This window comes from Vulpes lagopus, chromosome 23, assembly GCF_018345385.1.
Source record: "Vulpes lagopus strain Blue_001 chromosome 23, ASM1834538v1, whole genome shotgun sequence".
Taxonomy (NCBI): Eukaryota; Metazoa; Chordata; class Mammalia; order Carnivora; family Canidae; genus Vulpes; species Vulpes lagopus.
This window is the reverse complement of record NC_054846.1, coordinates 167,468-238,003: the sequence shown is the minus strand read 5'-3', so window position 1 is coordinate 238,003 and position 70,536 is coordinate 167,468. Positions and strand designations below refer to the sequence as shown.

General features: G+C 54.7%; 1 protein-coding gene across 1 annotated transcript; it reads right to left on the bottom strand.

The window, feature by feature from the left end:
* Nucleotides 1-11,401: 11,401 nt before the first annotated feature.
* Nucleotides 11,402-62,496, bottom strand: LOC121481369 (vegetative cell wall protein gp1-like). Its single transcript, XM_041738668.1, has 3 exons — nucleotides 62,254-62,496; nucleotides 11,577-12,232; nucleotides 11,402-11,500 (listed from the first exon to the last, which is right to left on the bottom strand). Exons 1-3 carry the CDS (start codon nucleotides 62,294-62,296, stop codon nucleotides 11,402-11,404), a joined length of 798 nt encoding a protein of 265 aa, XP_041594602.1. The 5' UTR covers nucleotides 62,297-62,496.
* Nucleotides 62,497-70,536: the final 8,040 nt, after the last annotated feature.

The window sequence follows — 70,536 nt, the reverse complement described above, 5'->3', positions numbered from 1 at the left end:
ACCCAGGGCATAGTCCCTGGTCATCATGGTTTTAAAGTTTCTTCAATTCACTTACAATGACAGTCTTTCCCGACACAAAGGAATCCTCTTTCCCACCTGGAATTTGTTCAAACTATGAGGTCGGGTCCCCTGATCCCAGCTCTCCTTTGACACTCATAATGTGAACTAGACTGGGTGTCCAGGAACAGCAAACAGGGCTCCCCATCCTCTTTTCCCACAGCATTTGGACAATCCCAGGGCAGCCTCCGGTCAGCGTCAGGGAGTGGATCTCTCACCCGACATTCCCCAGACCAAAGGAGCCTGTGAGGAATGAGAATTTGTCCTGAGACCTGGGTGAGCCTCCCGCTGAATGCTATGAGCAGTCTCCTTCTTAACGACCTCTCTGAGTTCAGTTTTGGCTCAACAGCTGTTCTCAGGGGGCATCTGTAGCATTGTGCCAAGACCAGGAATAAAAACATAAAGGAGAGCAACCCTGGTCATCAAAGTCATAACAGCCATCGCTTACTATAGCTACCCTGGGCCAGGCCCGTAGCTAGGCACACATACGTGGTATCTCCAATGCAGCATTTAGGAAATAAAGATCCCAAAAAGTCACCAAAAACTCAAGTAGTCACGCAAGTGGCTTAGTAACTCAAAAGTTACCAGCTCAATTGGTTAGTGGGCAGCAATGGGATTCAACCTTTAAGGCCGGATCCCCCAAACCCACGTTTTTCTACTTTGTGTGATCAGAAGACCCAGCATAGAGACTAGCCTTATAAAGGCACGAGCTGAATAGTCTCTCTCTCTTTTTTTTTTTAAGTTTTATTTAATTATTTGAGAGAGAAAGAGAGAACATGCAGAGGGGAAGGAAAAGGGAGAAGCAGACTCTGCGCTCATCGTGGAGCCCTATGAGGGGCTGGATCTCATGACCCTGAGATCATGACCTGAGCCCAAACCAAGAGGCTCCACCACCTGAGCCGCCCAGGCGCCCCCACAAGCTGAACGTTGAGCGGGTCACTTTGCCCCTCCCTGCCTCATGGCCTCATGTGGTCTTTACCTCTACTTGCAAACTGAGGATTCGTTCAAGCTGGTGTACACTGCTGATGTGCCAAATTCTGATGAAACACACTCTTCCTCTCAGAGCGACTTTACAAATTAGTGTATTTAAAATGCTCTGTCCGTCAGGAAGCGGATACGAGGGTCTCCCAGGCTCTGGGCCCTTCTCATCCATAAAGCTGCGACGCCAGTAGGAAACCTTGATGCGAGGAGATGTGAGCCAATCTAGGCATCTTGGAAATCACCCTGATCTCAAATTCATGATTTTGCTCCCAGCGAAATCACGATCGATGGAATAATGTAATTCGACTGTTGGGAGGAAATCTAACAAGGTTCACTGAATCTACCGTCTTCATTTTACAGATGATAAAATGGAAGGTCACAGAAACTAAGGGATTTGGTTGAGACTAGACTCCATCCACTGCAAAGCTGGGTCTAGATACCTTTTGATTTCTGATTTGCCTTCCTTTTACATTCTCTGTCTTGGACTCCTCCCAAGTGAAGCCGGGAGCTGAGACAGTAAAACGGGCTAAGATCCTGGCCTCTACTTCACAGCTGTGTTTCCAAAATGTAGACATCTCCATGTCACTCTTGTGGGATTTTTTCCTCCACGTCCACCCCAGCTACACTGTAATTTTCTTAAAAGATGTTTTTAAATCAAGTCATTATTTCTCTTTGGATGCTACTACGTGTAGCCTAAATAATAGTAGCTATGGAGTCATGAATGGATTGTGCTGTCTTATTCTGTTTTCAAATTCACACGAAAACAAAACCAGGTTTTACCAGGATAAAAAAGTCCGCCATCTCGCGTACTACCCGTGGAGGGACCATACTTTGGAAACATTGCTCCCGGGAACACCCGTTTCTCAAAGGGGTTGGAGGATGAGATGCTGAGATACGGGTAAACCAGCTGCCCTTAGGGCCTTAGGGCAACAGCTTTACGAATCCTGCTTCTTGGTGGAGGCCCAGGATGGGGGAGACGTGACAGCCGGGGCCGCCGTCCTGCCCTCACCCACTCCCAGCAGCAGTGCAGGAGTGAAGAGAGACTCCACGCCTGGGTCCATGATGCTAAGCCCCGATGCCCGTCCCTTCACGGGTCCCTTGTCAGTCTGCCCTTCTCCACCGTCTCCTGTAGGACAGATTTGCAGCGCCAGGCATTATAGCCGATAGTGACTATTTTTTAAGTTACTTTTATACAATGACTATAATTCAGCCTGGGCTAAGTTATAACTTCTAATGAGCCAGGAGCACCACGACTTGGCCTGGGTGGGAATTTCAGCTCAGGTCCTGGGGCATAGGGAAGGAGGGGGCGGGTTGGAGCGATTTCTGGAAGAAAAAAAAAAAGATCAGAGAATCTCTTCTCTCGTTTGCCGTGACGAAGAAGAATTTTCTTTTTCCTCTTCTGAAAATTCTGATCCGTAAGTGTGAGCAGGTGAGCTTTGTCACGTTAGCTCATCTAATTCCTGGACCGCGGGACACATATATCTCTACTCAGGAGTCAAGTCAGAAGGAGGAGAAGAAATCCCTGCTACCTGAGCATCCTTAATGCAATTAGCACTGAAATGACGGGAAGGAATTTCCTGGGGTTCCCTCAGCAGCGGCAGCTAGCTCTGTGGGGGCGGGGGCAGGAGGAGGATCCTGCAGGCTGAGAAGTCAGCCCTTTATAGCATTTAGGACCAGGTTGGGAATCTCAACTGGGAAGTCCCACCCTTTGCGACTCATTCAGAGGGGGAAATAATGGCCTGTAGGACGCCTGCCACTGCCTTGGCTCATTTATCTCTCCGGACACTCAAGGGGGGCTTTTTAGCTGTTGTTTCTTTAGTATTTCAATGAGGCGTGACCATGGATCATGGCCCAACCGTCCTGAGGGTAAAATAAGCCAGAAAAGTTGGCGTCTGCCGCTTCTGAGACTCAGCCAGGGTGCAGGCGAAGGCTCAGCCTCCTTTGGGGTTCACCAGCCTTAGCAATAAGACCTCCGCAGTGGCATTTCCTTGGTTCGGAGGACAGAAGCATAAGCCAGAAGGCAGGAACCTCTCAGAGCCCGGGACTGAGTCCTGACCCCGTTTGCCAAGCGGTGTGCAAATGCGGTTTTTATCATGGGACGTGGGTGGGGAACGGAGAGTCACAGTCATAGGACATCTGTCCCAGCAGCTCAGCCAATGGCAGTGACATTGGTAAAAATCACTGTGGCCCACGGCATCCGGGATCCCTTCAGAAAAACTAGTTCATTTAGCCTCCATTTGGTGAGTCGCCAAGGCCAGGTGGGAACGTGCTTTGGGCAGCACAGTTTACTAGTTGTAATTTCTCCCAGGCCCCCAGGTAAAAAAAAAAAAAACTTTGGAAAGAAAATAATTTCCAAACTTTGATGCCAGTTAAGAGAAGAGTGCAGCCCCTAGCTCCCACTCACGCACCCTCGGCGACCCAGGGGGACGTCGGCCAAATCCGGGCTCAGCTTTCGCATCCCCCCGGCTCCCTGCAAGACGCCTGCCTTCCCTGCTAGGAGCTTGCTCTAGTTGTTTGTAGCCCTTACACCCTTTCCCCTGCATTTCTTCCCGAGTTCCGGGGACGCGTTACTATTGCAAACGTGAACAGAGTTACTTCCACCCTCCTGACCACCCTCTTCTGTGCTGCGTTATAGACGGGCGCTTAAATGGATCCGTATTATTTATCGTAATAATCCTTTCAGGAGTCTTAAAGTGCTTTGCAAACGTTCTGGTTTTCTTTTCTCCAAGTCAAGAAAACCAAAGTCCTCAAGAGTCAGCCCCTCATCGGTACCCACGCAAAGAGCTGGGAACCCACCGCACCGCTAACGCGGGCTTAGTGGGACCTCGGCAAGGGACGCCCCGCCTACCTGTCCCGTTTAGTCCCCGCAGCATTCTGGAAGGCAAGTGCAGCAATTCCACGGCCCTTGTTTTATGGATGAGGACACCGCGACACCCGCACTTGCCCAGTCTCCCGCCCGGAAAGCGGCCTCGGCGAGCGCAGAACCAGGCAGTGGGATGCCGCAGTCTGCACTGTGAGCCATACCCTTCCCCTCCCAGAGCCCGGCTCTGACGCGGCCCCACCACTTCTCCAACCAGAAATATGACAAAGCATTTTTTTTTTTTTGACAAAGCATTTTTGAAGGCTACTTCCATGGACTTGCTGGGTTTTCATGATCTTAACTGAAATTCGCCTTCACCTTAATCTTACTTTTTTCTTCAGGATTGCATTTATTTTAGAAAGACAGAAAGAGGCAGAGACTGAGAGCAAGCGGTGGGGAAGGGGCCGAGGGAGGGGCTGGATCTCGCGACCCTAAGATCACGGACTGAGCTGAAACCAAGGGTCCCACCTGAGCCGCCCGGGCGCCCCTCACCTTCGTATTTCAGGCCGAGGTTCCCACCTGAAGGCCATGAGTGACGATAAGAGCCAAGTACTGTCTCGCACTGGCCAGCGTTTTCCTTTCCCAAGACTTGGGAACCAAGGCGAGCTGAGGGCGCTATTAGCCAAGGGTCCCTCATGTGCTGTCCTAGTGCAGGGCTCCTCCGGGCCGCCGTAGACCCCTATCTGCTCAGGACGGGCGGTCGCTGCTGATCCGTTGTCACTTTCCTGTTACTATTTGAGAACGGAAAAGCCGTGATCTTTTCAGTGTGGCCACTACAGGAAAGGGCCTGGATGCAGAATGGAGTCTACGGCAGTCGGTTTCCCGGCGAGGCAGCAGCCGCGGACCCCGTAATGACCTCGGCTCCGCTTACAGGCAGTCCCACCTCTCGCTGAGACGTTTCCAGAATCGCTTTATTCCAGAATCACTTTATTCCTATAAGACCGCTGAAAGTGCTTGCAACAGAAAATAAGAAAGTGTTCCACGGAGAGAGGAACTGTCCAAGTGTAAGGAAAGGTGGTAAGAAACATTATATGGTCTCATTCATTCGGGGAATATAAAAAATAGTGAAAGGGAACAAAGGGGGAAAAAATGAGTGGGAAATATCAAAAAGGGAGACAGACCATGAAGACTCCTAACTCTGGGAAACGAACAAGGGGTGGTGGAAGGGGAGGAGGGCGGGGGGTGGGGATGAATGGGTGACGGGCACTGAGGGGGCACTTGGGATAAGCACTGGGGGTTATTCTATATGTTGGCAAATTGAACACCAATAAAAAATAAATTTATTAAAAAAACAACAAAATAATAAAATATAATAAAATAAAATAATAAAATAAAATAAAATAAAATAAATAAAATAAAAATAAAATAAAATACGGGATGGAGTTGTACTGCTGCCAGGTAACAGCATCAATAGTCCCGAGCTTGGTAACTAGCTACTAGCAACAGACATGGTCACTAGCTGGTTTCATTAACCTGACATGTACTTCTCAAGGGATATTTTGGAAACATTTCACATTCAGATTAAGGTTTAGGTAGTAAAAGTAAACCGGAAGAGAAATGAAAGTAGTAGAGACAAGAATTTGGGATAACTTTTACCTAAAAGAAAATCTGATGATTGGAGCTCCTCATGGGAACTAACTTGGGGTTAACAAGTTTTGAGGTTTAGCGTAAGTTTCAAAAATTGGCCAGAAAATCTTTAAAAATGTGAGGGAGGGTTTGTAGCAACCCAGAGTCTCCTCCGCCCTGAAGTCCACGGGAACCGAAGGCAGTAGGGAGTCCTGTGGCGGGAGGGGGGTGGGCTGAAACCCACAGCGGCCGCAGGGAGCCCTTGAGACGGTCTGTGTGGTAGGGCGGTGTAGTAGGGTGGTGTCTGCGCGCCCCGGCTAGGAACTGGAGGGCTGTGCCCACTCCCCAACTCCTATGTGGAGACCCTACCCCCAATATGGTTGCATTAGGAGCTGGGCCTCGGGGAGGGGATTAGGTCGTGCGGGTGGGGTCCTCTTGAACGGGACGGGCGCCCTCATGACAGAGACCCCAGGAGCTCCTGCGCCCCTTCTGCCGTGTGACAGCCAGCGCGGACCAAGAAGCAGGGCCCTCCCACCGCGTCTCCGGGCCCACATCGTCTGCCTTCCAGCCTCTAGAACTCTGAGACAAGAGTTCGGGCCACTCCGCCTACGGGATCTTTGGCCCCGTAGCCCAAGCTGATTAAGACAATCAGTGAAAGTGTTTTTCTTCATTCTCAATCCAAAGGTCAGGGCTTATGAGGCCAAGAAAATTTACTGTTTAAAGTCTGATATTTGGTCATGAAACCAGACACCATTAGGTGCTAGGGACATATCTGTGATCCCAAACACACGACCAGGAGAGATTTCCTGGACGGATGGTCTCTGAGCCGGAGTAAGTTGGAATTAACTGGTGACGGGATGTGTTTTGGGTTCCCAGGAGAAGCATTTTAAGGAGGAAAGGCCCTGAACCTAAGACCGACAGCACACATTTTAGGATTAGTGCTTCCTGACACTCCCTGGGCATTCCCACAGAACCTGGTCAGTAGATGTTTGACGTTCTCCAGGATGACCTTCCCACCTATATGCGCTTAATAAATCATGTATAATTATATATTTAACATATTTTAATACGATGGCCATTAACTTACTACAATAAACATTGTTTATTCCTATGATTTTTCCATGTGTGCTTTAAAAAATAATCTTCCACCTTTTTTAGGACTTAATTCCTTTTTTTAAAAGAATTATTTATTTATTTATTTATTTATTTATTTATTTATTTATTATGATAGACACAGAGAGAAAGAGAGAGGCAGAGACACAGGAGGAGGGAGAAGCAGGCTCCATGCAAAGAGCCCGACGTGGGACTCGATCCCAGGACTCCAGGATCAGGCCCTGGGCCGAAGGCAGATGCTCAACCGCTGAGCCACCCAGGGATCCCCTTTTTAGGACTTAATCCTTTTTGAAGTCTACGCTCGTCCTAAGAGTTAATCACGGAAGAAGGAAATGTCGTGTGGAGCTAGAAATCCCTCGTAGGTATGGCTGCCCAGATAGCTAGATGTCTGCCCGCCGAATGCCCTTTATTTAAGAGTATTTGTTAGCACAGCTCATGCTGAATAAAGACTGGGGTCCACACTAGCAATCGAAACTTCAAAGACTCCTAGCAATGTCCACAATCATGCGTCCTTCTCTGTGTAACGGGGAAGCATAAGAGAGCACAGCGAGGCCCGGGACGCTTGGATCTTGCAGACAAAAGAGAATATCCACTCTGCACCACGCAAAACGGCTCTAACTGGAAAGCCTGCATTTGCAAGAATTAAAGACACTGTGGTCGTACCTTGGGGTGCAAGGCCAGTTAATTCGCCAAGCGCTTGCCGCGCACCGAACCGCGCACGGCTCCGCTCAGCCCAGGTCACGGGTCAGAACATATCACAGCCGCAGCGTCCACCCTTGAAGACCTGATTTAGTGACACCAGAGAAGCCCAATTTAACACATAATGTTTCTCCTCCTTAGAAGCAAACCAAGAACTGAAAGACAAAAAGCTAAGCTCACGTCTCCCGCGAAGCCGCTCCCTGCCACTTACCAACATGTTCCCGCCAACGGAATAGCCTTAAAAGAGAAAAACACGGTTCTCAGCACTTTCTTCCTCCCAAGCAAAAGGAAGGGACTACCTTGATGACCACCAGCGCTGCGGCAAGTACGGTAAACCGCCTCCCCCTGCTCCTCGGGGTCCTCTAACTCTTGTCCCGAAACGTTGCTTCCTGCTCCTGCAAGGGCCCCCGCGTGCAGTCTGGGACCCGCTCGCTAGGCTACCTGTCGTGCTGCGCACTGGCTGCGTCGTAAGCTCCACGGGGACACTGGGGTCTTCGTAGCCACGGCCGAGTCCCCAGCGCTTAGCCAGATGCCTGCCCCGCGGCCAAGGCTCAGCGGACGCTTGGAACGATGGCGGGCATTCTTCACGGTGGTAAATACGACCACACCAGTAATAGGGACAACAGCAAGTCGGCGATGAGAACGATGGCGATGATGATAAACCATCGCGCCATGACGCTACATGGACTGAGCCGTTGGCCGATGGCCACTAAGCCGTAAATTTCTCGAACCTCACGGCCCCGCCGCGTGGGTACTATCCTCACCGCACCTTACGGATGAGATGACCAACGCTCGGGGAGGGCAAGCAACCCCTGCTGTTGGTTGACTGACCCTTTCAATCACGCGTTCAACAGATGTTACTGGGGATCTACCACGTGCCAGGCCCTGTCCTGGGGATCGGGGAGGTAACACGCATCTTCCTCTTTGCAAACAACTCCTTACTTCCACGGAGCGGACAGTCCAGCGGCGGAAAGCAGACACCTACTCGCTAAGTAAATGACGTAAAGTCAGAAAGTGGTAAATGATCAGAAGGAAAATAAGTCAGGGGAAGGGGCCCAACGGGGACGGGCTGGCTGTCTCACGTGGGGTGAGGTGAAGGCTCACTGGGGGGAGGGCAGCCAAACCAAGTCCCGAGTGATGGAAAGCGGTGAGCCACTGAGACCCGCAGGGAAACTATCTCAGGCAGAGGGAACAGCAAGTGCAAAGGGCCGGAGGCTACAGTGTCGTCGGTATGTTCCGGGAACAGTAAGGCGGCCGTGTGTGTGCAGGTGCAAGTGGAAGAAGAGGAAGGGAGCAGAGACGCCGCGCAGGTTAGACGGTGTGAGCAGGGCAGGTGGACACAGCCTTGGCTTCGGGGGGGGGGGGGGCCAGGGGGTCAGAGCCAAGGAGCCACGGGGTCTGTCCTAGGTCCTCCCTGGCAAGGGAGAGCTAGCGGGGCGCAGTCATAGGGACACTACAGCCACAGCCGCGCGAGGGAGGGGGCTGAGAGGAGCGCGGGCTCCGGAGGGCTGCATGAAGGCCTGCGAGGAAGGGAGGCCAGGACCAGCCCAAGGCTCCTGGCAGGTGACGGAGGAGCAGACGGAGGCCTGAGGAAGTCCGGAACCCACCGAATCCCTATTCAGAGCAAGAGGCCTACGGGCCGTGCACGTGGACAGGAGTGAGCTGAGGCTGGACACGCGTGGGTCTAGCTCACTGGGACAAAACGGGGGCGGGTTTCCTGTCTCAGTTACCGGCATACAAAGGGCACGTAAAGTCCCGCAGTGGGATGAGATCCTTTCGGGAGTGAGCAGAGGAAGGGGCAGGGAAAGGCAGGGCTGGCCTTGGGGCCCCGCAGCGGAGAGGAGGCGGCCGAGTACGGCAAGGAGTGGTCCTGCAGGCAGCAGACCTGAGAGAGGTGCCCCCGGGGCCGGAGCCCAGGGCAGCCACTGTCCCCACCAAACGGGGCCGGCAGGTCGGCCAAGCCCGGCCCCGCAGTGACCCCTCACCTGGCAGCGGGGACAGGCCCTGGACACCTGGTGATGGCAGCGGCTGGCTCGCCTCCGGTCCGACCTCTCTGCCCCTCCGATGACTCGGCTCATGTGCTCCCTCCGTCCCGGACCCTTCCTTCCCCAGCACCCGAGTCAGAGGCCACTGCCGTGACGGTCACCGTTTCAGAGTTACCCGTTGGTGGCTACGTCTAGATACTCGCTGAACGGACGGGTCCTTGGATTAATAAAAATACGCCAGCGAACTTCCTTCAGAATAAGAGCGACCTCCCAGCGGCGCAGCGACACCGGCTGCTGAGAGGAGACTCAAGCGGGGTCCTCGGGATCCGTCGGCCCCTGGGCGGTGGGCCCTTGGGTGAGGGCTCCGAGCTTCTGTGACGCTTTCTTCACCTTCGACGTGAACAGATGGGGGATCGCACCTGCTCAAAGGTCCTTCTACGCACCTCAGCGCCTTCTCAGGTGAGAGACGAGTGGTAAATGCCAGCGGTACTAAGCGCTACCGTGCCTCCTGGGTGCATTATTCCCAAGCACCCAGCTCTGCCACTAATTTTATGCCTCTCGACCCTGCTGGTTCCTGGGTTCAGGAACTCCAGACCCAGGTTCTACAGCACAAGCCGGGATTCTGGGAGGGGGCGGGCCCAGATAACCCAGCCCATGGGACTCGGGTGCTCGCGGCAAGTGGCGGGTCGTGTCAGCCTTTGGGGATTCCTGCGTGCCAGGCTCAGAATCCGTGCTCGGGGAGGACCATCTACCCTGTCAGGAGCATCCTGCTGGGGACCGAGAGGGGACAAAGGGAGGTCCGCTGGAGGGAGAAGAGGTCAGGAGCGCGGCAAGCCCACACTGCTGGCCCCTTGGCTGGGACGGTCCCTAAGGCACGGGGCCGGGTCAGTGCCCACGGTGCTCCGGGATAGGGCCTGTGCTGAGCTGTTCCCCGCACGCTGGGAGGCCAGGTCAGTGCCCACGGTGCTCCAGGATAGGGCCTGTGCTGAGCTGTTCCCCGCACGCTGGGAGCTGCAGGGGCGTGGGGCTGGGGTCGCCACGGAAGGCGCACACCCGAGTGCCTTGTAGGGGCGCTGGCCGCAGGTGCCAGCAGGGCTAATGGGGGGCTGCACAGAGGGGTCCCCCTGGAACTGGCCGTGCCCCTCGCCCCGCATCTCCCCGACGAGCCCCAGGAGGTCAGCTGCATCCGTGCCTGGCTCCTGGCCGCACATCGGCGGGAAGGGAGGCAGGGAGGGCAGAGGACGCACCCCCCCCCCTGGAGATCAAGCTTGCGTCAGTTGTGCCTGTCACCCCAGAGTCCCTGCTTCCGTCAGGGTGGCCTGGTCTCCCAGACTGTCCTCCTGGGTTCCAGGGAGCGCTCCGTCCTGGGCCTGACTCCTCGGAGCGCTCGGCCAGGTTCCCCTGCGGTTCCCCGGGACCCCAGCCGCCACCTCTGCCTTTAATTCCTTCCTCGCAGCCGGACGGCAGCTCTCTGGGCCCCTCGCGGGGCTCTCACTGGTGCACGGGCCTCTGGGGTAGGGACACGCGCGTCCCTGGGCCCTGATCCCCCGACACCGTGGGCTCTCCCGTGAGGAACCACGTCTCGTTCGTCTCAGCCCTGCCCCTGGTGCTTGTGTTCATGGGAATTTCTGGTCACGGGGCTACTTATTCATCGTTAAAAGACGTTCCTGTCTTCTCGGTCCGTGTGCTCCAAAACTCCCCGGGGGAGGGCCCGAAGTTGTCCCCCCTTCACCTCCGGCCCTTCTCACCTGTGCCTCACTCAGGAGGCCAGACTCCCACGAAAGCCTTTTCCTGCCCAACGCCCTGAAGCCTGCAGCCAGTACGTCAATGCCACAGGCATGTGACCTCAGAAGGGACCCTAAACCTCCCTCCACCATAATTTCCGAGATTGCGACATCAAGATAAGGGTGATACGACTTCCCCGGGCTGCTGGGAGGGTAAACACAAATGCGGAGTCCTGTAAAGTTCCTCTTCTTTCCCACGAGAGCCGTCAGTGCCCGTAAAGAATGAGCAAGTTCTGCGAGCGCGGCCCTACCCTGCTTGACTGGTCTCCCCGGGGCAAGGGCTCTGGGGGCACCAGTAGGGACGGCGGCCCGGGTCCTGCCGGGAGCCCTCGGGGCCACTTCACGGGTCCTCTCGTTTAACCTCCAAAAGAATCGTGTGCCAGGGGACCTATGTGGTGCAGGGGATCCTGCGGGGGGTCCTGTAGGGGGTGGTGCAGGGGATCCTGCGGGGGGTCCTGCGGAGGGCGGTGCGGGGGGTCCTGCGGAGGGTCCTGGGGAGGGCGGTGCGGGGGGTCCTGCGGGGGGTCTTGCAGGGGGTCCTGCGGAGGGCGGTGCAGGGGGTCCTGCGGGGGGTCCTGTAGGGGGTGGTGCAGGGGATCCTGCAGGGGGTCCTGCGGAGGGCGGTGCGGGGGGTCCTGCGGAGGGCGGTGCGGGGGGTCCTGGGGAGGGCGGTGCAGGGGGTCCTGCGGGGGATCCTGTAGGGGGTGGTGCAGGGGATCCTGCAGGGGGTCCTGCGGGGGGCTCTGCGGGGGGCCCGGGGCTGTGCGCCGTGGCCGTGGGCGCTGCGGGGCTGCCCTCGGGGGCCGAGGTCTCGCTGCCCGGCGCCTCCGCCCTGGGCCCCACGGAAGCGTCCTCGGGGGGCGCAGGTGTCGGGGCCAAGGCCGTGCCGGGGAGGGCGGGGCTGTGGGGCGCGCCCCCCGAGGGGGAGGCTGCAGGGCCTGGCAGGGGGGAGCTCGGGGGGGAGGTCACGGGGGAGGTCGGGGGGCTCGGGGGGGAGCTGGGCGGGGAGCTCGGGAAGGAGGTGGGTGGGGAGCTCGGGGGACCTGGGGGGGAGGTCGGAGGGAGGCTCTGCGGGGGGCTCGGGGCGGAGCTCGGGGCGCCGGTCCGCAGGGCCGCGGGGGGGGCGCCGCCTGCAGGAAGAGAGGCCGCCGGGGGGTCCGTGGCCCAGGAGCTCCGGGCGCTGAGTCCTGCGGGAGAGCGGGGCGGTCAGTGCGGAGCCTGGAAGGGGCGGGGGCTCCCCGGCGCCCCGAGTCCCGCCCCCCGCCCCCCGCCGAGGCTGCGGCCCCCCAGGGGCCTCCTGCCGCCGCCTCCACCTGCTCCCGGCAGTCCCGCCCACCGAGGGTCCTGCGCCCCGACACCTGCCAGGACGCCCCGGGGCGGGCGCTGAGGGCGGCGAGGCCACGGTAGCGAGGGCACAGCTGGAGGGGCTCCCGGATTGGCCGGTTCCGGTGATGGGAGCCCCCTGATTGGCCGGTCCCCGTGATGGGAGCTCACGGATGGGCTGGTACCTATGATGGGAGCTCCCTGATTGGCCGGTCCCCATGACGGGAGCCCCCTGATCGGCCGGTCCCCGTGACGGGAGCTCACCGATCAGCCGGTCCCCGTGATGGGAGCTCCCTGATTGGCCGGTCCCCATGACGGGAGCCCCCTGATCGGCCGGTCCCCGTGACGGGAGCTCCCTGATTGGCCGGTCCCCGTGACGGGAGCTCCCTGATTGGCCGGTCCCCGTGACGGGAGCCCCCTGATCGGCCGGTCCCCGTGACGGGAGCTCCCTGATTGGCCGGTCCCCGTGACGGGAGCTCCCTGATTGGCCGGTCCCCATGACGGGAGCCCCCTGATCGGCCGGTCCCCGTGGCGGGAGCTCCCTGATTGGCCAGTGCCCATGACGGGAGCTCCCTGATTGGCCAGTGCCCGTGGCGGGAGCCCCCTGATCGGCCGGTCCCCGTGGCGGGAGCCCCCTGATCGGCCGGTCCCCGTGATGGGAGCTCCCTGATTGGCCGGTCCCCGTGACGGGAGCTCCCTGATTGGCCGGTCCCTGTGACGGGAGCTCCCTGATTGGCCGGTCCCCATGACGGGAGCCCCCTGATCGGCCGGTCCCCGTGACGGGAGCTCACCGATCAGCCGGTCCCCGTGACGGGAGCTCACCGATCAGCCGGTCCCCGTGATGGGAGCTCCCTGATTGGCCGGTCCCCGTGACGGGAGCTCCCTGATTGGCCAGTGCCCGTGGCGGGAGCCCCCTGATCGGCCGGTCCCCGTGACAGGCGCTCACCGATCGGCTGTTCCCCACGACCGGATCTCACCGACGCGGTCGCCCAGCTGGTACCCGGCTCCTGGCCCGGCCCCTCAGCATCCCCATCCAGCTTCCCCTCGTCGTTTCCATTCAGTGGGGCGCCCCCTTCCGCAGCCCCCTCACGCCCGTCACCCCACCGGCCCATCGGGGCTCCCGACTTCCACCGCCGACCGCTCCTCCCACCTCCACTGTCTCAGCATCACCGGGGCCACCTGCTGCCACCCGCTGAGCCAAGGCCGCAGCCTCCTCCCTGGTCCTCTGCCTTCTGGACTTTTCTCCCTTTCGGTTGATTTTCACCCATCAGCCCGCGGGATCGTTTAAAGTAGTGAATCGTGGCCCGTCCCTTAACGGTCCAAGCCCCCCGAAGCCTTTCGTTGTACTTAGAGCAAAATTCCGAAATGATCCCCCACATCGCCCCAAGCTCCCCGGCACCCCCGCTGGTCTCTGCCCAAATGCCACCTCCCCCTCTGGGGAGCCTTCCCCGAGGACCCTGAGATCATCCTTGCCCCAGCTCCTTGCTTATTTTTTTAAAGGATCGATCTTTTAGGTCATTAAAATACACATGACATCAACCATCTTAACCACCTTTTTAAAGACTGATCTACTTTGGAGGGGTAGAGGCAGGGGAGACAGTGGGGCTGCACCTCACAACCCAGGAGTCAGGCCTGAGCGAGTGCAGGGTCAGACCCTCGACTGGGCCACCAGGTGCCCCCCCCACCACCGTCAAGTGTACGGCTCAGTGGCATTATTCTCACATTATTGCTCAGCCATCATCACGGACTCAGCTCCGGAACCTTCTCCTCTTCCCAAACTGGAATCTGTGCCATTAAACGAGGGTGACTCTCCCGTCTTCCCTGTCTGCAGCCCTGGAAACTGCTCTTCTACTTTCCGTCTCCATGAATCTGACTGCACTAGGTGGTGCACGTAAGTCAAGTCATACTGGAATCGTCCTTTCGTGACTGGCTTATTTTACTCAGCGCACTGTCTTCAAGTCCCATCCGTTTTGTAGCATGTGTCACAATTTCCTTTCTTTTTAAGCCTGAATAATATTCCATTGTATATGCAAGACCATATTCTATTCACCCATTCATTCACTGGTGGACTTTGATGGGTTATTTCTACCTTTTGGCTACTGTGAATAATACTATGAACCTGAGTGTGGGCACTTGACGGGATGAGCACTGGGTGTTATTCTGTATGTTGACAAATTGAACACCAATAAAAAATAAATTTATTAAAAAAAAAAAAAAAGAAACCCTGTCTTCAAGTCTTTGGAGTATATATCCAGAAGTGGAAGTATTAGATCATATGGTAATTCTATGTTTGATTTTTTGAGGAACAACCATACCCTTTGCTCTTTTTCATAAAATAAAAAAGTAGTTTCTTCCCAAAATCACATTATTTATTTACTTATTGTAAAGTAATAAGTAATCTCTTATAAAGAGATTTTTACCTCTAATAAAGTAATCTCTCCTATCAGAACGTAAGCTCCATGAGGGTACAGGGAACTGGTCTTATTCATTGCTGTTTCCCCTAAGCCCAGGACAGTGCCTAGGTCATGAAAAGTGTGCAGGAAGTACTTGAGGGAGGGAGGGAGGGAGGGAGGGAGGGAGGAAGGAAGGAAGGAAGGAAGAAGGAAGGAAGGAAGGAAGGAAGGAAGGAAGGAAGGAAGGAAGGAAGGAAGGAAGGGAAATTAAGAACTTTATCCAAAACTACTCCAGAATCTCTCTTTTCTCTTTTACATACCACTTAGTATGGCCACATCCATCAGAGCTACCTTAGGAGTGGCTGCCTACCTGGTGTTACATGAGCGCAGGAACCTTGCTCTCAAAGTCAGCCTCACTCTGTCAATCTACCATAACACGTACCTATGCCTGGTGTCATGTTAGGTCTTCAATTTTTTAACCCTCCATACTCTGAAGAGATAGATATCCCTTGGGGTAACATATAGGCCATGGCCAACCATAATGAAAATTCATAAGGAATAAAACGGGCTAGATTACAGCACAGAGGAAGGGCGGAAAGGTGTATGTGGAGGCATTCAGGTACTTGGGGGAAAGCTGCTCACTTCTTCGTTCTGCTGCACAGTAGACTCAGCAGCTCATGAAAAGTCGTGCTACAGAATCTATCCTGAAAACATCGTTTTCTCATATTTAACTGAATTCAATGTTTGAAGTATTATCAAAGTACTCGGAGTTATCTTATGAAAAGGAATTGGTCAAGACCACAGCCTATAAGAGAGTTATTCTTTTAGTAAATAGGAGAGCAGACCTCCTAAACGAGCCCGCGTAATAGTCCATGTTGCTATAGTGGACTTTTGGCAGCTCTGAAGTATCAGTGATTTCAGAATGAAAACAGAGCAAGAGATCTTTAAAACATGGACAAAACAACAGTTGGGACAGATATTATGAGAACGCTGGATTTTCACATGTGATCTTTGGAGCTTACTGGCTCTGCATCCTGGTAGCTCCCGTGGCTCATTATTCTGTGACCAAAACCAAAAAATGACCATGATTAACTACTGCTGATAGTATCACATAATAGACGGGCAGGTGGGGGCAGAGGCAGTCTCACTGGTAGCCGAGTCAGAGCCTCTGGAAGCCTGGGGTAAATGAGGAAGAAGTCCTACACAAAGGAGCACCACATTCATTCACTCTTTCTTTTACTCAGTAACTTCTATGCCTATAGCTTTGCCCTCTGAGAGTTCACTATCCAGCAGGGCAGAAAGGACACCCAACTTCCTGTAACAGGATGTGGTAAGTGCCTCACCGAAGTAAAAGCGGGTTACGGTGGGAGCCCGACAAATACCTCCGTACAGGGATCGTGGAATGCAGGAGTACAAATGTCATTTTCAAACGGCATTTAGGAAAGTCACAGAAGAGACGGCATTTGAGTTGGCTCTGAAAGGATAAGAACGCACAAGATGCCACTTAAGGTGTATGATGTTCGGGTGACACCTGCATTGTCGTTTCCAGTGCAGCTAAAAGCTGTACCGTGAAAATCATTACAGTGCTGGAAACGACGTGCTCCAGTTATTGGTTTTGTTGCTAGAAATATCTGTTTCCTTGTTTAACTCTGACTAATACACTTTTATAACTCCTACCCGTCCTGCTTCCAAAGAGGACTGGAGGTGGCCATTCATTTCCCGTGGCTACCTTCTGGGCACTTATTTAAAATACTTTAAGTCCAGCTCAAGCAATTCCTACTGCTAACACAACAACGACGATGCAGGAAATCGTGACAGGGCTGGCGGTCTTCACTTGAATAAGGCACTGGAGCCTCTGCTCTGCCTTACTGGATGGTGCATTCCAGACTGCTCGGACTGCATGGCGGTGGGTCTTCTTTCAGCACGAAGACACCCAAGGTCCACGATGACTACCCAGGGAGTGCCTGCTGTTCTCATCCCCTCAGGCTGCCAGAACAAAGTACTATGCACGCTGGGTGGCTTTAACAACAGAAGTCTACGTCCCACAGTTTGGAGGCTGGAAGTCCAGGCAGGTGTGGGCCAATTCAGGTAAGAGCTCTATTCTAGGCTCCCAGGTGGCCACCTTCTCTCTGTGCCCTCATGGGTCCTTTCATCACGTGCGCTCATGGAGGGGGGGGAGCGCAAACCTTCTGCTAAAGTCACTAACAATCCCATCCTGAGGGCCCCACCCTCATGGTCTCAGCTAATCCTAATCACCTCCCCAAAACCCCATCTCCAGATACCGTCACACTGAGAGTTCAGATTTCAACATTCCGAATCACTGACAGAGTCTGGGGAAGTATCGTTTTCTGCCTTCTCACATGATGGATTTCTGTTTCCAGAGGAATATTACACTGAATAAGTCAAACAGGATGTATACTTTCTCAGGATTTAAAAAAAAAAAATGTTTTAAGAGCTGGGAAGAGGCCATGCGATGTGTGAGTACAGCTCCTCATTTGATAAATGGGGGAGAGACGCAGAGGGAGCAAGTGGTCTAAGTGGACTCCTATTCTAAGAGGAGGAGCTGGGCTGTGGTGCCCAGGAAGAATCACGTAGGGACAGATTCAGAACTAGAGCTTCCACCTCCGACATCACTCTCGCCCGCTGCTCTCCCCGCCCCCCACTGCACTGTGTCCTGGACTCGAAAAGACTAGTCGAACGTACTAGTAGCAACCGCCACTGCACAGTAAGCAAGGGGGAGCCCGCGGGAGATGCGGCAGCCGAGTACGTGGAAATAATGCAGTGCCCAAACCTTCCCATTCCAAATAGAGCTGCCTTCCCTAGAAGAAAAGAATGGCAGAAAAAAATAGAATGAAGAAATCGAACCCATTGATCTCTAAATTAGAGGTGAGTGTGCATTGTTCCAAAAACAGCAGCATCGCCAGATGCGGGTGCCCCGCCTGGGCAGGGACGGGCCTGCAAGCCCGAAGTGGTTTAAGGACGGCAATCTAGACTCGGCCCTGATAGAGCGCTGAGGTATGAGATAGAGCCCTGGGGTACGAGATAGAGCCCTGGGGTACCATATAGAGCCCTGGGGTACGAGATAGAGCCCTGGGGTATGAGATAGAGCCCTGGGGTATGAGATAGGGCACTGGGGTATGAGACAGAGCGCTGGGGGTATGAGATAGAGCCCTGGGGTACAAGACAGAGCCCTGGGGTATGAGATAGAGCCCTGGGGTATGAGACAGAGCGCTGGGGTATGAGACAGAGCACTGGGTGGGGTATGAGATAGAGCCCTGGGGTATGAGAGCACGCTGGGGGTCCCACGGTCAACGTAACTGCAAGTCCTCCCGCCTGCTCACCAGTGGCTGCGTTTCCTGAGGTTTGGTCAGGTTAAGGGTTTTCTATTGCCAGAGTAGCTGGCAGGTTGCTGCTCAGCAGGAAGCAGGTCCTTAGGTGGAAAGGAGGTGATTCATTTCCCCGGACCTGGGCCTTTCCGGGGGCCCACACCTCAGGTTACATCTCTGACATCTGGCGGCAAGCCGAGTGGCTCCGCGCCCAGGTCTTGCCCTGCCGGGAGCAGGGCCCTGAGGCTGCCGGGTGTGGGCAGGTGAGGTCTCCCCGGCGCAGGGGAGTTACAAGATGTTGGCGGGGGGGCCGCCGGGGGACACAGGACCCGTCCACTGGCCCCTTTCCCTGGGTTCCCCGAGCAGCGGGGCAGCCAGGGTCGGAGTCAGGCAACCCAGTGACCGTGTCGCCCGTCCCCCACCTGCCGCCCCCACCTGGCCTTTCCTGCCCTGGGCCTGTCGGTGCCGGGGCACCTGCGACAGTGCTGCGGCCCACTCTGTGAAACCCCAGGGGAGCGCAGCCGGCCTTCGCAGAGCTGCACCTGGAGGCTGAGCGCGCCTTGCCTGCGGCCTTGGGGTGACACAGGCCCGCCTGCCCGAGGCCCAGGCGCCCAGGCCAAGTGACCCCCGAGGCCCCGAGGCCGGCGTCCTGGAAGGCTGGCCCACCCTCTGCGGGCCGAGGCCTGGGGGCAGCAGCCGGCACGCCCCCACCCCCACCCGAGGCTGCACCTGCAGCCCCAGCACGGCCTGCAGGGCGCTGGGCCCTCCCTGCCCACGCCCGCAGCCTGGCCCCAGCAGGCCTTTCCCTTTGCTTCTGTTCCCGGCCCGAGTCGCTCCCCCCGCCCCCCAGGCCCCGGAGCTCACCCACACACCGAGCCCCTCAGCGCCCAGAGCCGACTCCAGCGGCTTTGCTCATGGCGCCTCCTTGCCTGGGCCCTGGATTCAAACAGTTCCTAAAACCGAGCGTTCCCTGTCCCGAAGCACCCGCCGCCTGGGCCTCGGCGCCTCCGTGCACCCCGGCAGAGACCTCCGGAGCCTCGGCCCCTGCAGCCAGCACCCTCCAGCCCGACGGGGCGTCCCACAGACTTCACCCTGCTGAGCCAGCACCTGGCTCCAGGCTGCACCCGGCGGCCTGGGAGCCCTAGTACCAGGGACTGCAGCTCGGCCTCTCGCGCCTTAGTGCCCGCGCAGGTGAGGGACCCAAGAGTCACCGGGTGGAAGCGTGGATTCTCCGCCCTTGGGAAAACAGAGTGTTCTCTGGCTACGTGCTGGGCCCTACGGCACGGAGGCATCTTCCCTTTGATCTGTCGGTTCCACCAAGACCAGCCGCTAGGATGAAATTTTAGATGGGTCTAAGCAGACGTTTGCTATTTTCGCTTGTTTGTTTCCCCTCTGGAGACTGCGGGAATTTCCTCTCTCTGTGCACGATACAGACCAGCGTCACCGGCCCTTGAAACGCGGGCCGTCCATCGGCCCCGGCTGCCCCACCATCCCTTCCATTCCTCCATGGAACGGGCTACACTTCTGCCCAAGAGGCAGAAAAAGAGTGAACGTAATCTTATAATATATGTTTTTTAATATCAAAACTATGTCTTTGTGTTGTTTAGTTTCAATGAAGCCACCGTTGGGAGACTTTCACGCTCTATTATATATAGGATTTTCTTTTTTTTTTTTTAATATATGGGATTTTCACAAAAATTCCCAACTGAGGGCCCCCAAACCCCCAGAAGGTTCATCTAACACCTGCAAAACTATCCCTAATGGGAGCCTGGTGCAACCAGATGGTATCTGAAGGCGCTTGCATGCGTCGACAGGACGTGTGTGCCCCAAAGCCATCGCCCTGTGTTTAAGGCGTTAACACTCGTTTGAAGTAGAAAAACCATATTCTCCTGAGTGTTCTGTTTATGGAAATGAGATGCAACCCTAGTCGAAAAGAGGAAAACCGCTTCTATTTCTGAGAGCCTGCAGACCCAGTGTATGACTGTTTCTCTATCCAGCATTTGTGAGGGAGGTGGTACTTCCTGGGGAAGAACAATCTAACATTTTCTTTCTTTTCCCCAGAAGAACTGCCTTTTGTCACTGGGATGCCCCCGGAAACTTGTTATCTTCGGTTGCCTGGTCTCAGCAGGAGGCCGTGCTGTGCGACGAGGCCGAGGCCGCCGGCACCCGGAATCCCAAATGCACATCCTGGGGCTGCTCGGGGCAGGGCAGCGCGAGGAAGGGGCCGTGGCGGAGGGCCAGACCCTGTCTCTGGCCGCTGTGGGGCTGAGGGGAAGACGAGCCACGCACCGGGGAGCAGGCCGGGAGAAGCAGAGCTCTAACACCTCCGGCGGGAGCGGCGGGGTTTCTCCATGAGCAAAGCATCGGGCTCTCTCGTCCTTCCCTCCTGCAGGCGCAGCCGCAGCCGGCGTGGGCTCCAGGCCGAGAGCAGACCGAGGACGTCTCATGTGTCCCGGCACGTAACTGCTAGACACCAGCTGGTGGCCGTGGCCCCAGCCGTGTTCCCTCCAGGGCCCTGCGGCGCACAGCGAGGCCATCCCGCTGGTGACCCGGGGGCTGCTGGGGCCAGGGACCCGCGGGGCAGCACAGGCCAGGGCTGGGCTGGGGCCCACGCAAACCCGGGGAGCGCTGGCGGGCGCATCCCAGCAGCCTGGGTGGGCAGGCCTCACTTCCCAGGCGAGCCCAGGCCTGGAGCACGGGGGCCTCCGAGGGCGGGCAGGGCCGCCACCTGCCCCCCACCCCGAGAGGAGGCCACCAGCATGCCCTCCCGACCCGCGCGGAGCAGCCCCGTCCCCCTCCTAGCTTCCCAATTACCGAAATTCAAAAGAAAAACCTTCACCGGACAATAAGCCAGAAAGAAGATGTGTTTGCAGAGGGCGGCCGGGCCGGCCACACGGAGCGAGTACTCAGCCCCCAGCGCCCTGGGAGCTAGAGAAAGCCCCCACGAGTGTCCCGGTCGCGGGGCCCCTTCCTTCAGGGCTCTGCTGCCAGGCTCCGATCGCCCTGCCCGTGGGCACCGGCGCCTCTCAGCCCGAGGGCACGCGCCCACCTCTTCCCCGCCGTCCCCAGGTCAGCCCCGCACCTCCGTGGCCCCGGCGTCCGCGCGCCCACCCGGAGCTCCTGGCGGCCCAGCCCCGCGGCAGGCTGCCCAAAGGACGGCTGCAGGCCCGACGGACGCGCCCCGGCGCTGAGCTGGCCCACTGGCAGCCAGGCCGGCCCATCACGGGAAGACGCCCAGGAGGGGCAGGCGGGTGCCGCGTTCCCGTGCTAGGGGGCGGCCAAGGGGGCAGGGACGGCCCCAGGGCCCCCACATCTCCGGGACGGGCAGACGAATGGGAGAGCGCTTCCCCGAAGGGAGAGGCAGCAGAGGCCGTCGGAGAGAGGACGAGACGCCCGAAGCCCTCCTTCCTCTTCCCGCCACCCTGGTTTCCAGAGGCTCCTCCAGAGTGCCAGGCGGCCTGAGCGCGTGTGCTTCGTGGCTTCTCTTCCTCTTTTTAAAAATGTTCAGGTACTTTAAAAATAGGAATATAACATACAGCATCACTGCACACATGGTAAGTGTACAAATCAGGGAATTTTCACCTGCGCGTACGCTGCATAACCGCCACTGAGACCAAGGCCCAGACCCTCCGCGGCAGCCCGGGAAGTTCCTCATCCCCTCGCAGACGGACTCTGAGTGTGACTTACTCTGACTTTCGTCACCGTCGATTAGCGCTGCCTGTGTTTGACCTCCACATACGTGGGATCGTAGGGGGGTACTCTGCTGTGGCCGGAGCCCGTCACTCTCGGTAGGACCGCCTTGTGTCGCTGTGTGACCCATCCTTTCCACTGCGATCCAGTGCACAGTCACGCCGCGATCTGCACGCGTCCCAGTGCACAGTCACGCCGCGATCTGCACGCGTCCCAGTGCACGGTTACGCCGCGATCTGCACACGTCCCAGTGCACGGTTATGTTGTGTGCTGCACGCATCAACTGCACGGTTACGCCGCGATCTGCACATGCCCTTACGTGGCGATGGACTATTCCTTCTGCCCGTGGTGGGCATTTGGGTCCTTCCGGGTCAGGGCTATTACAGATGAGGCCACTGGCTTCAGAGCTCCTCAGCTGACACTCCGCCAGTGCTTATTCCAAGCCAGTTTTCCTGGGTGCTTTACAACTGTGACGTCCCGTAACCCTCACGTCAGCGGAGGGGGTGTGTTGTTATTGTCTCCATTTTACACGTGAGCAACCCAAGGTGAAACGAGGTTAAATAACCCCCCACGACACAGGACTTGGAGTCAGAGCTTGGCTTCAGAGCCTAGAGGGCGAACCGTCTCAGCGACTTGCCTTCTTGCCCATCGTGCTCGGTGGCTGCTGCTGTGGGGAAAGCGAAAAGCCAGGCCGCTTGTTAGCTGCTTGAGCTCGGGCAAGTCTCTCTCTTTTTTTTTTTTTTTTAATCGGGCAAGTCTCTTAATTTCTGTCTTCTCACCTGCAAACCGGGGAAGGTCGCAGTACTCCTTTAACGGGGCTACCGGAGGATAAAGTCAACAACCCACATGAGGCAGAGACTGTTGCTTCACTAAGCCACCTCCACTCCCATGCTCCCTTCCTGGCCTCCTTTGCAGCCAGAGGTGTCCGTGAGCCCCAGGTCTGCACAGTGGGCTTGGTGGGTTAAGGGGCTTCTGGAAAAATTTTGTTTCCTTATAAAAGGAATTTATAAGAAAGGGATTTATAAGGGAACTTATTGATTCCTACTCTTCCACCTCCTTCCCGACAACGCAGATGTGATGTCTGGCATAGTGGCAGCCGTCTTGTGAGGCTAAGGATAGAAGTAAGTCAACCCACCAGAGATGAAGTGAGAGAAAGAGCCTTCTCCTCGATGATACTGCTGATCCTGCCAGGCCAAGGCTGCCTCGCCTACCTCCGGACTTCCCGCTAGATAGACAACAACCGCCTTTGGGGGTCAAGGCCCTATTGGTCGGCTTTTCCCTTACTTGCGATATAGAATCCGTGTACGAAAGCCTATCACAGCGCCTTGTACAAAGCAAGAGCTCAATAAATATTAGGCTATTGTGTTGGCCTCTAATTGGAAACTGGGCCCAGAGGCCTTCACCTCCTTTAATCTGCTAATAATTTGCAAAAGGCCCTTTCTAGGCACAATCAGAAGGGGACAATTATCCTTCACGGCATCAGCGGGGAGCGCCAAGGATGGAGTGCTCCCCACGTCCTTCACTAAGCAACAGGCGGAGGGGTGGTCGGCGTTCCTGGAGGTGCTCTCCAGGCCGAGGCCTGTGAAAGCTGAGCTGCCCACACACCCACAGGATGCCTCAGCAAGGAGAAAAAAAAAAAAAAAACAGGCTAAAGGTGATTTGTATTTTTCCACTTAATTTAAAAAAAAAAAAAAGCCTTCAGAAACTTCTGGGGCAGTTTCACCATGAATCTTGATATGACATGAATGAGGCTGGCCGGCTTCAACGGCTGAGGAAGTCGCCCCCCCGCCCTGGGACCTGCCTCTGCTATTCTTAGGCCGGCTGGCCTGCCGTCGTCAGCGCGGGCAAGGACGAGCAAGCACACACTCGCCACAACGGCTCCCTCCTATTACTTCTGAATTTTAAGCGTCACTCAGCAGGTTACTTTCTAAAAACTCCATTGGACTTTGGTTTGTCCAGGTCCGACGCGACCAGTCCCCACTGAGTGCCTGCCCTGGAGGAAGGGACAGAGGCGTGTCCCATATTCCATACAGCCCTCCACCGACTGCCGCAGCGTAAGGCCATTCGCCCTCGTGTACGTTGGTGATTAATGCCTTCTGCACCAGTCCTGAGCCTTCCCTGCACACTTTTTCTCCGCAGAGATCATCTGTTTTGCTAATTATGCTGCAAGGTTGCTGCTGTGGTCTGATGGTGCGTGTCCCCCTCGCCCCCCCAAATTCATATGTTGCAGTCCTAACCCCCAACGTGGGGCCTTACGTGCTTATGTCATGAGGGTGAAGCCCTCACGGATGGGATCAGGACTTTTAGAAGAGACCCCCAGGGAGCTTCCAGGCCCTTCAATCATGTGAGGACATCAGCTATGAGCTGAAGACGTCAGCTACGAACCAGGAAGAGGGCTTTCAACACAGCACGACAATGCTGGGGCCTTGATCTGGACTTCCCAGACCCTGGAACCGGGAGAAATGAAATTTCTGTGGTTTCTAAGCTACTCAGTCTGTGGAATTTTGTTACAACAGCCTGAACAGACTAAGACGGAAGCAGATAAACAGCCAGGTAAAAACAACGAGGCAAAAGGGATTGGGAGAGGATGAAACGACACGCTACATTAATTAATTACAATTTCTGCGCTTTAGCTCTCTTTCTGCGTTTTAAGCCGCCTCCTATGCATTAGGTCTAAAACCTTCCAGCGTTGGCATGAAAAGATGCTCCACGTCACTCATCGCTGGGGCAATGTAAATGAAAACCGCAACGAGATGTCCCTCACAGCTGTCAGAATGACTAAATTCAACAACATGAGAAACAGCAGGTGTTGGCGAGGACGCAGAGAAAGGGGAGCCCCCCCCCATGCATGGGGGGGACGCAGACTGGTGCAGCCGCTCTGGAGGCTCGTCAAGGGGTTAGGATAGAGCTACCCTACGACCCGGCAGCTGCTCCAGCAGGGATTTACCCAGAGAATACGGAACTACTCATGCACAGGGGTACAGGCGCCCCGACGTTTACAGCAGCAGCATCTACAAGAGCCAAACTGCGGAAACAGCCCCAGTGTCCAGCAGCTGACATGTGCGTAAAAAAGACGCACGTATGTAAACTCAACGGAGTGTCGCTCTGCTGCAGAAAAGAATGGAATCTTGCCGTCTGTAGCGGCAGGGATGGAGCCAGAGAGCTGTGCGTAAGCGAAATAGGTCAGTCAGAGAAAGACGAATCCCATACGGCTTCATCGTGTGGAGTTTAAGAAACAAAACAAATGAGTAAAGGGGAACAAGAAGAGGCAAACCGAGAAACAGAGAGTCACCTACAGAGCACGCACGGATGGTCACCAGGGGGGCGGGGGCCACGGGGGGTGGGGATGCAGGAGGGCACTGCCGACGAGCCTGGGGTGATGTGTGGAATCCTGAAACTAATGTTACAGCGTATGATAATTTAAATAAAAACTTAAAAAAAAAAAACAAACCCATAGTCCCAGGATCTGAGGATGCGTCCTCCACACACATCTAAGGAGATGTGTTACGTACTCACGTGAGCGTCCTGGGCTGGACATGCTGGGGCCGGATCTGGCTCTGGGATGCCAAGGCCACAGTGCCTTGGACACACTGCGCCTCCTCTTTGAGACTCCGATTTCCAGCCATCGATCCCTTTCCCCATCCGGGCGCTCAAGGCTGCGACTGGCCTCTGTGCTGGGCGAGGAGTCACTCTCAGAACCAGGCCTGGGTGAGGCGAGAGCCGCATGGACGGAAGCACCGTACGGAGCGACCCGAGCCCTCAGACGCCCCAGAAGAGGACCCCGCGCTCTATTTTCTCGGGGAACGTGGTCCAAGTCCTGCTAATGTCGCCAACGACGGGCGCAGCATCCTTGGGGAATAGAGTCAAGTGCCCATGGCTTCCCTGAGCAAAGGGAAGGGCCTCGCTCACGGGGGCCACCAGGTACGTGCGCAAGCTCCCAGCTCACGGGAACGTACGGAGGACAGAAGCCAAGTGGGAACACCTCTGGCTTCCAGGTTTGTGCGACTCGTGTAACCTGTTCCTCCTATAGGGCTGAACTTCTCCGCAGAGACGTCCCTTTTGATGGACTAAATCCGTTGAGAGCGGCGTGAGGAACTGTGCTTTGTATTAAAAGGGTAATGAGTTTTAATCAAATTCTTTAAGCAACGAGGGAAACTGGCCGTGTGAAGGAATTCCACGGCGAATCCTCCTTTAACGGGATTAATTACCGCCTAATTTGTCACTTGTGCGAAGCAGCTTTCTGGTTTGTAGTTTGCCTAAAACTCCAGACTCCCTGATGCTCTTGTTCCCGGCCACCTTCGCTGCTCCGGCAAGAATCAGCTTTCTCTCCTCCACCACAGTCTACATCTCTGCTTCCAACACCGCGAATCCCTGGGCGGGGACACACACCACGTAAACCCCATCCTCGGGGGCTCCCTCACTAACCAACGCCCGACGCTGCCCGTCCCCGGCATGTCTGCAGCCGGGCCACCTGCGCTGGGACGGGGTCAGCAAGGCCCACACCCTGCTCCCGGCCCACCGCGTGTCCTGATGAAAATCTTGGGATCCGGTAAAACGCTGCCCGGCAGCCCGGCCTGACAGATGCCGTCAACCCAGACGGACAGACGCTGGCGGGCGGGCGAGCGAACCCGGGTGATCCCGGAAGATGCAGAGATGGGCAGCTGGGCCCGGAGGGTCATTGTGCCTTCGATGTCCTTCCCTAGAATAGGTTTCTAAGTGCTGCTGCCTACACGAAGATCGATTCGGAAAGTGCGCCACGGGACGCCTCGCGAGCCACTCCTTCAGGCCCCAGGCCCACCTGCCCGGGCCGCTGCTCCCTCCCGGTCCCGATGCTCGATCTCCAGGTGCTCCTGGGCTTGCACGCAGGTTCAGTAGGGCCAGCAACGGGTTCGCCCCTGCCCATCGAGGCGGCTCCCCCGGGCTTCCCCATCCCTGTCATCACCCTTCCACTCAGCCACGTTGCTTTTGTCTTATTTTTAATAAAAAAGGCATATATTTAAGGAGCACAACACAGTGCTTTCATATATATACGCGCAGCGATGAGGGTACCACGGTCCAGCCTATCCATGTACCCTCCCTTCATGGAAGTCTCCAGCCTGTGCGTGTGGGACGCGAGGGCCGCCGATGCACCCCCAGCACCGCCCCAGCGCTCAGCACGGCACTGACCACGGTCGCGGTGCCCCACACCAGGCCTCCAGACGTCTCCAGCCGTGTAGCTGCCGCTGTGCGGGCATCGTGCTCCATGTCCCCACCCCCAGCCCCTTGGAAGCCGCCGTCCTACTACTCTGCTTCTGCGCGTCGGACTTTAGATTCCACACGGAGGCCAGATCACATGGTTGCCTTTTTTTTCTTTCTGTGTTGCTTGTTCCATTTAGCCTAACGCCCTCCAGGGTCATCCACGTTGTTGCCAAAGCCAGGATCTCTTTCTTTCACGCTGAATTATCACAAGTATAAATACAACTACATATGCCGTAATTTCTTTATCCATCATCCAAAGTCACGCAGCCCACGGGAGGCAAAGCTGCGGTTTGGGTCCAGACACACCTATTTGGGTCATCCTCCAGGTCTTTCGGTGAAGAGACTCTTACTCCTGCAGATGTGGAGGCTGTAAGCCAAGGATTCTGTTTGCACTACGGTGAAAGAGCAGGTTACACGTGGACGCACGCACGTGCACACGCACACGGTCCAGCCAAACACGCAAGCTCCTCATAGACCGAGCCAGAAGGAGACGAGCGGGTCGCTCCCGAGGGTAGGGGCAGGAGCCCGCATATCCTCCGGCAGGGGCCGTCTGCCAGGCGACGCCTGCCCGCCCCAGCGCAGAGCGACCCTCAGCACCACAGGGTCACATCTCACCCTAAGCACCGAGCGGCCGCCGGGTCTCCACGGGCTAAAGCAGAAGCACCTAAGGTCCGTTTGTTTCACTGCGATGAAGCCACAGTCGGTCAAAGGAAACACGCGCAAGCCAAGGCGGGAGAGCAAGACTCGTTTGAAGAAAGGCGGTAAAATCTTCAAAGGTAGCACGAGCGAGTCTGAATCCCCGGGCTCAAGGGCGAGCCCTCGTCGCACCAGCCGCACGCGGGTTGGCTCCTTGCTCGCGGACGACGGCTCATCACCCAGGGCACAGGTCCCGGGCTGACCGAGGCCGCTCCAACACGACTCTCCCAGGTGCTCCCTCGATGCCGCTACTGGCAGTCGGGCCTGCTACGTGAGAGGGGGGTCGGATTTCCCGCTCTTGGCCTTCTGCGTCCCGTCAAACTCCACCCTCGTTGCTCCTCCAATCAGAACCTGTATTGAGAGCCTGTTGTGTACCAGGTGCGGGCCTGGGTGCGGGACACACCAGCGAAGCAGGGCCGCTGTCACAGAGCGTGGGGACTAGGAGCGGGATGCCGGCTGCCGAGCAAGCTGCCAGCCCCGGACACCCAAGGGCCACGACCCCTCAGTGCACGGGAGGCACGTGCACGAGCCCGTGAACCTCACGCAGGGTGGCTGAGAGGGGCAGCAGCGCTCTACCAGGAAGGAGCATCACGCACCAAGTCCCAGGAGCAAGGGGCCAAGTCTCGCGCCGTGGCCGCAGCCCAGAGGGCCCAGGACCTGGGGCCAGGTGGCGCGGGGCCTTGGAGGTCACAGATGGGCTCCGGCCTCGCCCAGGAGGCTCTGAACGGGCCGTAAGGTGACCCACGTTTAGCCTCTGGAGGATGGCTCGGGGGAGGGCAGGGTGGCCCGGAGGCCTACGAGCCTGGAGCTGGGGGAGGCCGGCTGGAGGCCGTCTCGGAGCAGAGGCCACGGCTGGGACCGAGAGCAGGGCGGACGCTGGGTCCCGCGGCGGGCTCCTTGGACGGCAGGGTGAGCACCAGGGGGCCAGCGCCCCTTGCACCCGGCTCCGCTCCCCATGAGCCACGAGGAAGCTACTCGGCCTCTTGGGCCTTGGTTTGCTCAAATGTAAAAGAGGGATAAGGACAACGTGGCCCGGTGCCAAATACGCGGCGCAGGCCTCGCTCGCACAGACGCACCCAGCAGAGCGCCAGGCCGAGAAGGCCCGTCGGGATTATCAGTGCTGGGAGCGCCCGGTATTAGCTGCCACCTGCGGGCGGCACCTTGCTCGGCCTGCCACGGGGCGACGTCTCAGCCTCCGGCCCAGCTCCCTCCGGGCTGCTCTGCTCTGCCCGCCTCCTAGTGCCGTCAGCACACCTGCAGCCCTCCCCCCACAGGGCCCTCCCCATTCAATCCCAATCCCCCATGTAACGGGGAAGCCCTGCCTTAAAGTTCCCGCTAGAGTCCGCCCCGCAGCGCCCTCCCGGCTCACGAATGCGGGTCTGCGAGGAGCTCCGGGCGGTTTCCGCCTAAGAGGACGCCTCTGTTCACGTTCAGGAGAGCCGCTCTGGGGTGGGAGGGGACTTCCCAAGTGCCCAAGCTCCGGGACACGAGACCCTCCTCGGGGTCACCTCGGTGGTGAAACCGTCCCAGTATTTTTGGTTGGCGGGTCCAGAGCAGTGACAATCCGACGCGCCATTTACGTCGCTTCTCTTGACTTACTTAGTCTTTTGCTGGCACGGAACGGTGGACGTTAGACGGACGGGACACAACAGCCCTGAAGGAGCTGACCGAAGGCGCTGGGCCTCACCGCAGAGTGATCAGTGAGGGAAACGGCCTTGGAAGGCCGGGCCATGAGGACTCGTGTCATTCGCTTCGGTGACAGGGTCCGTTTGAAGGGGATTTCGTATTGTTTTGGTGTAAGTAGTTAATTTCCGGGCTCAGGAAGTATCAACATGTCTTCAAATTAATAGTATTTATGTCTCAGACTCAGAGGAACGTGCTCTACGGGGATTCTCAGGAAGAAATTACCCTTCAAAGATCGAGGAAGGTGGTTTTGTCCAAAGGCCTACTCTGCTCAGTTCTTCCCGTCTACACAGCAGGGCCACTTCCTGCGCCTTGGTCCTGGGGACGCTGCCGTCTGCCTTAGTTCCTCCTCGCCTTCCTTCCCTTCACCGAAGCCTGACTCTGTTGCTAGGTCTTCTGTTTTTGGTGAGGTTTTTTTGTGATAATTACAACCTACGTTGACTCTTCCCTTCTCCGAACTTCTGTTATTTATGTTTTATATCTTTATTCGTACCTTTTCCGAGTATATAAAGTATAATCCATGCACAACGCACAGCACATATTTAAAGTCTACAAAACTGACGAGATTTAGCTACGTGTTGTCTTGTGAAGCTGTCACCACGGTCCAGAGGAGGAGCACAGCCATCGCCTCCGAGGTTCCCTGTGTGCCCTTGAAATCCCATCGGTCTTCACACCTCGCTCTGTTTCTAAACAACCACTGATCAGTTTTCCGGCACCAAAAAAAAAAAAAAAAAGTCATACATTTCATTTCTTCATTTGTTATAAAATTATTTTTGCCGTAAATGCTCAATTATCTTATAAAGATCTGTAAAAAGTAGGGCCAAAGTATTTCACATCTATCCCCACATATATTCCGTTTCCCTTCTGCTGGGGTATCGGTATATATTGCTGCCCCAAACTGAGTAGCTCAGAACATGCATTATTTTACAGTTTCTGTGGTCAGGAACTAGCATGTGGTTTCGTTGGGCTCCTGACTCCGGGTATCTCCTAAAGCTGTGGACAAAGTATCTAGAGATGCAACTGGGGAAGGAGCAGACCCTAAATTCCCGCCCGTGTGGTTGGCAGGATCCAGGTCCTGGGGGACGTTGAGACTGAACCCTGAGTTTTGTCCTGGCTGCTGGCTGGATGCCCACGCTCCGGTCTCGGCCACACGGGTTTCTCCACAGTGGAGCACGCGGCGTGTCAGGCAGCTTCATCCGCGTGGGCGAGCCAGAAGCAGAGAGCGCGCAGGATGCAGGTAAGGGCCTCTCACACCCTGATGCTGGAGCGAGTCCACACTCCACTCGCCAGGAGCAAGTCTCCAGATCCATCCCACACACGAGGAGGAGCAGACCGGGAAGCGGGGATCCCCGGACGCCCTTCCAGAACCGCGCTACTACTGGTTCGTCTGCTCGTTCTGAGCACCGAGGGTCCAAAGTACACAGCGCGCTGCAATCATTTTTGCTTTAGAAAGACAATTCTTAAAAAAAAAGAAAAAAGAAAGACAATTCCTGGAGTTCTCCTCTTTCAGCGAGCTCTAGATCTCCACCTGGCATCCTCTCCCTCCTGGGTTTCCTTCAACATTTCTTGCCCTGCTTGTCTGCTGAGCTACACAGCATCTCTCAGTGTTTGTACGTCTGAAGGAATCTTTATTTCACCTTTGCTCATTAAAGCTAGTTAGTTGGGGATCCCCGGGTGGCGCAGCGGTTTGGCGCCTGCCTTTGGTCCAGGGCGCGATCCTGGAGACCCAGGATCGAATCCCACGTCGGGCTCCTGGTGCATGGAGCCTGCTTCTCCCTCTGCCTGTGTCCCTGCCTCTCTCTCTCTCTCTGTGACTATCATAAATAAATAAAAAAAATGTTTAAGAAAAGCTAGTTAGTTGGCTTCTTTTTGCCGGGTACAGAACTCTAGATTGATATTGTCTTCTTTCCCGATTAATGTTCCTTCACTTACTTCTGACTTGCATTGTTTCCAGGGAGGAATCGGCTATGATTTGTATCTTCCCTCTTCACTTTCTTTCTGGATGCTTTAAGACTTTCTCTTTTTTATGGTTTTAAACGGTTTGATTAAAATGTGGCCTGATGTAGTTTTCTTCGTGTTCCTTTTGTTTGGAGTTCGTTGGAATTTCTTGGATTTCTAAGGTTATGGTTTCTGTCAAGTTTGGAAAAATTTCAGGCATAAGGTCCTCATGTATTTCTTCCAAACTCCTCATTTCCCTTGAGGACATGAACAGGCCACATGAAGCTGGTCGGTCAGTCCCACTGCTCACTGCTGCCGTTTTCAATTATTTTTTTTAATCTTTTTTTCTATCTTATTTTGGGAATTTTCTATCCTGTTTCCTAATTATCTAATGCCAGGCCTAGGTTCCATTAGTCCCATTCAATGTTGCTATGCTTTTTGTTTTGGGGGGTTTTGGTTTGATTTGGTTTGGTTTTTTTGATTTTGTTAATTTTCTGGTCTATACGTTGGATTTTGCTCTTTTAAAAATCTTCCACATCTCTCCTTAAGATGCTATTCTGTCAATTCTTTTCTTCATTATGAGTTGTATCATATTGCTTCTTTATTATGTGCCTGGTAATTTTTGATTAGGTGACAGGCAGTGTGTATTTTCATGTTGGGTATTTTATTTATTTATCTTTTCACCTATTTGTTTATTTTTGCAATATTTGAACTGCTAGTGAACTTTGTCCTGTAATGTGGTTATTTGGAATCCTTTTGATCTTTTCACAGCTTACATTTCAGCTTTGATAAGTGGGATCACAACAGGCTTTAGACTAAGGCTAATCGGGCCCTCTACTTAGGCAATATCCTCTGAGGACTAAACCCGATGCCCCGTGTATTATGGAGTTTCTCTCCTCTAATTTCTGGGAACTTGAATTATTTCCAGGCTTGGATTAATGTCAGACATGTTTCTGTTAAATCATGTCTGATGATTTTTCCCTGTACTTCTTGATGTTGCTTGCAGGCAAGCACGCGCCCCTTAGTCTCTTCTTAGGACTTGAGAGGACCCTTCTTCAGGGCCTGGAGCGTTCTCTGCATCTCGTTCTGGTACACTGCCTTAGGGATTTTAGCTGCTTTGTCCTCCTCTAAAATTCCCAATTCTATCTCTTTAGTTCAGGGAGACTGCCACTTCCCTAAGTTCTTTTTTCTCTATACCCCAGCCTGGCTCTCTGTCTAGGCACCGGACTGAGGCAATCATTGGGCTCATCTTGTTTGCTTCCCTTCTCGTAGAGATTACTGCCTATTGTCCAATATTGGAAATCATTGATTCATACAGTTTGTCTGCTTTCTTGTTTTAGTTTTTTAGTTGTTTAAGCTAGAAAGTTAAGTCTGGTCTCTGTTACTCCATTATGTTCAGAAGCAGAAATCTGTTCCATCTGCTTTAGTAATCTCTAACACAGTTTACCCTCCTCCCCTCAATTTTCACATATTCCTATGCTCATGAAAAAGTGCTCCGGGAGGGCAGAACATGTATTATTTGACTTCTTTTACACCTAACACGGTGCTATGCATATGTTGAAAAAGGTATCTTTTTACATGGTTTCTTGAAGGGCTGGCTGTGAAGTATCTTCTGTTTGCTCCATAAGACTGCATCCTTGTGGTCCTTCTTTTATCCCCATTTTCTCCGCATTTAGTTTTTCTTACCACTCCACAGATACAGGAGCTCCTCTGCACAATGTCGGCGAATCTGAAGGCTTCGACTATTATCTTTGTTAAATCCTAAGTGGCAACTTTCTAACACATCAGAGGGCTTGGAATTAGAATTTATGTGCCAAATATTTTAAAGAGGAAAAAAAATACCACGCCGTTTGGAAAAATTTGTCTGATTATCTCAATTACCTACTTGGTTGACTCCCATTACTTTGGCTATCTCCTTGCCTTCCGATCCTGAATCCCAGCTCTCTGCTGTGATTTTCAATGTCTTCCCAACTCAAATGGTAGCAACCTGTGACTTTCCAAGACTTTCCCTGGATGATTCTAAGTCCCTGTCCCTTGGATCACATAGAACCTAAGGGCCATTTTGCTGTTTCTGTAAGTTTCATCTTTAGCCAGGTCTGTGTTGTGCTGAGGCCGATAATAATCAGAAGGAGCTCAATAACCCCTATTTATACTGCGGTTGCAAAATTTGTCCTCCTTCCATCTGGAAAAACTGGTTTTGTAGATGAAGATATCAATGCAATTACTATCTCAGAGGTGGACGTCATTCCCTTAAGGACCCACTCTAGTGGCTCCCAGGCCTTGCTTGCTTGAATTAGAAACCCTGGCAACCATGCGGATCCTCTGTTCCACCGCGAGCCCAGTACAGCCACAGTTCATCCTCTCATCTCTCTTGCCTTTCTGATCCTCCCGTGGCTCTCATTTTCATTAATGGTGCCTTCAGCCTCCTAACTGGGCAGACTTGATGCTCGGGAGTCATCGTGGACGCCTCAGTCTCTTACTCTTTTCACCTGACCTGTTTCCTAGTTCAACAGTTTTACACGTATGATGTCTCCTATATGTTACAGATTCTAACCCTTCAATGTTTCTCATTTGTTTTTTTTTCTCTCCATTCCCATCATCACTGCCTTCCCGCAAGGCCTCATCCCTGACGCCCTGACTCTAGTATCACCGTTCCAGCCCGCACGGTTTGTCCAGGTAAATGTCCCTCAAGGACAGTCTGCTTATGCGACTCCCTCCTCAGAAGTTCCAACAGCTGCCCACTGTCTACAAAACTAAGTCCAAAAGAACCCTCCAGCACGGGAGGCTCCCTCCTCAGTGGCCGTGGCTTATGCCAGTGCTGTGACCTTAGCCGTCGTGATTCGCCCCAAAGCCGCCATCTCCAGCCACACTTCACTGCTCTCCTCTTGGACTTCCCTCAGGCCCAGCCACGCCTCTTTAGACTTCTGAGCGGGGCTCTAAGGTCCAGCACACACACCAGCTGCTTCATGTCATGTCCTCAAAGTCCCAAACCACAAGGAATAGCCCTGTGCATGTGCTTAGACCAGCTCCTGGCACACAGAAGGCACAAGGGAAGTGTTTGTTTGAGGAATGACTCCCTCTCCTCCATGCTTTCATGACATTTTGTGCAATAGCACGTCTATCATCAGGCCTTCACGCACTAAGTAGTTCATTCATTCAAAAAAATGACGGCACGCCCATGGTGTGCAAGGTTCCACACTGTAGGGTTAGCTGGAGAATGATCCATGTCTCCCACATTGGTGTGAGCGTGCCCACTGTATACACGGCCGTCCCTCCCAGGTCGGTGTGAACGAGTCCACTGTATGTACGGCCGTCCCTCCCATGTCGGTGTGAGCATGCCCACGTATGCACGGCCGTCCCTCCCAGGTCGGTGTGAACGAGTCCACTGCATACACAGCCATCCCTCCCACGTCGGTGTGAGCATGCCCACTGTATGCACGGCCGTCCCTCCCAGGTCGGTGTGAACGAGTCCACTGCATACACAGCCATCCCTCCCACGTCGGTGTAAGCATGCCCACTGTATGCACGGCCGTCCCTCCCAGGTCGGTGTGAACGAGTCCACTGTATACACAGCCATCCCTCCCACGTTGGTGTAAGCATGCCCACTGTATGCACGGCCGTCCCTCCCAGGTCGGTGTGAACGAGTCCACTGTATGCACAGCCGTCCCTCCCACGTCGGTGTAAGCATGCCCACTGTATGCACGGCCGTCCCGCCCAGGTCGGTGTGAACGAGTCCACTGCATACACAGCCATCCCTCCCACGTCGGTGTAAGCATGCCCACTGTATGCACGGCCGTCCCTCCCAGGTCGGTGTGAACGAGTCCACTGTATGCACAGCCGTCCCTCCCACGTCGGTGTGAGCGTGCCCACTGTATACACGGCCGTCCCTCCCACGTCGGTGTGAGCGTGCCCACTGTATACACGGCCGTCCCTCCCAGGTCGGTGTGAACGAGTCCACTGTATACACGGCCGTCCCTCCCACGTCGGTGTGAGCGTGCCCACTGTATGCACGGCCGTCCCTCCCAGGTCGGTGTGAACGAGTCCACTGCATACACAGCCATCCCTCCCACGTCGGTGTAAGCATGCCCACTGTATGCACGGCCGTCCCTCCCAGGTCGGTGTGAACGAGTCCACTGTATACACGGCCGTCCCTCCCACGTCGGTGTGAGCGTGCCCACTGTATGCACGGCCGTCCCTCCCAGGTCGGTGTGAACGAGTCCACTGCATACACAGCCGTCCCTCCCACGTCGGTGTGAGCATGCCCACTGTATGCACGGCCGTCCCTCCCAGGTCGGTGTGAACGAGTCCACTGTATACACGGCCGTCCCTCCCACGTCGGTGTGAGCGTGCCCACTGTATACACGGCCGTCCCTCCCAGGTCGGTGTGAACGAGTCCACTGTATACACAGCCGTCCCTCCCACGTCGGTGTGAGCGTGCTCACTGTATGCACGGCCGTCCCTCCCAGGTCGGTGTGAACGAGTCCACTGTATGCACGGCCGTCCCTCCCAGGTCGGTGTGAACGAGTCCACTGTATACACAGCCATCCCTCCCACGTCGGTGTGAGCGTGCTCACTGTATGCACGGCCGTCCCTCCCAGGTCGGTGTGAACGAGTCTACTGTATGCACGGCCGTCCCTCCCAGGTCGGTGTGAACGAGTCCACTGTATACACAGCCGTCCCTCCCACGTCGGTGTGAGCGTGCCCACTGTATGCACGGCCGTCCCTCCCAGGTCGGTGTGAACGAGTCCACTGTATGCACGGCCGTCCCTCCCAGGTTGGTGTGAACGAGTCCACTGCATACACAGCCGTCCCTCCCATGTCGGTGTGAGCATGTCCAATACACACACACTCATTTCTCCCATGCGGGTGTGACTATGCCTGCTGTACACAGGGCTGTCTCTCAAGCATCAATGTGAATGTGTCCACTGCATCCCTGGCTCTTTCCCAAACCAGCAGGTCGCGTCAAAGTACGTAGGGCCATCTCTCTCCCAGCAGTGTGGACATGTCCATCTCTCCCATGGCACTGGGAATGTATCCACTGCACACACGGCCATCTGTCACCTCAGTGAGGTTCCCAAAGGAACAAACCACATCTTACTCCTCCTGGTTTCCCCCACAGAACCCAGCACGGGGCGTGAAGGACCTGATGACTTCTGACTTAATGAAATAAATGTAGCTCACACAGGGCCGGGATACTGACAATCTTTACACCTCGAGGAACTGAAAAGAGGACAAGGGTCATTTAAAACTCCTGGAGGAAGCAGGAGCTGGCTTACTTCTTCCTTTTGTAAGATTTATTTATTTTAGAGAGAGAGAGAGAGCACAAGCCGAGGGGCGGGGGGGGGGGACCCTCAAGCAGACTCCCCACAGAGCTCAGAGTCCCACACAGGGCCGACCTCAGCATCCTGGGGTACCAGGAATTAGCCCCTCAACTGCCCGAGCCACCCAGGAACCCCTGACATACTTCTTTGTATTGGACTTTAATCCCTTTCAAAACCGAAAGGGTTCTACCTTGGTGCCAACCATAAGGGAACACCACAAACAGCACAAAACCTGTCAAGTTTAGGTTTTTCAAAAGGCAATCAAGCTAATTGAGCGGCAAACTTTAAAATCTCCATTTCAGCTGCTAACCTTGACAAAATCTAGGTTAAATAACACTGCAGATATTTTAATTTTTAACATACAAAAATGGATATTCAGTGAAGCTGTTATTCCAAATGTAAAAGGAGTCTTTACATACAAATAGCCTTACTCCGCGGTCCTCTTGTGTACCATTTAAAGTAGGGTTTGCTTTTTTCATATTTAAAGATTTTATTTATTTATTAATGAGAGACACAGAGAGAGGCAGAGACACAGGCAGAGGGAGAAGCAGGCTCCATGCAGGGAGCCCAACGTGGGACTTGATCCTGGGACCCTGGGGTCACGCCCTGGGCCGAAGGCAGGTGCCCCAATAGGGTTTTCTTTACAGGCAGTTTTCCTTAATATAATTATTGCTTATACCTAGGGCTACTAGAATATTCACTGCCTCTAACTTGTAACTGTGGATATTTATAATGAATACGAAAGTGTTGTGAAAGGGTGTGTGTCTCCTAAGAAGGAACAGTGGACTGGGCCCTCTGGTCACACCCAAACCCGGCCCCGCCCTCCACCTGCAGCCGACTGGACCGGGCGTAAACACTTGACCCAGGCTGGACCAATCAACCCCCTTCCTCTGGAAAACAACTGCCTTCGGGACTGAGACCCTAGGTGGTGTCAGGGTTGATGAGTTGGCCAAGTGGACACTGGGATGGCATCACCCCGTATGCATAGAGAAGGGGAAACCTATATTCAGATGGAAATAGTGAAGCAAACAGAGAGGCACAAATAATGCTGAGGATTTGGTATGTGGCCAGGTAGTATCTCATTTAATTCTCAGAGAACTCAGTTAAACTCAGGCATTTGCAGCCAAGGAAACTGAGGCAAAGAGAGAGGTTCATGGGGATGGCGGAGTCACAATGGGCATCCAGCAGTCTGACTCCAGGACCCGGCTTTCTGGTGCGACCGTAGGTGGCCCTGGAGCAGCAGAGCCGGGCGAGGGCCCCGAGACCCCCAGAGCAGAGCCGGCCGGCTCCTGTCGGGTTCCCTCAGCTGCCCGGGAGCTGCCTGAGCTTCCCGCCTCCCGGTATCACGGGGAAGACCAATTTCTGCCATTAGATGCTCCCGCTTTGCTGACCACCTGCAGGTTTACGTGACCCGCAGTCACACAGCGGCCCTGCCCCCATCCCGGACACCGCGGGTCGGCCCGGGCCTGCCACGGAGGGTCACGGCCGCTCGCGTCCCGCTGCCCACAAGCTCCCCCGCGGTTGCGTCGCTCTCTGCGCGTGGACAACACGCTGGCGCCTTGTGTCCTTGCACCGGTTTCTGTGCTGCGCGTGCAAACCGGCCACTCGTCTGTGGGAATGTAGGACGAGTAATGCGAAGGGTTTTGGGAGAAGGTGCCTCGGACCCACTTAACCGAGGGCCTGGTTAAGTCAGGAGAGGACGCTTCCTTGCGAGTCGCCGTCCGTAACCTCCGCTTCCCACGTCCCTAGTGCGGTCGGGCAGTCGCACGTTAGCTGGAGGAGGTCACGAAGGCCGCGGCTGCTTTCATGCGGCAAAGGAAACCTTTCAAAACAACCGAGAAAGGTAAAACCTGCCCCCGGATGCATTTTTTTTTTTTTGCCAGGAAAGCTTGTGGCGCCCTTTCGCCGGCGTCTGGAAACACGCAGATCCCCAAAGGCTACGCGTGGCCGGTCCCTCGCCTTGTGAAAATGCCGCCTCTCGGCCTCGTGGCTGTCGGGGCAAGAAGGCAAGCGATGGCTGCACCGGCTGCGTTTACACTTTGGAATCATGATGTGTGACTCACATCGTCCGTCCGGCAGGGCCGCTCGGGCCGGGCGCTGATCTCAGCTCCTCTAAGCCCGCTGGCACCTTCCCTGCGTCTCCATCCTCGGGCCCGCGACAGCCGGGGGTGCACGTGGGCATCTCAGGGCTGTCCTGAGGCTGAGGCGGCACCGAAGTCCTATCACCCCCAACGCCCACTTACGGGGTAAGGCGGAAAACCAGAATAACCCAACCTCCTTATTTCCTGACCTGTACAAACTCAATTATCTAGGCCTGATGATCCAGTAATCTGATTTCCACATGACGCCGTGTTCCCTTCCTTCATTTTTCTGGAGGCCAACGCTCTAATTTTATTTGCAGCATTTGGGGGGAAGGAAAGTCCAACGTCTAATTTTTCTGACAAATGATTCAGAGCTATTTTCCTCCGCTTTGTAGGAGACAAACTGGAGAAGCAGAAATGGGAGCAAGTCTCATAAATACATTATGGTGGAGCTTGTCCTTAAGGATCATAAACTACTGAAAAGAAATGAAGCCACAGACATGTGAGGGTTTTATTTCGAAAGCTGGCTAACAGACGGCAGTAAGAGTAAAGGGCTCTAAAAAAAATCTAAAAAAAATAAATAAAAATAAAAAAATTTTTTAAATTAGAAAAATTTTAAAAATTAAAAAAATTTTAAAAAAAGAGTAAAGGGCTCTGCAGGAAGGAGATAAAAAGAGAGAAAGAATCCTGGGGAAGACTTAGGGGACAACGAAACACCCAGACGCCGTCCCCGCCTCTTCCCAGACATCAGAATCCCTTGTTTGCTGCTTACTCACCGCGCCGGTTTGGATGCTTAGTAACCACCAAAGCGCTGAGGTTATTAGCTGACAATCTGTCACCATGTGGCTTAATAATGGCCAGATTTCGCCCAATATTCTACCCACTGTTGCGCCCTCTGGGTGTATTAAAATATCCCCCAAGGGAAAACCGCAAGTTAAACTAACAGCAGAACAAGAGGACTTTACAGGTAGACGCGCGTTTGGCTGGATTTCGTGACCTCCTTTCATGTCCTTGCAGAATTTATTTAAGCAGGTGGGAGAGTCAGAATGTGCTAGCTGATAATTTTTTTTTTTTAATTGAAACCAAAAAAAGAAAAAAAGAGAGAAAGAAGGGAACAACTTTGAACCTACGTCTTCACCAGCGCGGCCCACGTGCCAAGCTCAACCTCCGCGGGCTCCCCGACGAGCCCTCCCGTCCAGGGCTCCCCGCGACACGGTCTGTGTCCCTGCAGGCCGCGCTCTGAGCTGTTCCCATGGCCAAAGCCAGGTGGAGAAATGGGACTATTGTGAAGATAATTTTAGGCCAGAATACAGGCCAAAACCAAACACTGGTTCTGCTCAAAACTGCCTGGTTGTCCTCATTTCCTCACTTAGCCGTACATGGAGAGACGCCAAGAGCCGTGCCCATTCCCTAGCAAGACTGATGCAAGGTGGAGACCGAGCTTACCAAGTTGGGCAAAGCCCTGCACACCTGGATATGTTAACGGGAATGAATGCGCTGGGCTGGCACAGAGGGCAAGAAAAGCCTCCGGTGGTTCATCTTCTTCACCTAAACTGGCAGATTTACGGGCTGTATCCAAAGTCCTCACAACTGCATAAGGGGCTGTGCTGGAAAAAGGCCGTCGGCCCCGGGAAAGAACTGCCCGGTGGAGCCTCGGTACCAAACCGTTTGCAAAGTTGCACGCCGCGTCCTCCAGGCCTGTGGCTTCCAGACGCCAAAGCTAATCCATCTGGGAGGAAATTGTCTCCTCTGATATCAACCGGTAATGCCAGTGGCCACAATCCAGACGCGGGATGTGAGATCGCAGGTGCAGTCGGCTCCCGGCTGTAACGTGCCAAGGTTAGGGATGCAGCCAAACCATCTGGACAGGGGTCAGGCCAGGCCGGTGCTGATGGCACAGGCGCCACTCAGACCGGGGTCAGATGGTCTCCGCATGGCTGACGGTGGCAGACTCCTTGACCACCACACTTTAGGCTCCTCCGGGTCCTCTTCTCAACTAGACCTTGGCCCTGGGGTCCCTCCTTCCCCTCCTCATCCTGTCTGTGGCCTCCGAGCCCAGTCTCCCCAAGAATCCCGCCAAGTCAGTTTGCTGAGGACCTCCCGGCCCCCCAACCCCCATACCCGGTCACCTCTGGTACCTGACCGAGGTCCTCACTGCTCATCTTCGGTGTCTCACGCTTTCGGACACATCCCTGGCCTCCCTTCAACAAGGTTCCGGGAGGTCATCTTGGCAGGCGCCCCCCACCCGACACACCTCCTAGTGGTTTCTGTTCACCACCCGACCCTTGCTGCGTCCACCCCCGCTTGTCCTTGCCGGACCTGCAGTTGAGGCTCCTCTCTGTCCTCCAACTCGACGGCCTTGGCACCTATGGCAACAGCCTGGAATAACGTCTTCCTTGACATTTTAACACATATAGGAATAGTTTTGTTTTGTTTTTTTTCATGAACAGTAATGACTGTGTTGCCATAGGAGCCAAAGGTCAAGCATTTTGGTGACAGCAAATGCCCGTCTGCTCAGCAGGGAGCCTTAAGTTTTCCTTTTTGTGATTACTTTGTTTAAATAAACTTAGCAATGACTTAGTAAACTGTGGCGTCTTCCTACTCATTTAACAAAGAGCCAAAACTGAGTATTTTAGTTTTGAGGCTTTATCTTTAAGTAAACTGTTTATTTTGGAATAATTTTAGATTTTTTTTAAAGATTTATTTATTTATTTATTTGCTTATTTATTTATTTATTTATTTATTTGTGATAGAGAATTCGCAGAGGTGACGCGTCCTTTGCATTACGTGGTCACGTTTCTGTGATTATGCTGAGTGTTCTGAGTATCACAGATAAGGGCAGCTTTCGCTCATTAGTTTCAGAGCTGGACTCGTCACCCTCCAAAGCTATCCAAGGGGAGACCCAGTCCCCCAGGCAGTCGTGGGACGTACAGAGGTTTCACGGTGGAAGGCGGGGAGGGGGAAGGAGGAGAAAGGGCTGAATGGCACACAGCAAAGCACAAGGTAGAGGACAATCCTCGCTGACACTCCGTGCCCCTCTCTCGCAGGAAGGTCAGCGCGTGGCCTCTGCACGCCCGGGCGGCCTCTGCAGCCCACCAACGGCGACTCGTCTGCACCCCAGGTCCCCCAGCTCTCTCCTGATGCATCTGTACGCCCAGCATCTGGCTCAGCAGAGGCCATTATGATGATCCATTTGCACAAAAGTCACTGAGGAAGAATAAATCATTATTTTTTTAAAATATTTTATTTATTTACTCATGAGACACAGAGAGAGAGACACAGAGAGAGGCAGAGGCACAGGCAGAGGGAGAAGCAGGCTCCATGCAGGGAGCCCGATGCGGGACTCGATCCCGGGACCTAGGATCATGCCCTGGGCTGAAGGCGGCACTAAACTGCTGGGCCACCCAGGGATCCCCAAGAAATCATTTGCTTCTATCATAATTTTTTCTTTTACATACACAAAGTGTATTAAAATCTTTTCTAGGGATCCCCGGGTGGCCCAGCAGTTTAGCACCACCTTTGGCCCAGGTCGTGATCCTGGGTCCCGGGATTGAGTCCCGCGTCGGGCTCCCTGCATGGAGCCTGCTCCTCCTTCTGCCTGGGTCTCTGCCTCTCTCGCTCTGTCTCATGAATAAATAAATAAAATCCAAAAAAAAAAAAAAATCTTTTCTACTCACAATCTCGTAGGCAAAACAAAGTAAAACAGAAAACCCAACTCCGGTACAAATCCATCTGTGCCCGACGGCCTGGAAAGCGGAGGCAGCGGTCCTGGCCCGCTGTCTGGGAGGAGGACGGGGGGGGGGGGGAGCTGACCTCGCCCGAAGGCTCGGCGCGCCCTGCCCTCCCTCGTACCGTCCACGGGAATCCCAAGCTCACTCACGGCCCCGCGGTCAGTCTGCTGCTCGCTCCCCCTCTGCGCCCCTGAGAGCCTTCAGTGGAAACAAATGTAGACATGGGGGGGGGCTCCCCGTCATTCTTCCGTCACTCAACAAAGCAAGCATCCCTCGTGTTTAGTTGTGAAATCAGGTAGTCCCTGCCCTCGGCGCAGCTTTTCTCTCATCATGTTTTAAGTCCAGAGAAGTTTTCTAAGCTCCTCCAACATGTCCGGGCCTGGGCCAGACCCCAGGCGTAGGCAGCGAATAGAACAGGCACCATCCCTGCCCCCTCGGAATCTGCGGCCCAAGGGGCATCGAAGGATCACACCAAGCTCCTTCCGAGCTGTGATAAGAATCCCCACGACGGCATCAAGGAAGGAAGCAACGAGACCTGCTGTGTGAGGGCGAGAGGGCGAGGGCGAGGGGGCGAGGGCGAGGGTGAGGGGCAAGCTGCGGGATGCGGGATGCAGGATGCGGGACGCGGGACGCGGGACGCCCAGAGCAGGAGATCCACTGCCAGGAAGCAAGGTCAGGGAAGGCCTCTCTGGAGGAGTGACCGTTACGGGGACCTGACGGGTGAGGGAGCCAGTGGGGCTGACTACGAGGAGCCGAGTGCAGGCTGGAGGGAGGGCCTGCTGGAATGTTCTAGAACCTGGAGGGGACAGTACGTTTGGAGCATCGGCCTCACGCGGGGCCCCGTGAAGACCATGTGCACGTTGTGAGTGCCGCCCCTCCGTGAGGTGCGGACGGACCCCAAGTTCTCAGAAGAGCGCTGTGGGACTGAATACGTGCCCCCCCGACCCCCATGGCCCATGCACCCATGGCCCGGGAAGGACAGCGAGGCGGCGGGCCGGAGGTCGGCTCCCTGACTGCACGTCGTTCCCGCGTACTCGGGTACAGATCAAGGCTCAGGTGCCTCTTTCAGAAGAAGGCAAGAGCTACATCTGCTCCCTAGGCACCCTCCCGTCCCTGGGCACCCTCTCCTGCCCCCCAGGCACCCTCCCACCCTCTGGGCCCCCTCCCAGTCCCCTGCCACCAGGCACCCTCCCACCCCCTGGGCACCCCCCCACCCCCCGGGCACCCTCCTGCCCTACCCCACCCCCCTGGGCACCCTCTCCCGCCCCCCAGGCACCCTCCCCCGCACCCCGGGCACCCTCCTGCCCCACCCTGCCCCCCTGGGCATGCTCCTGTCCCCATCCCCCAGGCACCGTCCCAGTCCCTGTCCCTGGGCACCCCCTGCCCCCCGGGGCACTCTCTTGCTCCCAGGCACCCTCTCCCACCCCCCCCAGGCCCCTTCCCACCCCCCTGGGCACCGTCTCCTGCCCCCGGGCCCCCTCCCACCCCCCAAGCACCTTCCTGCTCCCAACCCCTGGGCACCCTCTCCCACTCCCCCGGCACCCTCCTGCTCCCCGGGCACCCTCTTGCCCCCCAGGCACCCTCTCCCGCCCCCCCCCCGGGCACCCTCCCACCCCCCCACTCCCCCCGGCACCCTCTTGCCCCCCAGGCACCCTCTCCTGCCCCCCCCCCCGGCACCCTCTCCTGCACCCTGGGCTCCCTCCTACTCCCAGCCCCCTGGGCACCCTCTCCTGCCCCCCGGGCACCCTCCCACCGTATCATATCGTATCCATTTTCCACGTCATACATTGAATTTCTGCCTGAAAGGATGCTGTGCAGCAAGGAGGCGTAGACTGAATTAATCCAACGTCCCATTTAAAGCCAAACTGCTAATGCTCTCAGTTTGGGTCCTTCTCCACCGGGGCTTAAACCTAGATTGTTAGATGAATTTCGATCTAACCACTCCCCGGCTTCCTGAGTTCACACAGCAGCCAGCTAATTGCCTACGTGCGGACAGATTCGTCATCAAAAAGAAACATCAAGTGCTGCTTAAGTTTGACGATGCTAAGGAAGTGTATTCTGAGAAAAATAAAAATCAAGAGAACTTGTGAACGATGCAATGTGCACCGTAAGGAGCCAGGCGACGCGGGCGTGACTTCCCTGCAGGCGGCGGCTCGGGGCTCATCACAACCACTAGGAACCTCCCTCGGGGTCCTTCGTGCTTTGTGAACCTGAAGCTCAAATACACCCTCAGCGCCGCCCGTGAAAAGCCCATCGGCTGCTTTAGGACACTGGGCGAAGGGCAAGGCCCCGCTACACATCGCTCATTGCGTAGCTGGTTTCGAGACAGCGTTTTTTTTTTTCGGTCGGGCTATGAGTCCAACACAGGTCCAATCTGGGCTGTTAGGAACCTGACAACGTACTGAATGGAGAAAGTACTCGCAAGTGACACATCTGACGAAGGGGTAGAGCCCAAAATATAGAGAGAACATATGCAACTTAACACCCAAAATACAAATAGTTTTTTTTTTAAGATTTTATTTATTTATTCATGAGAGACACAGAGAGAGGCAGAGACACAGGCAGAGGGAGAAGCAGGCTCCCTGAGGGAAGCCCAAGGCGGGACTCGATCCCGGGACCCCGGGGTCACGCCCCGGGCTGAAGACAGATGCTCAACCGCTGAGCCACCCGGGGGCCCCTATATTGGAATCCTTAAAAATTGGAAGGATAAAAATCCTTTGCAGCAAGCAAAGGACGTGGATGCCCTCCCAAACCTGGCGGCTACCGCCCAGAGCGTGACCGGGACGGGCCCGGCTTACGAGGCACAACAGATGCGGTCACTGGGGGCACGGACCTGCTTTTAATTTTCTGGGCTAGTTCTTGCAAAAATGGTGAATGATCTCTTCCACCCACTATGAGAAGTTCCCGACGGGGACGGAGCTCAGAGCTTCAGAGGCCGCCACCCATCCCTCACCCCATGCAGGCCGGGCGGGAGGCAGCCAGGGCGCCCCGGGGACCTGGGAGCGTCGGCTCGGCCGCCTGACTCGCCGGGGCACAGGACTCGCCACCCCTGAGCCGCTCTCCCTGCTCCCGGCTGGGCCCTGCGGGGCGCGAACCCCAGCTGGCCCATCTGCTCCTCGGCCGGGTGTCCCCGGGGAGGCCAGGCTGTTCTCCGGCGGCGGAGGTGGGGATCTTTTTTCCGACTTTAATGTTTTCTTGTCACTCTTTTCATTCTGGAAGAATTATCACAAAGAGCAATCTTCCATGGAAAAGTTTGGTCATCCCAGGCATGTGCCCCAGACCAGACACATGAGCTGGTTGACTTGCTCAACCTTCTATAACCTCAGATTTCCCGATTAGCTCCTTTAATCTTAATTGTTTTAGAGAAAAAAAAAATCAAAGCCTCCAAAGCTCTTTCCTCCTAGTCTCCCGGGCACCGATGCTGGGTCCCAGGCGGTTTTACGCCATCACTTTGGCAAAACAATGGCTCTCCCTGGGATTTCCACGACATAATGAGGCTGTTCTCCTGCTTTGTGACTTTTTATCTCAGCGTCAACTCAGTCCTTTCGTTTATAGCTTTGATTTTTTTTATTCCTTTGAGAATAACCCAAATCAATAAAGACTCAAGACAGCACCGCTTGCATTTTTTTTCAAATATTTCTCTTGCCTATAAGAGAATTTTCTCTTAATTAATTAATTAATTAATTAGTTTTTTAATTAAATCTCCTGTAAGAGGAATTGTATTTTTTCCAGGGAAAAGAACTTCAAATGTTGATTTTTTTTCACTGTGACCTATAAGGAAAGCTGCTAATTCCAAATCAACACTGACTAGGTAGGTATAGAACCAAATAAATGTCCCTGCTCCACCTAATTAATGTCCTAGTCAGTAATCAGAAGATGTGGATGTGCGGGATCCCTGGGTGGCGCAGTGGTTTGGCGCCTGCCTTTGGCCCAGGGCGCGATCCTGGAGACCCGGGATCGAATCCCACGTCGGGCTCCCAGTGCATGGAGCCTGCTTCTCCCTCTGCCTGTGTCTCTGCCTCTCTCTGTCTCTGTGTGTGACTATCATAAATAAACAAAATTAAGAAGATGTGGATGTGCAAGATTATGGATAATTAAATATTCAGAATGTCCAGCTTTTTATGGGGAGCAAGAGTTGAACCTTAGAAATTACAGGAAATGTATGAATTTGTTGAATATTAATTTTCCCTGAAAACCACCTTCTTTCTCATGCTACCTGGTCTCTTTTTAAAATTCTTCTAATTAGGGACGCCCAGGGGGCTCAGCGGTTGAGCATCTTCGGCCCAGGGCGTGACCCCAGGTCCCAGGATCGGGTCCTACATCAGGCTCCCTGCATGGAGCCTGCTTCTCCCTCTGCCTGCGTCTCTGCCTCTCTCTGTGTCTCATAAAAAAATAAAATCTTTTTTAAAAGACTTAAAATAAAAAATAAAATTCTTCTAATTACTTTGGTAGTGAAGGATGCAGATAAGAAAGGAAGGAAACACGCATCCCACCCACGACTACATACCTGTTGCACACGCACGCACACTCTTCACACCAGCAGACGGCGATCCGTGGTTTGGGAACGTCACGATCTCTAAAGTTTCCCGTGGAAGATTCCTGTGACCTCCCATGTCCCCGCCCAATAATGCATCTCACACAGGGGAGAAGAGACTTCTCAAGGGAGCGGGGTGTGCTTTCCCACAGAGGACGGCCTCGTCCACACGAGCGTGGAGCTGTGATGTTCACCCCAACTCTACCTCGGGCAACCTGGGGAGGGTCCTTCACGGGCCGGCCTGGCTACGGGGGTCATCGGCATGGGCTGCCCGGGCCTCCAGGAAGACGCAGGGGAGCCTCCGGCCCAGGCCCGCGAGCAGGGGCACAGGTGGAAATCCGCTCTGGGAAGCGACTGCCAAGTGAGGCGAGGCCTTCCTGAGCCGGGGGAGCCCGCGACCCAGGCTGACCCGGGGCCAGCGCCCTGGTGGGGAGGGGATCCCAACACACTCGGGGGGTGGGGACTGAAGCGGGCGCTTGCACGGCCCCGAGCTGCAGCATCCGGGCCACCGGAGGGCCCTGCCCACACCTGACTTGCAGTCTCCAGCCGCAGAACAGGAGGGGACACACTGTCCTGACGCCCTGGGAAGCCGAGACAATGGCCTGTCTGCACTTGCCCCGCCGGGCTGCCGGGCAGAGCCCAGGGGAGCACAGAGGCTACAGTGGGAAGGGGTGGGTGCTTAGGTGGTGCTCAGTGGTGCTCATGGTGCTCAGGTGGTGCTCAGTGGTGTTCAGGTGGTGCTCAGTGGCACTCATGGTGTTCAGGTGGTGCTCAGTGGTGCTCATGGTGCTCAGTGGTGCTCAGTGGTGCTCAGGTGGTGCTCAGTAGTGTTCAGGTGGTGCTCAGTAGTGCTCATGGTGCTCAGTGGTGCTCATGGTGCTCATGATGCTCAGGTGGTGCTCAGTGGTGCTCATGGTGTTCAGGTGGTGCTCAGTGGTGCTCATGGTGTTCAGGTGGTGCTCGGTGGTGCTCATGGTGTTCAGGTGGTGCTCGGTGGTGCTCAGTGGTGCTCAGGTGGTGCTCAGGTCGTGCTCGGTAGTGTTCAGGTGGTGCTCAGTGGTGCCCGTGGTGCTCAGGTGGTGCTCAGTGGTGCCCGTGGTGTTCAGGTGGTGCTCAGTGGTGCCCGTGGTGCTCAGGTGGTGCTCAGTGGTGCTCAGGTGGTGCTCAGTGGTGCTTAGGTGGTGCTCGGTAGTGTTCAGGTGGTGCTCAGTGGTGCCCGTGGTGCTCAGGTGATGCTCAGTGGTGCTCAGGTGGTGCTCAGTGGTGCTCATGGTGCTCAGTGGTGCTCATGGTGCTCAGGTGGTGCTCAGTAGTGTTCAGGTAGTGCTCAGTAGTGCTCATGGTGCTCAGTGGTGCTCATGGTGCTCATGATGCTCAGGTGGTGCTCAGTGGTGCTCATGGTGTTCAGGTGGTGCTTGGTGGTGTTCAGGTGGTGCTCGGTGGTGCTCAGGTGGTGCTCAGTGGTGCTCAGGTGGTGCTTGGTAGTGTTCAGGTGGTGCTCAGTGGTGCCCGTGGTGCTCAGGTGGTGCTCAGTGGTGCTCAGGTGGTGCTCGGTAGTGTTCAGGTGGTGCTCAGTGGTGCCCGTGGTGCTCAGTGGTGCTTAGGTGGTGCTCGGTAGTGTTCAGGTGGTACTCAGTGGTGCTCAGATGGTGCTCAGTGGTGCTCATGGTGCTCAGGTGGTGCTCAGTGATGCTCATGGTATTCAGGTGGTGCTCAGTAGTGGTCAGATGGTGCTCAGGGCCTGGCCACCTGCTGGCATCTGCGCTGCTGGGAACCGGGAAGGGAGCCGTTCCCCTTCCACCCAGGAGGCCACACTTGCCCTCCGATTCCTCTACCTCTGCACCCTTCCCGGGACTACCTTGCCCGGGCCTCCGTGTCTACAGCAAAACTTCACCTCCTGAACACGTGCAGCTGGGGGGGCCGCCCGACGGCAGCAGGCTGCTGGTAAGGCGGTCACGCTTCCTTTGCAAACCTCGCGCTGCTGTGTGGTCCTGGGAAGCAGGTGAAGGACCCCCCTCGCCGCCTCCCTCCCTCCCATGCTCCCCGCTGGGCCCTGCTGGTGCCCGGGGCATCCGCCTCCTTACCAGTGCGTCCAGCTCCCAGGCCACTTCCCCTCTCAGCACGGTCTTGCCCTTGTGCCACCCCCTCGAGGCTCCATGGCCCGCTACCTGCTGGGCCTCGCAACCGCTGAACCACTGTGGCCCCTGCAGGTTAAGGGTCACTTGTCTCAGGGTCACGGTGCTGGGAAGCGACGCGAAGGGCTGGGGGCTCTGGCCTCAGGGGACTCCTACTCCTGTATACACGAGGTGTGTAATCGAGACCCTGCGGTCTACACGCTGGAGCTTCAGGTTCCTCAGTTCAATTCAGTAAGTACTGAGCACCTGCTGTGTACACATTCACACGTGGGGGGCGGGGAGCGAAGCTAAGACAGCACCCTGCTCTCCAAAAGCCACGAGTTCGAAGGGCGACGATGCAAACAGGTGAAGGGGAGACTTGAACTTGCAGGATACAGAGCGTTCTGGTTGGCAGACGCCGCCGCGAGGCTTCTAGAACGAGGAACTGGCCGGGGCGACGGCCTGAGGGCATGCGGCCTGTGCGTCCGTCTCGGGGAAGCCTGTCGAGCCTCTCGCACCACGATTACCCGCACCGCCTTTCCCTCCCTCTGCCTCTACCTCAGATCTTAAGCCACTAATCAAGGAGTTTGGACTCGTTCCTGGAAGAAATGGGGGTTTCTGGAAGATTCTTTTTAAAAACTTTGAATAATGGAGAAAATGAATCCTCTACAAAACAGAAGAGAAGAGGGTAACAGACGCTTATGGGCCCTTTGCTCCGTTTCAAGAGTCATTAGCCGACGACTCTCTTTTTCCGGAATGTGCCTCCACCCGCATCTCACACCATCTCACAGCATCCGAAGCAGATCCCGGCCCGGCGGCCCCTCTTCCCTCTTGCATACAGCCGACGGCGTGCAGCTCGGGGGGTGAGGGCTGGCGAGATCACGGGCTGCGCCGTCAGCGTACTGAGGACGAGGACACGCTACCACCACCGGCTGTCCCGTCAATGGTCGGATTCACCATCGTCTTCATAAACGTCTTAGTTCGTTCCTCCGCGTTTTGGGTTGGTCCAGGTAAGGTCCACGGCTGTGACGGTTGCTGCCTCTTAAAGCCCGTTTGTCGCCGATAGGTCCTGCCTTCCCATCTTCCTCTTCATCCTTTTCCCTTGCAACTCATTCGTCGGAAGAAACCACCCGCTTGTCATGAAGAGGTGCCGCGGTCGGAGCTGCGGATTCCGTTCCTGTGCTGTCACTGAGCGCTTCCTCGGCCCTCTGCACTTCCTGTGACTTGGCAGTTGGACGCGGAGGCTTGATCGGCTACGGGTTCCTTCCGACGCGGCAAGGCTAGTTCCCAGGGGCCGGGGGGCCCTTCCACTGGGAGACGAGGACCTGGCCGTGTGGCTCTCCACGGCGCTGGCCGTCACCGGGGGTCAGGGCCAAGGCCCGCGAACTCCTCAGGCGACGCGTGTGGTGCTATTCCACCTCCACGTCGCCATCGCCATCGCCACCCGCAGGCGGGAACACCTGTATAAGATGCTCATCCCACCATCTAATGGTGACCCAGGGATACACCTCATCAATAAAGGCAAAACACGACCCATCAATCAATCAAGAATTTTAATTCTTCCTATTTGTCTATTATTTTTCGAAATGTGCTGGTTCGTTAGCATCCTCTACTGGGGACAAGTGGACTTTGAGTCACTATTGCCTCGTGTCCGTGTTGTAACTGAGTCACGAGTCTGAGCCCTGGGACTCAGCCCCCCGCAGCCACCCACACTGACGCCCAGCGGTTCCATCTTTGGCCAGGGGGAGCCTCACGAAGGCTTCGGAGTCCTTGTCGCGGGAGCCCGGTGACCGGTCTCTGATAGCATCCCTGCCGTCGTGATGACAGGATATCCCAGGCTCATGCTCTGTAGTTTCTGACTCACGCCTGGAATTAGCCAGTTCTCCCAGGAGCCTTCATTCTTTTTGGTGGAAATGAGATTAATGAGCCACAGCCCGAGCGCCTGGAGGACTCCAGCACATTCAGGTCCCCTTCTGCTCCTTTGGAGGGGGGCAGGCTGGGTGGCCTGGCCTGAAAGACTCCCAAAAGGGAGGCGAGACCGTGAGAGGGGAACGGGTGGCCAGTCGGGAGCTACTGTGACCGGCCAGGCAGGATGGCCAGGCTCTCCATCAGTCGGTGGGTGTGGGGACGGGAAAGAGGCTCAGAGTCGGGGGAAACTTGGGGGCGACGTAGTCTGCTTTGTCCGTTCAAGACAGTGGGGACGAAGGTGGGTAAAGGAGGACGGACCTGGGTCCAACGCCACGTCTCACTCCTCAGCTTCCGTCGTCAGCTCGGTGCCCTGAACCGTGGGGCTGGGGGGATTGGGACGGTCTGCCTGGCGGGGTTGTTGGGAGCATGAGACGAAGCTGCAAGGGAAGCGCACATCCTACAACGTGTGGTACCTGCTCCAGCTAAAAACTGCAAGGCGAGATCTCCATCCCAGCCCAGCATGTCTGGCTCCCTTCAGAACGTGAAGGGGCCGGCCTACGTGCTCACGGACGGTCAGTAACGCTCCAGCATTTGCCTAAACCACATTTTATTGATTATCTTATTGGAGAGATGACATAACAGATTTAATGTTGCCAAAGAAAAGCAGATCGTGCGCTCTTCTGGGGGCCACTTTTTTTCTTACATCTAAGAGTACACGTTTCACTATAGAAAAGCTCAGAATAATGTTTTCATTTAAAATTGCTCCCGTAAGTGACCATCAAGGAATTGAAAACAAAGAATCTCAAATACTGACCAGTTGAGTCGGAGTCTCTTAAAACCGTGTCCAAGAGAGTTGTTCTGATCATGATTCATGTAGCGCTCTGGTTTCACAAAACAGAATATTGCTTTAAGTCAATTCCTTCCCAGAACCTTCCCTGCCCTTTACGTCAGTGATATCCTGTAAACCCTCGAGGTTATTTGCTTTTCTGAGATATGGGTTTCGATGGCTCCAGCAGAAGGATTTCCCAATCAAGATATCGACGCTAGAAGTAGCTGCGCAGCAGTTACGAGAGCCACATTAAGTGTTGATAAGGGGGGATTAAAACAGTGATAATATCTCTACTCTTTTAATTGTGCAAGCAAAACAAACTTTTTTAACAATTTCAGACAATAGAAAAGAGCATAAAAACTGAAACTAACCCAAGGCTCGGCCTGCCAGAAATAACCACCTTAATTCTTCTAAATGATTTTCTCTACGCACTTAAAAATGTCTTAAATATTTCATCACGATGTACATTCAGTCTGTAGTGTGCTTTTCTGATACAATTGTGAAATATAAAGTTACACTTATTAGTTCAATATATTGTAACCAGCTAATGTGTTTGTACAGGAATGAACCAGCCACCTCAGAATTCTTTTTTTTTTTTTTTAAGATTTTATGTATTTATTCATGAGAGACACAGAGAGAGGCAGAGACACAGGCCGAGGGAGAAGCCTGCAGGGAGCCCGACGCGGGACTCGATCCCGGGACCCCGGGGTCACGCCCTGACCCGAAGGCAGACGCCCAACCGCTGAGCCCCCGGGTGGCTGCGTGGCTTTTAAGACTCAGAATCCGAAGCAGTTGTGTGCTGTTGCGCAGCTGGATGGCCGCGCAGTGTATATTCTAGTTTCTCTGACTAGCACCTCATAGCCAGACATTTACATGACTTCCGATGTATTAATATTTTTAAAAATTCTTAACCAAGACCAACAGACTCTGAATCAGGTCTGGGTGGGTGATGGATACGTTCCCGTCAATCTCTGTGTCTGTTTATAGTTTCCATGATTAAAAAAAAAACCACACACAAAAATGGTGCTTGAGGGCAGCTTTTAAAAAAACCATTAAAAATATACATGACTGTCATTAATGATGTTTAATTTTTTAACAAAAATCTCGTAAATTTCCTCATCTCCAAAACCAAATCCCCATCTCTGACGACCCTCTGACCGGTACTCAGGGATGTAGCAGTTTGCCCTCCTGCAGCAGCCACACTTGCCTCTGAGATCAGGGGAGGCTTCTCTCGTCAATGCGGGTGACTCTTCCTTCCTTTTCTTAAAAAAGTGTACCCGCATCGCCCTAATGAGAGGGAACGCACAAATATACCGCGGTGCAGCTACTCTGGAAAACCGTCTGACAGCTCCCCAAAAGTTAACCCTAGAATTGCCACAGACCCTGCTTTCCACTTCATTCTGGAACGGTCTCCCCACAGAGCAGAGGCGGGGGCAGGCGCCCGTCCTCCGGGGTCAGGCCCACGGCACCTGATGCGGCCTGGCCCACCCTCCAGCCCCAGGGCAGGCCTACGGTCCGCTGCCACTGACTCCCTGGCTTACCGCCAGGCTGCTGTACTTCAAGGTGCCTGAGGGCCTCCCCCCTCAAAAACCTGCAAGGGGACCCCACTGAACGAGCTAGGCAGATGTTTTTAGTATCATCTTTCTGATTCTTTGATTTGTTTAAAGGCTGCTCAAGTAATTTTATTTATTTATTCATGTGAGACACACAGAGAGAGAGGCAGAGACACAGGCAGAGGAGAAGCAGGCTCCATGCAGGGAACCCGATGTGGGACTCGATCCCGGGACCCCAGGATCACGCCCTGGGCGGAAGGCGGCACTAACCACTGAGCTCCCCGGGCTGCCCGGAGGCAGGGCCTTTAAGGTCACACTCCTGTTTCCCCGCTTGCTAGTGACGAACTTCACCTTCCACACGCAGCATCAGGATTTACTCGAGCCTCTCAAGCATCACTGGAGGCTGCCGGCCACTCCTTCCTTTCGACTCAAATCGCCTTCTGTCATCAGGTTATTTTTACTTATTCAGAAGATTCTCAAAAATGTTCAAATACTGAAGGTATCTTTTCTAGCTGAGCTCAAAGGTGACATTTTCTTAATTGGCCAGAGAACTTAAAACACTTCAGCTATTTCTTTTTTTTTTCCCTTTTCCTTTTTTCCTCTCTCTCTTTTTAATGTTTCAGCTATTTCAAAGTGATATCCATGAGAAACAGTCTTACATTTTTAAAAGAAATATTTTTTATGTGCATCGCTCAAAAAAAGAGCTGATTTTAAAGTTTAGCTTTTGTAATCCTCAATGAAAACTAAAGGCTGACTCACATTTTTTAAAAAAGCTATTTGGAAACACTAGACATAAGCACCTGATAGTAAGCAAGTTTGCCAATGTCTCATTTTGGGGTGATCTAAGGCAAAATTTGAATTACGTCTTCATTTTGCCAAGACTTAAAAATGTATCTTTTACAAAATATTTTATTTATTTATTTATTTGAGAGAGAGCACGAGCGGGAGAGGGGCAGAGGGGGAGGGATAAGCAGGGTCTCCGCTGAGCCGGGAGCCCGACGTGGGGCTCGATCCCAGGACCTGGGATCATGACCTGGGCCAAAGACAGATGCTTAATGGACTGAGCCAGCCAGGTGCCCCTCAATTTACCTTTCACAAACCTGAAAAGGCTTTATATTCCTATAAATTTAGGGAGGCTTCTTTCATCTCACCCCTACCCCCACCCCGTACCCCTCCACCCCTCACTCTCTCCTCTCTCTCACCCAAAATGAAACTTGATGCATTTTCCATTCGCAGCAGCAGCAGCAGCAGCAGCAGGAGTAGTTTGGTCTTTCGTAGCCCCCAATAATCTTAATTATTACCCCCCGCTGCCCTCCCCACGACCACGCTGGGCCATCTGATAGTCTCTCCGTCTCCCATAACACGTCACCCCAGCCTCGCCCATGGATCCCACAGAATTTCTGGAGCAGCCCTGGCTCCTTCCTACTGCCCATTTCTCACCCAGTTTCCACATGTAATTTGATAACCACACGTACGCCCCCACCAACATCTCCTAGAACGTAAATGATAAATGATCTTATATCCCCGGAAACCGATCGTTCCTTCTCCGGCTCAGGCCTGTCTGAACAGCTCTTGGAAACACGAGACTTGTGGGGCTCTCTCCTCCTGGACGCCGGCCCTATCGACCCTGCCACCCCTAGGACGAAACAGCCAGGGTTCCGCGCGGGTGGGGTGACGGCAATATTGGCCTTGACGCTGCCTCTCTAGCAGCACACCCCCCGGTAGCAAGAATTCCCAACTGGCAGTGGGGGATGCCCGACCCCTGGCCTCTTCCCCAGGCCAACACAGAGGTGTGAGAGGCGCTCAGGGCACCAGGCTTCCGGAGGCCCCGCTGACGATGGGCATCGGGGCTCTCCCGTCGTTCTGAGATGTCCTGAAATCCTCCCGTAACCGACCCACTACGTGGACTCCGTGGAATGGTGGTGTCCTAACCATTTCCCTACATCCAGACAAAGCACCGTAGCTCCCGTACGGTGAAGACGGCATCCTCTAATCCTAGGATAACCGTTACCGTTCTTCGTAAAGAATCCAAAAGACAGCACGAAGCAAGACTCGCACGGCAAGACGTGTTCAACAACCAGACGACTGACGCCAGGGTAATGGCATCCGTCTGCCATCCCTCTGCGGGGGCACAGGCCTTTCTGGCAGAAACTGCAAAGATCCCGTAAGAAGCAAAAGCACCAGCGGCGATCCATCACGGGCTACGCTAGCAAGTGACCGTCTGTCGGTCCTGAGGTCGTGCTTCTGGACGCCACGACACCGGCAAGAATATCATAATTTAAAGGGGGGAACAGACCTTCGTCACCCCATTCAACCAGGGCCAAGGCACACACAGAATTAAACACACAGCGTCCTCTCCTCAATTCCTTCCATGCCCAACACCCGCACTACAGCTCTAACGTCCTGACTTCTTCCCCGCCAGAAAACAAGATCAGGTGTCGGAGCTCGGACTCCAAGTGGAAGAGGCCGTCATCGACGTCGTGCTCTGCTCTGCAGCTTACTGTGCGACGAGTACGCAGGTTTCTGCGTATCGCCCTGGGAACTGGCCGCTGTTTCCTCCCCGCTCCCCAGCTACCTATTCTCAGGTTCGGCCCGAGGTACGGAAGGTGCAAATTTCCACCACAGTCCGATCGCTTAAGGGTTTTTGTGTTTGTTTTTCCAATTTGCCTTGAGAGTCTGCTTCGGGCTTCATACCCGCAGGTTCCAGTGTACCCACAGACCCACCCTGCAGGAATTATGCAAACCTTACACAACTAATATTTGTGAGGTGTATTAGGATCCTGGCACATAAAAGAGCACTGAAATCCAAAGCAATTCTATAACTTTGTTTTTAATCGGTTGCCAGCTGGATTCTAGAAGCTCCTCGTTCCAGCTCCCAGGCATGAACACTGCTACCGTTTTATGTGTAGTCGTTTTTTTTAAAGGAAAAGTCACATGAGGCTAAGGTAATGTAGCTTCAGGAAGGCTCCAGAAATCCCAGTTGTTCAGAAACACGTTAACAATGCACAGTTCTTGGAACCGCAATCAGCGGGGTGCCTGGGTGGCTCAGCTGCTTGCGTCCGACTCTTGATTTCAGCTCAGCTCAGGTCATGATCTCAGGGACTCGGACCCGCCTTGGGCTCTGTGCTCAGGTGGGCGTCTGCTTCAGAGTCCCTCTCCCTCTGCCCTCGGCCCTCCTCCCCTGCCCGAACACACTCCCTCTAAAATAAATAAATCTTAAAAAAAAAATAATAAATGCAATCAGACTAAAACCTTTCACTGGAGAGCTCCTCTGAGCTCTACTCGGTCCAGCTGCCATCCTGGAGCGAGCTGCCCTGAAACCTCCCCGCCTTCCTGTAAGCAGACTGAGATGGAGCCAGGCAGCCCACGCCAGGTGAGGTGTGGTTAGATAAAGCCAATCCCCTCTCAAGCCCATCGTATAGACGAACCACACATAAAAGGCCAAACGCACGGCTTCTAGATGACGTACATCGGGATGCCCAGTTAGATTTGGATTCAAGATAAACCATGAAGAATTACTTAGTTCAAGTGTGTCCCAACTATTGTGTGGGACACACTTCGAATTCATTGTTTATTTGGAATTCAAATTGGACGGGGCGACCTGTATTTTTACTTGCTAAACCTGGCAACGCCAGCCAAAGGAAAATTACAACAGCTTATTTTCAATTGACATTGTACTACCCTGCACCGACGGAAAACACAGGCCGAAAAAAGTATGTAATTGTCTATTTTGTTGTAACGATTTCTGGTACTTAAAAGTGGCAAAGGTCTCAAGGTTTAGAAATGACATCAGAACAGGTAAAAGGTAGAAGAAAGGGGCTACGCGGGTGTAAGGGTCACGCGGCACGTGTGAAGATCCACACGCCAGGAGATGTGCTGTGACACAAATTCTGTGATTTAAATGACTTAAGCTGTGACTTAAAGCAAAGTCATGCCGCACACAAGTCAGTCTTATTTATGGTCACCTTCACTGGACGGTACCCACCAGCCCCGCACGTCCAAGGGAAGAGCTATCACTGCCAAAGGCACACACTCTACTCGCCTACCTCTCTCGGAATTGCCACCGTCTTCTAAATGAAAACATTAATTTTTCCAAACTGTTTCATTCAGTGTCTTACAGCAAAGCAAACATCCGATTCCCGAACTAACACGTCCCATTTAAGGACAGATGCTTCCGAAAGGAAGCGAACTGTCGGCAATGCGATGGCAGGACTCCGTTCGCTTTGGCGTTGAGACCGCCAACCCGCGTGGAAACACCTAAAACGTCCCTTTCACTGTGGCAGCGGATGCTGCAGCCACCACCTCCCCAGGCCCCGCTCTCACAGGGAGAATTACTGCTTCACAAAGTCTGACCGGACACCGCAAACCCTGGGCCAGGGTCCTCCTTCTAAAAACACAAGCACGCTTAGACCTGGCCCAGGTGTCAAGGTGAATCCGAGACGTGCCCATTACTGATGCTTTTGGGCTCTCTTGAGAGCCATTCTGGATCATTCAGGTACCGTGAGGGGTCTTTTCCTAGGTTCTTTGATCTGATTCATCCAAAATGTGTGGTTCTGGGAATCTGACTTAAAGGTTTACTGAGCTGGGCCTTCCGAAAGCAAAACACTTTGTGGAACAAGTCAAGTCCTCGGTGAGACTTTACTTCTACTAGTAAGTCTTTTTTTTTTTTTTTTTTTGACTGTTGTGCTAAATCTGAGCTGGCACATTATTAGCCTTTTCAAATTAGGCATATAGTAGGCTCAGCTGAATATTTTCTTAATTTGCACATTAAGGTTTGCCACAACAGCTGGCACCGTGCTGCAATGTCAGTGGAGATCCTCGATCTACTTAGCCTGAGCGCACGCGCAGAAGCTCTGCCTCGGGGAGGATGACCTAACGGCACTAAACGCCAGCAAACACTATTAATAACGTTAATAGGAACAACAGTGGCTAACATTTATTGACCGCTTCCTAAGCCCCATGCGCTCTAAGTACATGTAATCATTTAAGACTTCCAACGACCTTATGAGGTTTTATTTCCCCAATTTTGTAGAAAGGAAAACCGAGGATGGTTAAGTTACTTGCTCTAAATGACACACCTGGCAAGTAACGTCAGCTTTGCGCCTGGGCAATCCAGCTGCGGAGCCTGCGGGCTTAGCCCTCTGCACCACTCCCTCAGCAACCTGTCAGAGGGCGGAGAAGCGCTTCCGCCTTGCAGGTCAGGTGTCACGGGAAGGAGAGGTCACTCCTTGGACTGTGCTACAGACCTCGGAGGAAAGGAGGTGACCCGGCTACAGGAATACGAGTGACCCTTCACCCCCCACTCCCAAGCAAGCGCGGGCAACCTCGCCATTCTCATGAATGCGTGTGCGAGGCATTTATGGTTCACGTAGAGGCTTTAGTGTGCTGATGAGAAGGTGTCGACACGTATCATATTGTGTAGGGTGGGGTCTCCCTTCAGGGACAAGGACATCCTAGATGTTAGTCACCCAGAGGAGAGCTGTCAGGCCAGAACACAGGCTCTCTAGCTGGGTGGCTGACTGCACTCTCGAGCTCTCCTGGTTTTGGTCCACAAGGGCCAAGACATGGGCCTCGGTGATGGGATGGGATGCGATAGTCTCTGTGGGGAGTGCAGGGTCACGAGGTGTGTGCCTCTTTTACCTGCGCTTGTTTCCCTTCTGTCCTCCTTGAGTATTGGAAAAGACCTCTGGAAAGTTCCAGCGTATCTCAGAGGTCTCAGTGAGGGAGTTTTTAAATGAATGGGGCCATAGAAGAGCAGAGGGTGGCAATGGTGGTGGTGGGGAAAAGAAGAGAATCCAGAGGGGAGAAGGAGAGGGATGAAGAGGAAGCCTCCTGCAGCCTGCCATCCTCCTCCCTCATCAGCAGCCGAAACTTGGGGGTGCTGGCCTGTACTCGAATTCGGAGGAGGTGCTCCTCTATGCCTGTACACAGAGGTGCTGGAGAATGGTCTACAAAATAGCCATGATGGTTCATACCACGACCAACTTCGAAAGAACTGAAGACAGTCCAAGCGTTCGCTCTTCCTTCTTTTTAAAATACGAGTGAATAAACGTAGACACTATGGTCGTTGACCACGCCCACATACGTGCAGGTGTCCACAGCCGCAGGAAATGCTATGTACACACTGAGTGGCTTTATTAAGCTAAAAAAGTCCCCTGCCAAACCTTATTCCTGGCTCAAGAAAGTATCGCCTTGAGAATTTTACTGGAAGGGTAGAAAAGGAGCAGGAAGAGAAGAAAGTGCAAGAAGAAGGTGGGGGAGAGGGAGGAGGAGGAGAATAGAAGAGAAGCCATCAGTGTGGACTGAGCAGAGCCTTACCGAGATTGACGGGGAATGAGGCAGTTTCATTTCAGGAACTGTCACCCTCTCTCCTTGACCAACACATCTATTTTTTTTTTCCTAGAAAAGATATTTTGGTTCCTGAAAACAGCCTACCTTGGGATGCAAAGAATCTCATGAGATATTTACGCCGGTTTTTATGTTATTTTCCTCAAACCTACTGTAAGAAGCTCTAGCAACACAGGGATCTTCAAAGAGGGAAGGACGAAGCTTCAGCACTCGGTAAGGTGTGCACGGGACGTGACTATGTTTTCTGGGGTCAGGAGAGCCCCAGCGCTGGGAGGCTGCGATCGGCTGGCTCTGACCACCACCAACACCCCAACCCACCAACCAGTGCGTGGACGCGGGTGAGGCTGCTCAGTGGGCCCAGCAGCCCCTCGCTCCAGCCTCAGCACGGGCAATCCTGTCATCCCCAGAATAGCTGGGTAAGCTCTAACCCCGACCAAGGAAGAGAAAACGTCGTGCTCCTTAGGGAAAAATGCGACCTACGCTGCCTAGTAGGGCTAACGCAGGTGCCAACTGCCAGGGCTGTCGGTGCAAATTAGGAAGACGAAGATGAGCCACGAGATAAAACTAGAGGAAGAACCTGCCACTGGTGCTACCGGCTGCTCCTTTCTCTGAGCCTTGAGCTTCATGGAGACGTTTCTAGTGAGGAGGGAAGTAAAGGAGCCTTCACGTCCTTTAGTGAGCACCTGCTGGGAGGGTCCCTGGAACTGCCTCGCAGGGCAATGCCCTGGGGGGGGATGCACATCCGCTGGGGTCCCCCGTGGATATGGGGCTGCCCCCCGCTGGGGTTCCCTGGGGGGAGGGGCTGCGCACCCGCTGGGGTCCCCTGGGGGGAGGGGCTGCGCACCCGCTGGGGTCCCCTGGGGGGAGGGGATGCGCACCCGCTGGGGTCCCCTGGGGGGAGGGGGATGCCCACCCGCTGGGGTCCCCTGGGGGGAGGGGATGCGCACCCGCTGGGGTCCCTGGGGGGAGGGGGATGCGCACCCGCTGGGGTCCCTGGGGGGAGGGGGATGCCCACCCGCTGGTGTCCCCTGGGGGGAGGGGGATGCCCACCCGCTGGGGTCCCCTGGGGGGAGGGGGATGCCCACCCGCTGGGGTCCCCTGGGGGGAGGGGGATGCCCACCCGCTGGTGTCCCCTGGGGGGAGGGGGATGCCCACCCGCTGGGGTCCCCTGGGGGGAGGGGGATGCCCACCCGCTGGGGTCCCCTGGGGGGAGGGGGATGCGCACCCGCTGGGGTCCCCTGGGGGGAGGGGCTGCGCACCCGCTGGGGTCCCCTGGGGGGAGGGGCTGCGCACCCGCTGGGGTCCCCTGGGGGGAGGGGATGCGCACCCGCTGGGGTCCCCTGGGGGGAGGGGGATGCCCACCCGCTGGGGTCCCCTGGGGGGAGGGGGATGCGCACCCGCTGGGGTCCCCTGGGGGGAGGGGCTGCGCACCCGCTGGGGTCCCTGGGGGGAGGGGCTGCGCACCCGCTGGGGTCCCCTGGGGGGGGGATGCCCACCCGCTGGGGTCCCCTGGGGGGAGGGGATGCGCACCCGCTGGGGTCCCTGGGGGGAGGGGGATGCCCACCCGCTGGGGTCCCCTGGGGGGAGGGGCTGCGCACCCGCTGGGGTCCCTGGGGGGAGGGGCATGCGCACCCGCTGGGGTCCCTGGGGGGAGGGGATGCGCACCCGCTGGGGTCCCTGGGGGGAGGGGCTGCGCACCCGCTGGGGTCCCGCGCTCCCAGCCCCGCGGAGCCTGCGGTGTAGCCGGAGCCGCCCCGGGGTGCTCGGGCACCGCCCGCGGACGCGACTGCGAGGGGCGCGGAGCCCAAACCCGAGAGGGGGTTTCCTGGGCTCGCAGCGCGGAGGAAGCAACATACAGGAAACTCCTCTCAAGTCGGGAAACTTTCCCTCAAAATGCTCGTCCTTAGGGGGCGGCCAGGAAAGCCCCAGCTGCTCCTCCAGGCGCCGCGAGGACCCGCGTCCGGGAACCGGAGCCCCCGGGACTCGGGAGGGAAACCGCGCGGGCGGGGCGGGGCGGGGCGGGGGGTCCCCGGCGGGGCGGCGGCCGCAGGGTCTGCAGGACCGAGTCCCGCCCCCGCCCCCCGCGGCCTCGCCTGGCCCCGCCCCGCCCCCGCCCCCGCCCCGCGCGTCCGAGCCCCCCGCGCCCCCGCCCCCGCCCCCGCCCCCGCCCCGGCGTCCGGGCCCCGCGAGCGCGCTCCGGGAGGCGTCCAGGGCCGAGGTCGGGCGGGGGCAGCCGCGGCACCGCACGCGCGTTCGGGGAGCTGAAGCCCAGCGCGAGCTCCGTGGGCCGGGCCGGGGCCGAGAGCCGCCTCGGGGCCGCGCAGCCGCAGGGGCCGGGACGCACGAGCCCGGGTCCGCCGCGGGGGGGGCTCCAGGACCCCGAGACCCCGGGAGCGCGGTCAGCGTCGCCCACCGGGCTCGGGCGCAGGCGCGGCCACCTGTTCGCGGAGCCCGTTGTCCCGGCCCGCCCCGCGCCCCCCGCCCCGGCCCCCGCCCCGGTACCTGCCGCGAAGACGCAGAGCGCGAACACGGCGCTGCAGACCATCGTCCCGGTGCGCGGCGCCGAGCCCGGCCCGAGCGAGCGCCTCCCCCGCCGGGCGGGCTGCGCGGGGCCGCGGGGAGGGCGGCGGACAGGCCGGGGACGGCGGGGACGGCGGCGGACAGGCAGGCTCCGCGGCGCCGCTCCGTCAGCCGCGACTCCTCCGGCGCCCGGCGCGCTCCGGCCCCAGCCCCGGCCCCGCGGCCGCCGCGCCGCCCCCGCGCCGCCCACCGGGACTCCAGCCCCGCCCCCGCCCCGCCCACCGGGGCTCCAGCCCCGCCCCCGCGCCGCCCACCGGGGCTCCAGCCCCGCCCACCGGGGCTCCAGCCCCGCCCACAAGGCCTCCAGCCCCGCCCATCAGGGGGCCCAGCCCCACCCACGAGGGCTCCAGCCCCGCCCATCAGGGGCCAGCCCCGCCCACCGGGGGGCTCCAGCCCCGCCCCAGCCCCGCCCACCGGGGGCTCCAGCCCCGCCCACCAGGGCTCCAGCCGCGCCCCAGCTCCGCCCATCAGGGGGCCCCCGCCCCGCCCCCAGCCCCGCCCACCGGGGCTACTGCACCGCCCCACCGTCAGCCCCGCGGCCGCAGGACCGCCCCCGCACCGCCCCTAGCCCCGCCCCCGTAGCGGCCCCACCGCCCCTAGCCCCCCTACGCCGTCCCAGCCCCGCCCACTGGCGCCCCGCCCCGCCCACGGGCCCTAGCCCCGCCCCGGACCCGCGCAGCCCCGCCCCGCCCCCCGGGGCCCCGCGCCCGGCCCAGGGCGGCCTCTGCTGGCGGGTCGGGGCGCGAGTCTGCAGCCTGGACGGGTCGGGCGGGTCCCGGCTCCAGCCCCGCCCCCCCGACCCCCGGGGACGCGCACCGGGGCGAGCAGAGCCGCACCCCCGGGAACGGGTCTCACGCAGGCGGCCGTGGGCCTGTTGGGGTCACTTGGAGGAGCCGAGCCCCAGGCCTGCGAAGGAGAGTCCGCTGCGCGCTCCACGCGCGAGAGCCTTTCCTCTGCTTTCCCCGGATGCCCTGCAGCGCCTGCAGCCTCGGCGCGGTCGGCCGGTGCGCTCACCCCTGGGGCCTCGTCCTTCACCCTGTTCAGCTTCTAACCGGAGCAGATAGTCCTAACGCGGGGCGGGGAGACCGTGGGAAGGATGATTACTCTTCCGTTCTGCAGAGGAGAAGACTGAGGCCCGGAGAAGCGGGTAATGCACGAGGCCACGGCTGCAAGGGCTGCGTCGCAGGCCACAGTCTGCAGCAGGCCCCACGCGGGACCGTGCGCCGCCGGGTGTGCTGCACACGCGTGAACCAACGAGGTCCCCGCGCTTTCAGGGCAGGATGCGGGAGTCACCGAGTGGGTGGGGTGGCCCAGGTGCCCCCGCGTCTGTATGTTCGCAGGCGAGGCTGACCCTGCACCTGCACCTGCACCTGCACCTGCGCCTGCTTGGTGCTCAGGCCGCGTCTGCGCGGGGCCCGGGTCCCAGGAGGGCTGCTGGGAGCGGCCTGCGGGTCCCCCCGACGCCCCGGGAGGCCGCGGGCATTGCTGAGCCTTCCTAGAGCTCCCCCGTCCCCGCGGCTGCCTGCTCCTGGCAGAGCCTCGGCCCTGAGACCCGGTGCATTCCTCCGCGCGCCCCCACCTGACCTCCGGGGCAGCTTCGTTTTGTTTTCACAACCGGATTAAACTGGGCTCAAGGTGTTGATGGTTTGCTTTGTTTCATTAGTGGCTTGTTTTGGGAGGTTTTTTTGGTTTGGGGGGTATTTTTTTTTTTTTTTTTTGGTCTTGGTTCATTTGTTGATCCTTGTCCGACTAAGTAAGTAAAAGATATCACAACCAGGGGCCTATCCCTCTTTACTCCTCCCCAGCCAGAAAACCTGCAAATTCAATTTGCGAAACATGATTTTCTGAGGGCTTTTGACCTTGAGAGGTTTTTCCAGGTTCTGGTGTAATCTCCATGACTATGAAGAATTTCTGTATCTGGGGTGTGGTTGTCATGGAGGCAAGGGCCACACACAGATGAATTTTATATATAAAATAAATTTGCATATGTATATACAAAATTTATGTAAGGCAAGGGTACCTTTAAATAAAGGCCATGTAAGCAAGCAACTCCATGGCAGAAATAAGTCTTTTATAACTTCTGCAAAGACGGTCCTCCGGTGGCTCAGCGGTTTAGCACCTGCCTGCAGCCCAGGGCGTGATCCTGGAGACCTGGGATCAAGTTCCACATTGGGCTCCCTGCATGGAGCCTGCTTCTTCCTCTCTCCTCTCTTTTCTCTCTATATATCTCTCCTGAATAAGTAAATTTAAAAAAAAAAAAAAAAAAAGCCTCCCGCAAAGAAAAAGATACTCATTTGAAATTTGGCAAAACTTTAATGGAACCCCTTTGGAGAGCGAAGCATGTGTGACTCTGACTTAGATACCCAAGATGATGGTTCAGTATCGAAACGATAGTGATCCCCATACCCAAATCAGTTAAAATTTCCAAAACTTTTCACTATACCCAGAATACAGTTAAAAATGATTTGTTTGGGATGCCTGGGGGGCTCAGTGGTTGGGCGTCTACCTTTGGCCCAGAGCGTGATCCTGGGGTCTGGGGATCAAGTCCCATGTCGGGCTCCCTGCAGGGAGCCTGCTTCTCCCTCTGCCTGTGTCTCTGTGTCTCTCTCTGTGTCTCTCATGAATAAATAAAAATAAAATCTTTTAAAAAATTATTTTTTAACTGAAATCATTTTTATTAATGATTAAAATTTCCCATTTATTAGTTTACTGAAAACATATTTGATCGCTTACGAGGTGCCAGACCTTACGCCAGGCTGTGGAGTGTCGCAGGTTGTAATAGTCGGCTACGTTAGGGTTTGCTGCTGCCATAAACCACCCCAAGTTCTCAGAGGCCGAGGCACTATGACTTCTTCCCTGCTCATCGACGTCTGCTGTGCCTCCAGGTCATTCCCCAGAGTAGCCACCGTCTATGTCGAACCAGCCTCGGTGTTGTACCTCCAACTCAAAACCTGCTTCCACGCTCACTGGGACAGGGAGAGGGACTGGAGAGGCGCATGCAACATTCGTGTCTTCCACCTGGAAGTGGCACTTCTGCTCGTATTTCATTGGCTGCTGCAAGTCAGCGGCCGTGCTGCCCTCCAAAAAAGCAAGGAAGTGCAATCTCCCTGTGCCCAGGTAGAGAGAGCTACAGAGTGGGGAACCGTCGTGACGGATGCCACCAGGGTCATTGTCTCTGCCATCAGGAAGCTGCTTATACTCTGGTAGTGGAAAGTCAAACACTGAATGAACAATCACAAAACTATATGCGATAATTATGATGTTAAAAATCAGGGGATGGGAGAAATGGACTGTTTTTGAATATCAAACTGAATTTTTGAAGGGTTTTAAAATACATGCAATAACTTATTACATTAAAGACTATAAATAGTAATACCCACTAACATTTACTGAGCTTCTGCTACGTATTAGGATTTGTTTCAAGCATTTTATGTGATCTGTTTAAATTTTATGCTCCATAAGCTTATACTAATTCTACGAATAAAGAGCTGAGAGATACTGGAGACTGTAAATATGAAGGAAACCTAAAGATGCTATGAGACACTGCACCGGGGACAGACTCCGCAGCGGGGCCGGGGATGGAGTCTGCACGCAACCCTTCGGTCACGCACGTGCCTGGTAGCAAAAACCAGTTTCTTCATAGAATTCTCTCAGTTCCTTGCTAATACTCCACTGGGATAAAATCTGAGATAAATCTGCCTTTTGCTGACTTCCCTTCTTTTTTGATCACTGTTAAAATGGATTTCTAAGGTTGTAGACTTTCAACATCTTATAAAAAATTGCCCTGGGTTGACTTAGTTTTCAACATCCTGAATTTATTATAATTTTCAGATAATGTCAAATAATACATGTGAGAGAATGTAGAAGTGCTAGCTCTGGGCTCTTGGATTGTTGCTCGCCGGGGAGGGACGGAGTAGCTTGGTTCAGAGAGCTGGGCGAGGCAGTACCGTGAAGCGGCTGGAGTCTGGGTTCGGATCCGGCCCACGGCCCTGAAGGCTGGATTCTAACCTGCTCTCTACCATCTACTCACAGAGCGACTCTAATTACTTGGCACCACGACCTCTCGCTTCCTCCTGGGGTTATTGGGAAGATTATATATGGAAATAGGTTGGCATGTGCTCAGTGCCCATCAGCGGCGTCTACTGTTGGAGGGGAAACTGGGGGTTTAGCAGAAAAACATTTTTGTATCCAAAGTGCAAGAGCCAAGCATCCCTGCCCGCCGCAGCTGTTTCTCCCACATTCAGATATGTGACTTGGGCTCCGCCTCCGGTGGCTCCAGCCCTGCCTCCCGGAGCTGCTGGGGAAGCTCTGAAGGGGGGGGCAGCCCCTTCCCCACCTCCCCGTCCTCCCCCGAGGCAGCAAGCAGCAGCCTGCGGACACTGCTGGGTCGGGCTGCTTTTCTCTTTTGCCTCCATCGCCTTGCAAGACCGGCTGGGGGGGGGGGGGGGGGGGGCTCTGCTACATTTCCTCACATCCCTTTGCTCCTCTCTTCTTAACTCCGATTCCCTCTTTTTAAATATTAATGCCGAAAAAAGATTAAAAGTAGTGATGTGATATGTGTGTAAAAGCGTAAATTTGGAACTTGGCCAGGAAATATTTGCTTGAACAAGAGCAATTTTAAAAGGGCATGATGAACCGGGATTACTTCCCTGATTTGAATAAAATTGTTTGAAGCTGCATGGGCTCTTTGAGGACACAGAACCACGTGTCACTGATTTTTATTTTAATTAAGGAGGAAGCCCTTCAAATATTTCAGGAAGGAAGAAACTGGCTTCTGGGAGGTGATGCACATAACAAAACCTCTTATTTAGACAAGTCTGAAACGTGATTGAGTTAGTTGATGCTGCAGACTTGTGCTGTTCGGTAAAGTACAAGTCACATGTGTGATTTAAAAATTTCTGGAAGTCATATTTTAAAAAAGGAGAAAGAAAGAGGTGAATCAATTAATTAATTAAAGTATATTTAATGATATGCTTTATTTAACCCAGAATCTCTAAAATGTTTGACCTGTAAAGGAAATAAATGTGTTGATGAGAGATTTTACTTTTTTTTTTTCTCTCATTCTAAGTCTTCAGAACCAAGTGTATATTTTATACGGACGTGACATCTCAATTTTGACTGGGTGCGTTTTGAAGACTCAATAACCTAACATGGCCAGCAGCTATTATAATGGGCAATGTGGCTGGAGAACATCCATTGGCCCTGCCTTTTGCATCTGTCTCATGATACGTCCTGCAAAAGTATGTAGCAGTGCTTGTGGGACTTTCTTAACTCAGTGGAATAGTCTAGAGTCTAGGATTTTCTGATTGCATGGCCTCTGACCCTCTTTAACCTCTCTGACTCTGTTTCCCATTCTGTGAAATGGAGATGATGATAAATAATAATGATACCTTGCTTCAGAAGATTGCGGCAAGGATTAAACGCACAGAAAAGCATTTAGGACCGACCTTAGAGCAGAGCCTCAGTAAGTATTTACTGTTATGTTTGGTAGGAATGATTAGGATGATGAAAAAAATGATTATTGATAATAAAATTTTTCCAGTTGTCATTGTAGTACTAGGAGGTCCTTACTCTTCAGGGGCATCGACAATATTGCTTGTCCCTGGGTGTCTGTGTATGTACGCAGAGGCTAGAGCAGCACTTCTCAAACATTTTGGTCTCAGGACGCCCTTACATTCTTCAGATGGATTGAGAACTCCAAAAACCATTTGTTTATGTGGGAGGGGCATTTTAAGGACCCTTTCAGATAATTATAGCTTTTCTGCTTTTATATTACACCAAAACCCAACCAGCAGTATTTCCTTAAAAGTTAGCAGCAATATGGAATCTGAAAATGCCTAATGAATTTTTTTTTAAGATTTAGTTATTTAATTACTTGAGAGAGAAAGAGAGAGAGAACATGAGTGGGAGGAGGGCCAGAGGCAGAGGGAGAAGCAGGCTCCTTACTCAGCAGGGAGCGCAATGTGGGGCTCCATCCCAGGACCCTGGGATCACGACCTGAGTCAAAGGCCGACGCTTCACTGACTGAGCCACTGAGGTCCCCTTCAATGAAATCTTCATATTCTATTGCATTAAAGTCCATTGGTCTAACTTGCACTTTGTATCTTCTACCCATAAATGATACTGTAACATCATTCATTGGTTATATAGAAAATATCGGTTCATTGAGTTAGGAAGACCTTCCAAATTTTAACACACTTTATTATAGATGATACTGAAAACTTATGTTTATTAATATCTCCACATATATGATCAAAAAAAAAATCCTTAAATGTTAGGTAGGTGTCAAGTTAATGGTAAAGGATACAAAGTTGACCAAATTCGAAATTTCATTTCTTTCTTCCTTTCTTTTAAGAGAGAGAGGGGGGGGGAGGGGCAGAGGGAGAGGGAGAGAGAATCTTAAGCAGGCTCCACAGCCAGTGCGGATCCCCACATGGGGTTCAGTGTCACAACCCCGAGATCATGACCTGAGCCAAAATCAAGAGTTAGATCCTCAATCAGCTGATCCACCCAGGTGGCTCCAAATTCTCATAGCCCCCAAGTTCTAATTTTCACTTGACAGTTTGAATCGTACCATTGGCACCAAATACTGTCAACTGTCTTCCTTGGAGTGACAGTCACATCATGGAGAGAAATGTCATACAAATAGACAAGCCTGAATAATCATAGTTTGTCTTAGTCATTTTTTTTTTAGTCATTTTTTCAATTAAAATTTGTGTTCCTCAAAAAAAGTGGTTAGTTCAGCATGCGATTTGAGTCATCACCTAAGTGCATTTTCTTGGGACAATCATCGCATTTTGGTACGCAGCAGGCAGGCCTTATGCATCCGTCCCATTTATTTACACACAATATGAAAAAGATGTGTATCTAAGACGAAGATCTGACAAAGTTAATGATTTTTCTGCTTCTTTAAGGACTTTCCTAAGTGAAACTTGCTTTTTTCCCCTTTGAACCGAACAGGCATGGTAGTGAAGAATGTAACGGCGAGGCGCGTAATGCCGGCCGCTGCCTCCGGGTTCGCTAAGACACCAAAGTTCTACCCGCAATTGCTTTTGCATCATCACCAATGCATAAGTCAACATCCAAAGACATAAATTGAATTAAATAAAATTAAAAAGGATAATAACATCTTAGTATTACTATAATAACATTTTGCAGTGTTTTTGACTCCAGACCTGACAAGATCTCGGGAAACCTAGGAGTCGGTGGGCCACTTGAGAATTGCTGATATAGGAGTATTTTGAATATTCTGCCAAGGATGCAACTGCTTCATCTGTCTGGAGAAGACCTTTTTTTTTTTTTTTTTCCTTTAAAAAGAAGTGTTTATTCCCTTTTTATAAGCAAGGGGCTCCCGTGGTGACTGCATTTTCCCGTGGAGCCTGCCTCCTTGCCCACAGTGATGGACATGGAGTGGTCATCAGACTCTGTCTGCTTTGCTGAGTGCACTTCCCAGGATTTTAAAACTTGGGGCCAGGAAATGCCACTGACAGTTGCTCTTGGAGATGAAATGATGGGTTCTTGCATTCTGGTGGGCCACCCCAGCATGCGGAAGGAAGCTCGTCTGAGGTGGGATACGGAACCCCGACTCTCAGGAGGAGAAATGGGAGAAAAGAGAACCAGTGACTTTCCAGTCCCTGAGATGCAACTCGTCTCGGAGGTGCAGCCACGCCTTTGGCCTTCTCAGCACTGTGGGAGCATTTTGATAAATTTCCCCTTTGGGTCATACTAGTTCAAACTAGGATTCTGTTACCTGAAACCAAAAGTTAACTCGTGCAGAGGCCGCAAAAGCTAACTTCCAGAGTCGTTCAGTCTCCAATGATAGAGAGAATCCAATAATTACATAATTATTATATAATGTTCAATATAATTACATAATGTTCAATATGGAGGGTAGTCTTCTCATTCAGGAAAAGACTATTCTCAGCTCTGAGCTAAAAAAAAAAAAAATCATAGGAAAACCACACCGCTGCTAAGTCACTGAATCAATGTGTGGTGGAACAGGTCAGGACACTCAGGTTCTATTAAAAAGCAAATTCACGGAACTGAAAGTGGCGAAGTTCATAAAAGCAAAAGTCATTCACCAATGACACTCAGGCTTAATCATACATGATGATTCACAATGATTTCCACAAATAGTGGTAATGAAAAATACAATGAATAATCTTGGCTTTAAATGCCTTACATTTTCATACTATTTGTAAATTT

Excerpts from the sequence above, each read along its gene's own strand:
- LOC121481369 (XM_041738668.1), bottom strand. The coding sequence starts at position 62,296 with ATGGTCTGCAGCGCCGTGTTCGCGCTCTGCGTCTTCGCGGCAG. Across the intron at positions 12,233-62,253 it reads GCTCTGCGTCTTCGCGGCAG|GACTCAGCGCCCGGAGCTCC; the intron begins GTACCGGGGCGG and ends GCTCTCCCGCAG. Across the intron at positions 11,501-11,576 it reads CGCCCTCCGCAGGACCCCCT|GACCCCCCGCAGGATCCCCT; the intron begins GCAAGACCCCCC and ends CGCCCTCCGCAG.